This window comes from Phycodurus eques, chromosome 4, assembly GCF_024500275.1.
Source record: "Phycodurus eques isolate BA_2022a chromosome 4, UOR_Pequ_1.1, whole genome shotgun sequence".
NCBI lineage: Eukaryota > Metazoa > Chordata > Actinopteri > Syngnathiformes > Syngnathidae > Phycodurus > Phycodurus eques.
The window spans coordinates 3,412,874-3,470,221 of NC_084528.1; the positions used below are offsets into that span (position 1 = coordinate 3,412,874).

At 40.5% G+C, this 57,348-nt stretch overlaps 1 protein-coding gene across 1 annotated transcript; it reads left to right on the forward strand.

The window, feature by feature from the left end:
- The first annotated feature begins 1,614 nt into the window (after nucleotides 1–1,614).
- On the forward strand, nucleotides 1,615–53,336 carry adcy3a (adenylate cyclase 3a). Its single transcript, XM_061673633.1, is given in 22 exon segments — nucleotides 1,615–1,820; nucleotides 2,559–3,373; nucleotides 3,375–3,746; nucleotides 8,404–8,553; nucleotides 11,978–12,108; nucleotides 17,335–17,446; nucleotides 17,849–17,976; nucleotides 18,252–18,410; nucleotides 19,535–19,700; nucleotides 30,707–30,826; nucleotides 31,219–31,361; nucleotides 31,473–31,634; nucleotides 31,859–31,946; nucleotides 33,056–33,172; nucleotides 34,078–34,358; nucleotides 34,512–34,593; nucleotides 35,445–35,603; nucleotides 35,714–35,860; nucleotides 38,807–38,920; nucleotides 39,019–39,145; nucleotides 45,056–45,180; nucleotides 47,871–53,336. Coding segments are annotated over 21 exon segments (3,375 nt in total). The 5' UTR covers nucleotides 1,615–1,820; nucleotides 2,559–3,061; the 3' UTR covers nucleotides 48,051–53,336.
- The last annotated feature ends 4,012 nt before the right edge of the window (nucleotides 53,337–57,348 follow it).

Below are 57,348 nucleotides of genomic sequence, written 5' to 3' on the forward strand. Positions count from 1 at the left end.
TGTCATTCGTGTCAGATTCGTGACTTCTTGTCATCGCAATGGTTAAGTGTTCCATTTAGCCACAAACAACAGTAAGTTCCAGTGCAGCCCTCTGGATACACTTTCCCTGGCTTTGCATGAATGCCTGCCCGAGCACTCCAGTGTTGTGTCATGAATACGACATGACTGACATTACAACCAATGAACCTGTCATTGTAACGTTTTATCTGCAGAGTCAAACGAGGGAAACGAGATCTCGCGCAGAAATGACCTAACCAACGGCTTGCAGTGGACTGTGCTCTGATGTGATATAACAGTGTTCTAAATAATCAAATGCACATCCGTGTCGTTATTTTAACCTTTCTGGCAATGGCTCCACACTGCTAGTAGGCCTGTGCATGTACTGTATTGATTTTTCCACTGCGACCCTGTTCTTTCCATCATCAATGCACCAGTTGTTGACCATCGACTTTCTGATGAGTATAATCTGACAACAAAGGTTATTTTAGAATAGTTCATGCCAATAGTGATATTAAGGCTCAACTTTAGATTAGCTGGGGAATCCATCCATCCATTTTTCTGTACTGCTTCTCCTCACCCTGAACTGATCGCCAGCCGATCGCAGGGCAACATTTGATATAATGTATTTTAAAAGTCAGTTTACACGTACTGTAATTTGGTATAAAAAAATAAATAAATAACTAATTGTAGCAGCAACCAAAATTGAAGAGTCACTTGGGAGCTCTTTTTAGTGAGAAAGAGCTGAAATTCCCACTACTTCATATATAATTTACAGTACATGCTCATACAGCATGAACTTGCAATAAATTCAGCATATGATGATATAACGACTATTGCGTCCATATCACTAAATATATCGTCCCCTTGTCTTGCAGGATCCAAGGAAGAAAAAAGAAAAATAAGTACGAGTACAGTACAGTACTTGTACGGTATTTGATTTGAAGGGGGCGGGGTTACTGAAACAGAAAATTTGGAGCTGGGTGGGTGTGTAAAGTTGGATAGAAAATCCTAGAACTATTACGAAAGTGTGGGTGCTTTTCCTTCAAAATAAGAGTTTAACGGGATCCATTCTTATTTAAAAAAAATTAATAATAATAATTTTTGTAACCAGCTCATACTGACTGATATTACAATAAGATTACCTTAAGATATTCAAAATAATCAATCTCAGGATCGATTTCGAATATAGATAAATTTTGTTTCAAGAATGTTGCTATGAATATGGTTAAGATAATTGTTTGTATTTTTTTTTAGGTTTGTATTTTATGTTTGGCTCTGCATCCTAAACCCCATTAAAAACAACAAAAGTTCACCCAAAAAAAAAACCACACAGCCTCTCACCCTCTCAACACTCAAACGTTTCCTTTCTGCCGTTACTCTTTAAAACAGCTGACCAGCGTGTTCACTTTCACTGTTTGTATCACAATGACTGAATTCCGTTCTTTATAGTGTCGTGAATTGCCTCTTAAATTTCAGTTGGACCCCCCCCCCCCCCCCCCCAAATTTATTTCAATTTGAAGGACCGGAAATTCTGTTCGTGGTGTTTACAATTCGTGACCCAAGCTGTATCTTCTGCGGAAAACACCCAAGCGAAGGAGAAAAAAAGAAAAAAGAAGAACACACACAACAAATGAATTCATGCCGAGGCTACTTTCTCTGCTGTACTTCTTTATTCCCAGCAGACTGGGGCTAAAATGTGTTGGCTGCTGTGATTACCGCCGTTGACAGCCACGTATATATATATCATATACCTATACATATATGATATATATATATATATATGGAGAAAGGATAGCACCCGAAATCTGGCTTTACGTACGGTAGGTAAATGCATCACTGAAGAATTTCACGACACCTGGAAGAATGCTCACTAAATTATCAGCAAGCGAGGGAATTAAAATCAGCGTAATAAAATATTTACTCTGCACGGTAAAGCGCAACGTAAATATTGCCGTCGCATACAAATAGTTTCTGCGCTGTTAAACTCTGAAATGATAAAACATGAGCGGAAACAGGTTTTCTAGGCGACAAAAGATACAACAACCATTTATGAGGCTTGCGGAAGGTCAGTTGGACGCAGATATCTGTTGCAATAATGCTCAATGTTGGAACAATGGTAAGCAAATGCAAGTGTTTTTAAAAAAAAAAACATTTTTTTTTACGAGCTGTCCGTACTGCTCCGTGCAACATGTAGCCGGTCAGACAGACAGCCAGGCCCACAGCACAGGGCCTGGACCTTGCCTTGAATGACGACAAAAGCGACCAATGCTTTTACTATACTGTTCTGCCCTCACGACGAGAGTCCCGAATCCGCCACATTTTGACAAACTCAACATATTTCACAGTCAGTTGTGTTGATTCATGTATGTGAAAGCCCCTGCCTTCTCCCCCAGGCACATCACCTCTTGAACAATATTTATGTTAACAATATAGTTTGGATAAAGATGGGTTTTCATCACAGAGTAGCCATCGAGTTCATACAAAAACAATCCTTGTGACCTTGACGTGTTTGAATGTTTCATTGTGAAAATCCACTTCACGTCTTCCTATTTGTTCAGGACATGTGAGGTGTGACTATGGAAGGCCAACATGCAAAATACTGTCCATGCCAGTGGAATGATTGGCGACAGGAGCTCATGCAAACATCTGCCCAGGGGACGTCAACTTCGATTCAACCGCTCGGACTGGGTGCATTACTGTGGAGAGCCGCTATGGAAATGAGACCGTGAAGCAGTCACGTTGCAGATGCTGAATGAGGAAAAAGACAATCTCTGGATCATGTTGTGGAAGAGGCGTGCCCACTTTGTGGATATGACACAGGACTGAGCCAAACAACAGCATTCCGTGGAGTGAGCACAAATGCCGCAATGTAAGCAAATGTCTCTCTAGTGTCGGTCCTACAAGACAATCGACATCTGGAAAGGATTTCCGTACACATATGCGGATCCAAAGGGGATGTAGAGGCAAGCTGAGGAAGCATCCAATCGGAATTGGATCGGTGCCTGTGTGAAAACCATTGGGATCCAAGTTGCAGAGAACCGGCAGGGAGCTCCAACACTAAATGTCCATTATGCCTCGGAACAGAGCCTTCTCGGAGCCCGAGTACTCTGCTGAGTATTCCGCGGACTGTTCAGTGACTCTGCCCTCTGACCCCGGGCAGGCTGTCGGGCGAACACACGAGGTCACGGTGAGGAGCTCAGGATGCTGCCTTTGCCTGCCTCGTTTCATGCGCCTCACCTTTGCGCCAGAGTCCCTGGAGAACCTCTACCAGACCTACTTCAGGCGTCAAAGACACGAAACCTTACTGGTGCTGGTTGTGTTTGCGGCTCTCTTCGACAGCTACATCATTGTTATGTGTGCGGTGGTCTACACTAGCTGACAAGCTGGCATCTGTTCTTGTGGCGTCCGCCGGGCTGCTGGCAGACATCGTCCTCTACCTGCTGTGCCGCTTCGGGCTGCTGCCAGATCGCATCTCAAGGCGAGTGGTACCCTACGCCCTGTGGGTGCTCATCGCGGCCCAAATATTCTGCTACCTGGGTTTGAACTATGCCCGCTTTCACCAGGCCAGCGACACAGTGGGCTGGCAGGCTTTCTTCAGCTTCTCCTTTTTCCTGACTCTGCCTTTGAGGTTGACTCCCATCGTGCTTATCACGACCATCACCTGCGGGGTTCACACCCTGGTTCTGGGTGTCACCATCGCCCAGCAGCAGCAGGAGGACATCCAGGGGGCAGCACTTGGCAGACAGGTGAGACTTGGCAAGGAATGGAAATTGTTAATAGGCTTGACTTATTATATAGCGCTTCTCTTCAGATACTCAGGGTGCCAGTTTTTTAATTGTTCAAAAAAAAGACCTATAAGTTGTATGATTAGACTCAAAAAGGGTGAAAACAAACTTTTAAATGTACACTATATGTGGAGTCACAGTTTTTATGATTTTCCCATTATGCATCACCACAAGTTGGAGGTTGAAATAAAACAGTAAGGATGTTATTGAAGTGTAGACTTTTAACGTTTCAAAACAAAAACAAAAAATCTAGCCCAAATGGTGCAAGTACAAATACCTCTGCAACGATATGTACAGTAATCTGTATGTAGTGGTACGTGGCCCAAGCACGCCCGCGACCCTAGTGAGGAGAAGCGGCTCAGAAAATGGATGGATGGATGGATGGATGGACTTGTTGTCGTCATCGAACCAGCCAACAGAGAAAACAACCTTTCACACATTGAAGATACTAAAATACAGTATGTATGTTTCCAACTTTAATGTTAAGTTTTCAAAACAGCAGACAAAGTCTCCAAGCATCTGTGGCAAAATTACAATTTAAATCAAGAATAAAGTTTGAAGTCAATGTAGCTTGCAGCGACAGATATAACCCTGATCAAACCAACTGTACTTGATGAGGTAAATGTAATAATAAAACCATTTTTACAACATACATGAAAAGTAAAATCAGATACAAATACTATGCAGTGCCTTTTTCTCCCTGTACTTTAAAAGAATACACAGAAAAATTGCGGGCTTCCCATCACAGCACCTTGTTTGTTTTACGGCAAAAACTGTGGGCATAAGTAAATTAAAACCAGTCTGAGCTGATCATGCAAATGATGGACAAATGTTGCAGAGGTATTTTTAGTCCTCTTTTACTGCTGTTGTGGCTTGATGTACAGTGGCACTCTGCATAGTTGTGGATCGTCACCTGTGGATTCACCTGTCTACTGATTTTTTTTTTTTTTTTTTTTTTTTTTTTTTTTTTTAAATGTCTTCAAATGAAAACAAAATTATACATTTTCCAGGTTTTTTTTCAGTTTTTCTTTTCTTTTTTTTTTTTTTGGGGGTGGGGGACCAACCCCGAAAACCCTTATTGGTGGTTTATCCTTGCTTATTCAATAATATTGTTTTTTCCAATGCAGTTATAATGAGAGTTAATATTCATGGATTTTTGCTATTCACGGTCAGTATGGGTTCCATTTAAAGATTATATTATTGAACATGCCTGTGAATATTCTCATTCATCCAAGTCATTTAATTCTCAGGGCACTGAATCGATCGCAATTGGACTGTTCTGTTTGTCTTAGATGACGTTTTTCCTCTCATCCGAGCAGGCTTCATCAGTTCATGGAACAAGGCTTAGTTAGGATGCACTAGCCTCGCTAGTCTTCTAAGACAAACAGAACAGTCAATTTGCGATCAATTCAAGGCCCTCAGAATATTATTGAACACTTCTAAAGCTAGCTGCACAATGAGCAACACAACACACTTAACACTTCGTCGCTTCGCGCGTTATTCTGTAACAGTGAACAAAAACTTAAATGCAACACTTTTGTCTTTGCTCCTATTTTGCATTAGCCAAACTCAGATGTTAAAACTTTTTCCATATACACAAAAGGTATTTTTCTCTCAAATATTGTTGATAAATCTGTTCCTGAGCACTTCTCTTGCCATATTTCATCCACCTGACAGTGTGGCATATCGCGATGCTCATTAGACAGCATTATTGCACAGGCTTTGAGGTGATTTCATTTGCAGGTTACCACCAATCTTTGTCAAATTGATGAGAACTGTTGGGAACGCTTTTGTTACACGTGCCACATTTTGTACCCAGTTTGTGCAAGGTTTGCACAATTTAGTTTTAATCGTGTGCTTTATTTGCTTACTGTAATTTCTCGTGTATAATGCGCACCCATGTATAATACGCGCCCCCAAAGTTGACCTCAAAATTCTGGAAAAATTCTACCTATGTGGAATGCATTTTTACAATGCACAATTTTGCTTCTACCCATGTGATCAAAACATGAATGCACATCTGTATTTTGTTCATTTTTAAAAAAAAAAATCTTCTGAAGTTAAGCACTTTATTTGAGCACGTAATACTTTATTTTTAGTTACTTGCTCTAATTTTGAAATTCACAGCCCTACTTTTATTTAGTAAATGAGAAAACACACAGTTGTGCTTATGTGTTTGATTACCCAAGCAGAATTTGTAAGAAAACATGAAGGGCCAGGCGAAACACATTTAATTTTATTTTAATGGGATTCAAATTATACTGCCAAGCATTTCAGAAAATCATTCTCATTCAACAAAACATCCATCCATCCATCCATTTTCTGTGCCGCTTCTCCTCACTAGGGTCGCGGGCGTGCTGCAGCCTATCCCAGCTATCATCGGGCAGGAGGCGGGGTACACCCTGAACTGGTTGCCAGCCAATCGCAGGGCACATACAAACAAACAACCATTCGCACTCACATTCACACCTACGGGCAATTTTGAGTTGTCAATTAACCTAGGATAAGCGGTGAAGAAAATGTCAAATTTTTTAAATGAAGTACATCAGATTCAACAGAAATTTATTAATTTGTGCAGATTGCTGACATTTTGGCTTGTTGAACTGTTATTTTGGGTCAGCTTGCTGGCGCTTTGAGGTAAACTCTAAATCTGATTGGTTAAAGAAGTGTGCAAGTTTCAGTGAGTATAAAAAGTCTACATGCCACTGCTCAAATACTGGGATATTGTGATACAATGCGGTGAGGACAAGATAAATCTTTTAAAAACTTTTTCCACCTTTAATGTGAACTTGTGAATCTACAGTGCATGTTTCAAGTTGGACCTTGATATGGAACAGAAACCAGAGCAAATTTACATTATTATTGCTGTGATTAGAGCATTGTGAATGAATCAGAATCATCTTTATTTGCCAAGTATGTCCCAAAAACACACAAGGAATTTGTCTCCGGTAATTGGAGCCGCTCTAGTACGACAACTTACAGTCAATTGACAGAGAACACTTTTGAGACATAAAGACATTGAGAAAAACAGTCACTGAGCAATAAAGGGTTGCTATTTATCTGGTAATGCGTGTGGATGAGGTGGCCTCACCTGCTGTGTCCTGCCCGTCAGGAAGCTGTAAATCCACTGGCAGATGGCTGGTGAGACGCTGAGCTGGAGAAGCTTGGAGGAAAGGAGTTCAGGGATGATGGTGTTGAACGCTGAGCTGAAGTCCACGAACGGGATCCTCACGTAGGTCCCTGCACTGTCGTGGTGTTCTAGGATCAAGTGCAGTCCCATTTTGACTGCATCATCCGCAGACCTGTTTGCTCAGTAGGCAAACTGCAGGGGGTCCAGCAGGGGGCCTGTGACGCTCTTGAGGTGGTCCAGCATGAGACGTTCAAAGGACTTCATGACCACAGATGTCAAGGCGACAGGCCTGTAGTCATTCAGACCCGGGATTGCAGGTTTATTGGGGACTGGAATGATGGTGGAGCGTTTGAAACAGGATGGTACTTCGCACAGTTCCAGAGATCTATTGAACATCTGAGTGAAGACTAGAGTGAGCTGGTCCGCGCAGACTTTGAGGCAAGATGGGGACACATGGTCTGGGCCTTCCGCTTTGTTAATCTTTTGTTGTTTGAAGATGAGTCTCACATCCTGTTCGCGGATGGTTAACGCAGAAGTCGGTGGTGTGATAGTGGTTGGTGGTGCGGCTGGGTGCGTGTGGGGTGTGAAAGTGTCCTTTTCAAATCTGCAGTAGAAGGTATTCAAGTCGTTGGCTAGATGATGTTACTAGGCCTGTGAAATTTCTCATTCATGCAGGTCATTTCCTTCTCAGGGCATTGAATTGATCGCAACCGGACTGTTCTGGTTGTCTTAGAAGATGTTTCGCCTCTCATCCAAGCAGGCTTCATCAGGTTTTGCAACAGTCTAGTTAGGACAACACAAGCTAGTAGCCAGGGTGTTTCGTGGAAAACTCAACTATCGATATTAGTGCTCTCCTAACTAGCCTGTTGCATGAACTGATAAAGCCTGCTTGGATGAGAAGCAAAACGTCTTCTAAGAAAACCAGAACAGTCCAGTTGGGATCGAGTCGATGTCCTGATGATGTTACTATTTTTGTTGCGAATAGGTTTGCAAATTATTATTTATTAATTTATTTATTTTGTTTCATGAAATGTAGTCAAGAAATAAAATGTATCAAATGTGACTTTTTTTTAACCAATGTACTTGTGAGTCACATAACTCGCTTATTTGACTCGTCATCTCAAGTAATTCCACTGAATTACAAAAAATAACATCTCTCTGGTGTTTGTGTTATCTGTCATCTATTCTCCTATTATATCCGCTGGAGAGAAAAAATCAGCCAGGGGACTGTACATGTGAACAGGTTATAGATTTTTGCCTTTTCTGAGTTTTCTTAGGGTATAATTCTGTGTCTTCAGTAAGGCAGTGTCACAGCTACAAGTACAATGCAGGCAGCAAGTTGGATGTTCTGCTGAGGGCTGTTTAATTTTATTTTTAGAATATGCCACTGGCCAAGGCTGCGGGTTTGGTGGCCTGTCAATACACTTTTTTTCAGTTGCGGGTTTCACAACACCATTCACAAAACTGTGCCCCTGTTGTTATTTTCAGCTCCTGGCCAACATTGTGATCTATGTTTGTGCTATCACCGTGGGTGTCATGTCATATTACATGGCAGACCGGAAGCACAGAAAGGCTTTTCTTGAGGCAAGACAATCCCTCGAAGTCAAACTCAACCTGGAGGAGCAAAGCCAACAACAGGTCAGAGGTCAAATTATACAATATGTCTACGAAGAAACACAACCTTGGAATAGCTTCTGTTGTATTGTGAGAACCTGTTATTGAATTTTACTAATCAACATTCAAAACGCATTTCTAGCCTTTTTCATGATGCTGTCTCTGATAAATGAAGAAAAAAAAGACAAGGGGTTATGGGTTAATTGTTCTACCGTATTTCATAAAATAATTTGCAGCTAACCAAATTCCTCAATATCAGTTTGATGTTATATTTTTCTGTGTCTGTCAGATTAATTTGCCTGACTAGTTAAGCCTGAAAATTAGTCTGACAGAGACTAGAGAAATATAGAGGGATGTACTTCTGCCAACTTATGCCATACTTAATTACATTACATCATCTTCAGAAATGGTGTTGCCCTGTGACTGACTGGCGACCAGTTCAGGGTGTAGGCCGCCTTTCGCCGTAGTCACCTGGGATAGGCTCCAGCATGCCCGTGACCCTAATGAGGATAAGCGGTTCAGAAAATGGATGGATGGCTCTTCAGAAATGGGATGCTAAGGCTGCTGGCAGATGAGAGCCACCAACCAATCAAGGAGTGGAGTATGTTATATTGTCTGTTGCCATGACAAATATCCTCCAAGATGATATCAGTGGTAATCACAAAGTCAACCTGATCAGATAATTGTTTCTTATCTGCTACACTGAAATTTTTATTCATATTCAAAGCGCCCCCACATAAACTTAAATTTTCCACCCTCCCTCCCATGTACTTCAGTTGTGCGTATGCATGTTCAATTGCTCATTAATGCATGCAAGCCGAGGTGTCTCAGAAAGGATCCAGGACTGGTGTCACTACATCTATATTTCAAACCCACACTACAAAGTACAACTCCAATTCCAATGAAGTTGGGACATTGTGTTAAACATAAATAAAAAGAGAATACAATGATTTGCAAATCATGTTCGACATATATTTAATTGAATACTCTACAAAGACAAGATATTTAATGTTCAAACTGATAGACTTGATTGTTTTTAGCAAATAATCATTAACTTAGAATTTTATGGCTGCAACACGTTCCAAATAAGCTGGGACAGGTGGCAAAAAAGACTGAGAAGTTGAGGAATGCTCATCAAACACCTGTTTGGAACGTCCCACAGGTGAACAGGCTAATTGTGAAGAGGTGGGTGCCATGATCGGGTGTAAAAGGAGCTTCCCTGAATTGCTCAGTCATTCACAAGCAAAGATGAGGCTAGGTTCACCTCTTTGTCAACAAGTGCATGAGAAAATACTCAAACAGTTTAAGTACAATGTTCCTCAACGTACAATTGCAAGGAATTTAGGGATTTCATCATCTACGGTTCATAATATCACCAAAAGGTTCACAGAATGTGGAGAAATCACTGCATAGAAGCGGCAAGGCCGAAAACCAACATTGAATGCCTGTGACCTTCAATCCCTCAGGTGGGAGTGCATCAAAAACCGACATCAATGTTGTAACCACGTGGGCTCAAGAACACTTCAGAAAACCAATGTCAGTAAATACAGTTCGGTGCTACAAAAAAGTTCGGTGGACAAACATATGCTGCCATCCAAGCAACGTCTTTTTCATGGACGCCCCTGCTTATTTCAGCAAGAAAATGTCAAACCACATTCTGCACGTGTTACAACAGCGTGGCTTCGTAGTAAAAGAGTGCGGGTACTAGACTGCCCTGCCTGCAGTCCAGACCTGTCTCCCATTGAAAATGTGTGGCGCATTATGAAGCGTAAAATACGACAACGGAGAACCCGGACTGTTGAACGGCTGAAGCTGTACATCAAGCAAGAATGGGAAAGAATTCCACCTACAAAGCTACAACAATTAGTGTCCTCAGTTCCCAAACATTTATTGAATGTTGTTAAAAGAAAAGCTGATGTAACACAGTGGTAAACATGACCCTGTCCCAGCTTTTTTGGAACGTTTTGGAGCCAAAAAAGTTAATGATTATTTGCTAAAAACAAAGTTCATCAGTTTAAACATTAAATATCTTGTCTTTGTAGTGTATTCAATTAAATATAGGTCGAACATGATTTGCAAATCCTTGTGTTGTGTTCTGTTTTAACACAACGTCCCAACTTCATTGGAATTGGGGTTGTACACTTGTCACATAGGTCTGGTGGGAATGGCGTTTTTGCTGAAAGTAACCAACTTTGAGCATCAAAATAACAGGCCAATTAATGTGTTTATAGATAAATATATAAAATAATAAAGATACACACAGGACACCGCGTCTGAACCGGTATATAAGGTAAGATGAATTTCATTAGTCCCACAATGGGGAAATTTACATAATTTCAGGAGCAATTGTGGGTATAGGAAGAGAAGAGAAGACATCTAGAGAAGACATGTACAAGAAGTGCATTGCACACAATAGAAACCAAAACTATTGCCCATACATAAACTATCCAATTCAATCTATCAGCAATGATATGCTTGCAAAATAGAGTTTTAATTTTGGCTTTTTGTTTTTTTATTACCAGGGTTGAAAACAGAATTGGCAAAGGCGACTTAATCCATCCATCCATCCTTTTTCCGAGCCGATTATCCTCACAAGGGTCGCGGGAGTGCTGGAGCCTATCCTAGCTATCTTCGGGCAGGAGGCATGGTACACCCTGAACTGGTTGCCAGCCAATCGTAGAGCACATTTAAACGAAGAACCATTCGCACTCGAATTCACACCTACAGGCAATTTAGAGTCTTAAATTAACCTACCATGCATGTTTTTGGGATGTGGGAGGAAACCGGAGTACCCGGAGAAAAGCCACACAGGCACGAGGAGAACATGCAAACTCCACACAGTAGGGGCCGGGATTTGAACCCCGGTCCTCAGAACTGTGAGGCTCGCGGTCGTCCACCGTGCCACCTCAAATTAAGGATTCAGGCTGCAACTGCATCCTAATTACAAAGTTGATGGAATAAAAACATTAAAATGACAAATATTGAAGCCATCATTTATTAACAATTATGATTATGACTGTCTCATGGTAATCTTCTTGACAACATTTTGAAATTGGACAAATTATTCTGGAAGTTAATTTTTATAGGTTGGCTGCTCTGGAATGATCCGATTTAAAGGCTCTGTAGAAGAAAGTTGACTCCAGAATGCGTGGACTTAATTCATATTTCACATGTTTACTGAGGCACCATAGAGCCAATATACTGTAACATCCCTAATACTCGAAAAAGTTGGTTTGGTAAAGTATGGGACCTTTTAATTGTTTCTTCTTCTGAACTACCTACTGTAGTTGAACTTAGGACTCACACGGTCATTAGGTTTGCTTCTTGCTAAGTTCATTCATTCATTCCCAAATCATTAAGGAAATGCAGTTGTGGTTTATTTCAATCAATATTGATGGCGTTATGGTGCCACCGAAAGAGAATTAATGGCTTGTTCATTCTTCTGTAGGAACGCCTGCTGCTGTCCATCCTTCCCAAACACATAGCTGATGAGATGCTGCAGGACATGAAGAAGGAGCCCAGTCAGAAAGAGATGCAACAGTTTAACACCATGTACATGTACAGACATGAAAATGTCAGGTAACATAGCTACTTTTAAAGGTTTAAAATTCAAGACTGTACTTTTAACATGCCGGCTTCCTTGCTGTGTCATAATAAGGAACTTTGTTAGGTTTACCTGATACAGCTGCCATGCTCCAACTATACATTGTTTCTGTGGAAAGGAGTAGGCTCCAACACTCACTTAAGGCATACAATATAGTAAATGTAATGTAATGATGTTTCCAAATTCCAGGTTTGATCTGATACCCTTTAAAGTATCTACAGTGGTACCTTGACTTACGAGTGCTCCAACCTATGTTTTTTCAAGATACAAGGAGTTGCTCTGGCTTTTTTTTCTTTTTTTTTTTTTTTTTTTTTTTTTTTTGCCTTGACTTGACTTGCAAGCAATGACTTCAGTTACAAGTGCACTTCAGACCCTCCTCTACTTCGGTGAAGTAAGAAAAAAAAAAAAATTGGAGCAAATAAGGTGGAACCTCTTAGTGGAAACCCACAAATGGGTTAACGAACCAATTTTTTTGGTCTTGAGTTAAAAAATTATGCTTCCTGACATCCGTGCGCAATGTTGCTCACTTGTGCTGTCACAAACAGCATAAACGTCATTAACTCTCTGCATCATGTATTTCAGGTATATATATCTATGGCCATATATATATATATATATATATATATATATATATATAATTAATTGTGCTTAATTCACTTAATACCGACGTACAGGCAAGAACCTAAATGTGCGAAGCCTACAGTGAAAACAGTCAAAAAGTGGACCAATGAAGCCAAGATGGAACTTCAAAGCTGTTTAGACTACACAGACTGGAGTGTCTTTGAAAATTCAACTGGCAGCCTGGATGAATATACGGACACTGTCACATCCTATATCAGTTTCTGTGAAGAGGTTTGTGTACCAACAAAATAATTTCGCACATTCAACAACAACAAGCCGTGGTTCACTGCTAAACTTAAGCAGCTTCGCCAAGCTAAGGAAGATGCATATCAGAGCAGGGACAGGGCCCTGTATAATCGAGCTCGAAACCAGCTGACTAAATAAATTAACATTGCAAATAGGAACCATGCAGCAAAGTTGGAAAAACAGTTAAGCGTAAACTACTCTAAATCAGTCTGGCATGCATTCCAATCGCTGACTAATTACAAGCGACGATCCCCCCAAGCTGAGAACAATAGCACACTAGCCAACGACTTGAATACCTTCTACTGCAGATTTGAAAATGATAGTTTCACACCACACACCCACGCGGCCGCACCCGCGACCACAACCACACCTCTGACTTCTGCGTTAACCATCCATGAATAGGATGTGAGACGCATCTTCAAACAACAGAAGATTAACAAAGCGGCAGGCCCGGACCATGTGTCCCCATCCTGCCTCAAAGTCTGCGCGGACCAGCTCGCTCCAGTCTTCACTCAGATCTTCAATAGATCTTTGGAAATGTGCGAAGTTTCATCCTGTTTCAAACGCTCCACCATCATTCCAGTCTTCTCTCTCTACACGAACGACTGCACCTCAGCGAACCCGACTGTCAAACTCCTGAAGTTTGCAGATGACACCACTGGAGCTGAACACGCTCAAGACTGTAGAGATGATCATGGACTTCAGGAGGCATCCTTTGCCACAGCTGCCCCTCACGTTGTCCAGCTGCCTTGTGTCAACCGTCGAGACCTTCAAGTTCCTGGGAATTACAATCTCTCAGGACCTGAAGTGGGCGACCAACATCAACTTCGTCCTCAAAAAGGCCCAGCAGAGGATGTACTTCCTGCGGCTTCTGAGAAAGCACGGCCTGCCACCGGAGCTGCTGAGACAGTTCTACACAGCGGTCATCGAATCAGTCCTGTGTTCTTCCATCACAGTCTGGTTTGGTGCTGCTACAAAAAAGGACAAACTCCGACTGCAACGGACAATCAAAACTGCTGAAAGGATTGTCGGTACCCCCCTACCCACCATTGAGGACTTGCACGCTGCCAGAACTAAGACAAGGGCGTGCCAAATCCTCTCGGACCCTCCGCACCCCGGTCACCAGCTCTTCCAGCTCCTTCCCTCAGGTAGGCGCTACCGATCAACGCAAACTAGAACTAGTAGACATTCCAACAGCTTCTTCCCTCTTGCGATCAACTTCTTAAACACCTAACCTATAATTCCATTCCAACAAGTTGGACATTTTTTGACTTGAGTTCGTTGTCACATTTCTGTGGGGCCAATTATGTATTACTCGTGCACTCACTGTAGTTGTCTCGCCATGCTGCACTATTTGCATATACTGGCCACTCATGCCAGAGTAGCATCTGCTCCATTTGCACACTGATTGAGGAGTATCTGTAACATTTCCACAACCAACATCGTCCCAGATGATCGCACGACTCGTCACTTTAAACCGCATCCACTCCTTGAAGTCTCAGCGCCCTTTGCACAATGGTCATTGCACCGGACTATTGCAATATTAGTCGTTCGAACTGCTCTAAGTGCTAGAGGACTCTGCATCTTTTTGCACAATTGTTTTTTGTCAATGTCTATATGTCTCCAAAGTGTTCTGTAAATTGACTGTCTGTTGTACTAGAGCGGCTCCAACTACCGGAGACAAATTCCTTGTGTGTTTTGGACATACTTGGCAAATAAAGATGATTCTAATTCTGATATAATGTTGCTGTAAATTGATTCAGTTTGGTCCTCAAGAAAATGACAATTGATTGTGCTTTTAACCTTTAGAGGCACAAGTGGGTCAAAAAATATATTTTCTTGCAATATCTTTGAAGTAAAAATGATCATAATTTAACATTCCAGGTATTCCTCAAAAACATGTCATTGACATCCTTCCATTTGAACGTCGAACTTACCTTTTATACATTTTACAATATTATAGTTTTTTTTATTACGACGTGAACTTTTCGTAAGTGGGTCAAAAATGACGCAATTCCGATGGAATTTGATCGGAAACTTATCAACTGCGACTGACAGGAATATACAGTATATTTCGTCGACCTCTTACACCACCAATTTCACTTATTAAAAAACCCCCAAAAGATCTTCAATTGAGACGTAAAAATGTGTTTGGATATCATTGATGATTATTGTGTGGAAGAGTATGTTTTATTATCATGTAACAATGTTCACAGTTAGTTAAAACAACTAGCTAGCTAACATTACTGTATGTACTGTGTGCATAGGTGTGTGTCCATAGATACAGTGCCGTGAAAAAGTATTGGCTTCCTTCTCAAATTTTTATATATATTTGCATAGTATCCCCTCTTTAATGTTTAAGATCATCAATCAAATGTAAATATCAGACAAATGTAACGCAAGTGAACTTAAAATGCTGTTTTTAAATGATTTTATTTATTAAGGGGAAAAAAAAAACTATTCAAAGTTACCTGGGCCTGTGTGAAAAAGTAATGAGCCCCCTAAACCTAATAACTGGGCCATCCTCAGCAGCAACAACTGAAATCAACTGTTTTCTTTAACTGGCAATGTTTCTTTCATATTTCTGTGGAGATATTTTGGCGCACTTTTCTTTGCAGAATTGTTTGAATTCAGCAAAAATTGAGGGGTTTTGCGCATGAATGGCCTTTTTAAGGTCATGCCACTGCATTTGAATCGGATACAAGTCTAGACTTTGACTAGGCCGCTCCAAAACCTTAATTTTGTCTTCTTAAGCCATTCAGAAGTTGACTTGCTGGTGTGTTTTGGATCGTTATCCTGCTGCAGAACCCATATGCACTTCAGCTTGATGTCACAATCTGATGGCTGAACATTGTCATTCAGGATTTTTTGTTAAAAAGCAGAATTCATGGTTCAATCAATCACAGCAACTTGTCCAGGTCCTGAAGGAGCTAAGCAGCTATAAAAAGTCTTAGGTATCATTCAGATTTTTATTTTTTATTTTTGTTCAAAAGTAAGATGAGCCTTTATGTTGTTTTTGGTCAGCAGTGCCAACTCTGCCATGGATGCCATTTTTGCCCAGTCTCTTCCTTATTGTTGCGTCACCACTGACCTTAACTGAGGCAAGAAGTTAGAAGTTAGTTAGAAGTTGTCCTGAATTCCTTTGTGGCCTCCTGGACGATGGTGTTTCGCGAACCCTCCCATAAACACGCACTAATTTGCAGCTGGTAGCTGCTCGCATGGTAACGGAAAAGCCACACAATTCCCATAATTCATTGCGACATGCCAATTTGAATTATTAAGTTAAAAAAGAGGTTCATCTTTATTATTAATGTGTGTTTATATTGCATGTATGTATTATTTAACATTTCATGCTTATTTATGCCACTATGTCATTATCAAACTGTGAGTGTAGGGTGTGTGTAATAAAGTGACCTCCCAGGCAGTTCAACGGGATAGTCAACAAAACTCTATAGAGCATTGCTTGTTAATCGTAATTGATTCTTTGCTCTGGAGTGTACACACTTGCGCACGCCAGCCATCAGTGTTCAATATGTGACATGTTATATCAGTAGTTTTATTTAGGTGAAAAAAGTATTTAGGTCCAAAACCAGAAATGCACAAAAAGCTAATTCAATACGATTCTCTGGACCTTGTTACAAATGTTGAAAAAGTTGAAAATAAAAACATTTAAGACATACATACACACACTTGTGGAGACAATGGTCCAGTCAGTCATGCATCGAAGGGTGCAGAAGCCCTGGAATGTGAGCGCTGCATCCCCTGAGCTCTTGCTGTTCGAGTAAGCCTTCTTCAGTCCCCGCTGCCAGAGCGGAGAGAGGGAGCCACATGAGAGCTACACTGCACTCTCTTGACTACGCCATTTAGAGGCACAACACACCAATGCATGCCAATGTATGTATGTCAATTTCAGCTTAATTACACTTCATAAAACCAGTTTATTTCTTTACATTGTCTTGTATCGTTTTGACAGTATTGTTTTCCTTTAGTAAAAATATAAAATTGTGGTGTTTTATGGGTATTTGGAATGGGTTAATGGCCTTTTCATTCATTTCAATGTGGCGAGTTGATTTGAGATGTGAGTGGTTTGAGTTACAAGTGTGGTTACGGAGCGGTTTAAACTCGTAAGTCAAGGCAGTAGTGAGTTTGCGAATGGAATCCCCCAATATGAATGTTTACATTGAATTTCACCTAGCCTACTTCCAACCGTACGTTGATTCTTAGTTACAGAGTTTAACAACTACTGCATGGTACACTATGACATCTAGTTCAACACCCTACAAATGAATGTGTAACTATACTAATGCGATGCTTCGTATCGCTATCTTGTGCAGTATTTTGTTTGCAGATATCGTGGGCTTTACCCAGCTGTCATCATCCTGCAGCGCTCAGGAGCTGGTCAAACTGCTCAATGAACTTTTTGCTCGGTTTGACAAACTAGCTGCAGTGAGTCTAAGTATTAATAATTCTGGTTGAACATATTCGGTGTCCTGTATAGTCAGTTTGACTCTTTTCTGATATTTAATAAAGCTTTGCACATTCTGACCAATATGTATTTTCTTTATTGTAATGCCGAATCCGATATTTGGCAGAGTAAAAATCCTAGAACTGATTAATCGGCCGATTAATTAAACAAATATATATATAATGGAAAAAAATAAATATTTTTATGTCCCTTAAAAACAATAAAGAAAGGAATTGCAGGCAGAACACTTGACTGTTTTATAATACTTTGTACTTTAGTATTTATAACTTTACAATGATGAATGTTAAGAAAGTCATAGTTAAGCTAAGCTCATGCAACACAAAGTGTATCACTCTCTGACGAAACCCCACCCACCTTGTCAGAAATATCACCAGTTGAGGATCAAGATCCTGGGAGACTGTTACTACTGTATTTGTGGGCTGCCAGACTACAGGGAGGACCATGCTGCCTGTTCCATCATGATGGGCCTTGCCATGGTTGAGGCCATCTCGTGAGTATACAAGAGCTTAGATTCCATGTTCCCAAAAGTCACTTACTGGATTTGCATGTGATGCAGGGTGGTTTGTCATATGCTTAGAGGGAAATTGATTACTCTGATGGACTAATATAGATTTTTGTTTAGCTATGAAAGAAAGTCCATTAGTTTTAGGGATCATTCGTCATATGTTTGTGTGATGATTTGCTTTTTATTGTTTCCCCGTGATGCTGGTGTGGTGAAAGTATTTAACATTCATTCAATTTCATGTGCCTGTAAACAAACACTAGGTATGTGCGCGAGAAAACACAAACAGATGTTGACATGCGAGTTGGAGTGCACAGCGGCACAGTCTTGGGGGGAGTGCTTGGTCAGAAACGTTGGCAATATGACGTGTGGTCCACTGATGTCACTGTAGCCAACAAGATGGAGGCTGGAGGAATACCAGGGTAAGAACATGCATTACTTATGTGCTGTGTATGACTGTGATTTGGTTTTTAAAATCTAGACTGCCATTCAGGAGACCGCAGCCCTCTGCCTAGACCGAAACTCCTAATTTGCACCTTCCTATACACCTAGATTGATGACTTAAAAAAAATATATATATTGTTATTTCTCTTAAGATGTTATTTATTTAATATCGTAAATGAAGCTTATGAATGTACTCTACATTTATCTCTCCCGGAGTGGGAGGAAATTAAAGGTCCCATATTTACTTTTTCAAGTATATGGGATGTAATATTGTCTCTATGCTGCCTCAGTAAACATGGGAAGTATGAATATTGCCCACGCATTCCTGAGTTCCAGACGTTTCTCTGCCGAGGGGCCTGAAATCAGATCATTAGAATTTCTCGAGCTTAGCTACGTCACTAACGAAGATCTCCGCCTACCGCTCTGCTCCCAAGCCAGTTCTGTCAACATAACAAACACTTGCTCACACAAATGGGTCTTCTACACAGAGGCAGCCAATCAGAGGAAAGGGGATGGTCTCAGCCAAATATGGACAAAGCAGATACAAAAGTGGGTCAAACAGAAGTAGCTTGCAGAGGGGCTTTTTTTTTTGGACACATGACAAAACCAAGGTTTTTTTTTTTTTTTTTTTTTTTTTTTTTATAAATGAAACTGACACTTTTTGGCAAAGTCCATGTTAGAGAGTCCCTCTATGGAGGTCTAAAAAGCCAGAATATGGGACCTTCAGTGCTGGTAATTGGAATACAATTCTCTCGAATCTGTGTCTTCATGTTTGGCATCGTATTCTGGTACACATATTAGATGTGCCTTGTGATTTGATTCAAAAAGCTTGATGACTGGATTAATTTAAAATTCTCTACAAAGGTGTGCCACTAAACACCTGACCGGTGGTTTGTTATTATTCAGGCGCGTGATAGTAGTTTTAAACACAATTGTCTGCCCAGTTAGCAGTGCTCAACTTTTCACAGTTGTTCTTAAATACATCAGTCAACAGTAAAGGCAGGCTTAATAAATGTACCACATGTGTCTGACCTATGACCCTATTCTCTCCATATAACACCCCCCCCTCCCCACCCTCATTCATGCTTTTTGTGCGGAGTAGTCGTGTCCACATCTCGCAAACCACCATGGAATGTCTTCACGGAGAGTTTGAAGTTGAACCAGGGAATGGAGGTGAGCGCTGTGACTATCTGAGGGAGAGAGGACTGGAGACCTACCTAGTCGTTGTTTCCAAAGGACCTGTGGGAAAAAACGGCATCAACAGTGTAGTAAGTAGAACCTACACACATACACAATATTGGCTGCATACACACTCCTCTCCAAAAGAATTGGTGAGACCGATTCCTTTATTTTTCACTGTTGACTGAAGTCATTTGGGTTTGACATCAAACAATGAATATGAAAAAAGATGTGAACATTTGAGCTTTTGCCCCCACATATTTAGCAAACCCCTATTCCAATGAAGTTGGGAGGATGTTTAAAACGTAAATCAAAACAGAATACAATGATTTGCAAAATCATTTTCAACCTTGATTCATTTGAATACACTACAAAGACAAAGATATTTAATGTTCAACTTCAAACTGATACATTTTTTTTTTTTTTTTTTTTTGCCAATATTCTAAGGCTGGGCATTGTTAAGAACCTCAAGATTCAATCTGTTTTTGATTTTTTTTTCTTAGGTTGCAATACGTTTCTATATTGTTTTAAATGCACCGATATCGATTCAGTAAGAAGTACAAATACACAATTAAGAGTAAATTTTGACAATTTTGAAATATTTATTTTTGATACCATGTAAAATTATGTAATATGTCACATTTCTTAAGCAAAACATCTGAAAATGAACATTTGCATGTTACTTATTTGTAGGGATGTCCTGATCCATCCGATACCGATATTGCAGCCTTGAATTTTGGTCGATATCGGTCTGATCCGATATCAGCAATAATCATACATACTTTACTTATTGTGTAGAATGGAATGACAGAAAAGGCTTCTTGAAGTGATATTACTCAATTAAAGAACAATCATGAGCAACAGTAGTAGGTAAGAGGAAAAACTGACCCATTTCTTATTAACCAATGGGTTACATGGAATAACTTTAAAAATAAGAAGGTACTACAGTTGAATAATATAAATAAAAATTATATTAGGAAATTCTGAAAAATAACTTCAATAAAAGCAGTAACAAAAATATATATTTAAATTGCAACAGAACCACCGCTGAACTTCAACAAGCATATTCTCCATTTGAATAGATTAAATAGAAGACCATGGAAAATAATCTCACTAAATAATAAATACAATTTACACTTTTAAAGTGAAAAATAGGGGGCAAGGTGGCCGACTGGTTAGCACATCTGCCTCACAGTTCTGAGGTCCCGGTTTCAAATCCGGCCTCGCCTGTGTGGAATTTGCATGTTCTCCCTGTGCCTGCGTGGGTTTTCTCCGGGTCTAAATTGCCCGTAGGTGTGAATGTGAGTGCGAATGGTTGCTTGTTTGTATGTGCCCTGCGATTGGCTGGCAACCGGTTCACGGTGTACCCCGCCTCTCCCCCACAGTCTTTGTGGCTTCCGTGCAGGGCTATATACTGTAGTCTGCAGATCATTTGACGCTAATTCTCCCTCATTAGAAATTAAATGAAAAGTTATAGTTACATATGGGTTAGTCACTATGGAAGTCCAACCATCACATGTAAGTGCCTCTCTTTCTGCAGACCTTAAGGACTCCAAAACCGCAACATGTTGTCAGGTTCAAGACTCCTAAAACACTTGTAAAAAAACAAGACAGACACAGAGGTAGTTCAGTTTTCAGACTTTCAAGGAGAAACGGACAAGAGTTAGTTACAATCTCCAACCATTTCTGAGTTCACTCTGCCGGATCTTCTCTTTTTATTACTTGAGGGCAGTTCCCTTGTTACCATGTCAAAAAGGTGGGGGCATACATGCTTGTTGCAACTCATGTGAACAGCACATAACATTCTTTGTTGTGGTTGAGACAGTAGAAGAATTAATATACTTCTTATCAAGACACAGGAAACTCCTCGGCTCAAGTTTGTCCTTGCACCTGCAAGCACATGACTCATCCTGTGGGAGAAAGCTTTGCACGCAGCGATAAAACATTTCTCTAACTAGAAGCAAGCAGAAAAGCACAACACATGATAACTTATTTACATTTTTCCATAATTTCCCTCCTGTTTATCATGTTTTTTGCTCATGTTTCACATCACTTATTTAGCAGCCGCTTCTTCTGATTTTTGGCTGTAAGATCATTATCATGAACACAAGACATGAAATGCTTTATTTGATCTCCTCAGCTGAATCAAATAATGTCCCGATCTCCATTTCTTTATCATCATCGTCATCAGAACTATCCTGGTTCTGTTTTGTTGGAAGGGGGTACATTTGTTCTGCACGATTGCTCATAGGTTGGATTGCGGTGGTGATTAATCTATTGAGAAGTGCTCGTAAACATGGACTACAGCAACATTCACACAATGTCAGTATTGCAGCAAATACTCCTATTGATATTAAAATTGATGAGACCAACATCTTATACTTGCCAAACACTTTCATCCATTCGTCCCACATGGATGTGCACGCCAGAATGCTCTTTCATCTTGCGGTTGAGGGTGCGCAGGCCATCAATGGCCCTGGTCAGGCTGCCATCTGCTGCGGTGCGTACAGCACTGTTCTGCACACACTCCTCGTCTCTCCGCAAGCAGCATATCTAGTGCAATTCTGTTCTGAAATGACATTAAAGATGTGGCTGCCAGTTGTTCATGTACGGCCTCAAAACCGTCTTGTCCAATTTCCCAAACGCTGTACATTGTAGTGGATGTAGTTTATTCGGTCTACGTTTTTATTGGTTGTACACCACCAACAAATTGTAGATTCAAACCCTGATGCTACTTGATCTACTAATTTGTATTCATCAGGTACCCCTCTTGGAATTCCAATTGCATCAATGTAAGTTGGATCTGCCTGGGAGAAGGTTTTGATATATGTTTAGCAGAAGGTACCTCTGGCCTTGGGTGTTATCAGAAAAGGGAGTCATCCTAAGAACATCATTCTTCAGTAATCTACCTTGAATGCTATAAAGCATCAGAAAAGGGAGTCATCCTAAAATGTGGGCACCCCTCTGGCCTTGGTGTTTTGGAAATGAAACTTAATTGTTAAAGAAATGAACATAGCTTCATGAGTACAAATAGAACAATCCAACAATTCCCCTGTTTACATAGTGTAACCATGTAACATACCCTAAGCAGTACTACTCTATGTGGAATGCTATAAGAGGATATATAAACAATGTAGTCATGAGCTAAGCATTCTTCATAAGGCAGTACTACTCTTAAGACAGGCCAAAAACCTCCCCATATATTGATTTGAGGAGGGAAAAAGACAAGTCCCGTAACATGCTAAGAGAAAAGACACTGTATATTCTTCATCAATAATTCATCCATCTGGACACGTCGTCGTCTTGTGTGAGCAGAACTTCAGGAGTAGGAGCTCCTTCGGAGGTCATCAACATCTGTGATTCCGGCTGGATCTTATTCTTTCCCGTGACCATCTTGACACACAGTGTCCTTGTACATGGAATAATACAGCATCCGAAAAGCAATAACAAAGTAACGGCAGTAACAATCATGTCAAGGGCCATGCGGTATAATGTCTTTACACAACGCCTTCACAACTGTTAGTGCGTCGGGGGGATGTTTTGTGGGGAACAGCTCTATCCATTTAGAAAATGCATCAACGATGACCAAACAATACTTTTTCCCTTTGTTTTAATTCAATAAAGTCCATGTGAATTATTTGAAAAGGGTATTGAGGTGCAGGAAATTTTCCTCTCCTGGCCCTCAAATTGCCTTGTGGATTATGCCTAGCACAAATCATACATGCTCTACAAAAGTTTTTTATTTTTTTGAATAAGAATTAAATCCATAAGTTGTATAATATTGATTTATCTGTCTTACCATCCCTCCTGTTGAGACATGTGTTGAACCATGGCTCAATACTGCTGCCCAATTATATAAGTTTTTTGGTAAGACAGGTTTACCTTTAGGACAATTTTTACATTATTTTTTAACCATTGTTCTTTTTCTTTTAGTGGGCTTTGTTCTTGCATTTATTTCAGAACTTCATTGTCTAGTTCCTTATTATTTTCTAGATTTAGTATTTGCTCTTCCCCTTGTGCTGCAAAGAGATACTGTCTGTTCCGGCTGTATGTGCAGTGCATGTGCATATTGCTAGTTTTTGTTTTATTTTATAAACCTTTTTTCTGCTTCCTCATTCCACTGTAATGGTGATGTCATCTTTAGGTCTTCACTGTACATGAGTCTGTTTAAAGGTGCAGTTATTTCTGCATAATTGGGCACCCATGTCCTACAGTAATTTGTTAGTCCCAAAAATGACATCATCTGTTTTTTTTGTTAGTGGTTTGGGCTGTCTTTCTATCATCTATTATTGTTCTTCCTCCTTTACTCAAATTATGGCCTAAATATTTAATTTGTTCTTTGCAGAAATTGGAGCTTATTTTTGCTCACTTTATGTCCCTCGTCTGCCAAGTGTTTTAGGAGAGCCAAAGTATCACTTTCACAGGTACGTTTGTCTGGGGAGGCCAGTAATGTGTTATCTACGTAGAGTAGGATTTGACTTTCCCCAGGGGGTTTGGAATTTTGCCATACTGGCACTCATAACCTGTGAATAGATAGTTGGGCTTTCACAATATTATTTGGTCGTATTTGTACAGGTAATGTTCCTTTCACTCGCCCTACATCAGTGGCGCCTTTTGACCACAATGTTACAGGCAAATCTTTAAGTATCATCTCTTCCTCCTCGGTCAGGAGAATATGTCATTCTGGGCTTTTATGTAGGTGTACTCCAATTTTGATTCTTACGCACCAGAAGAGTGCTTTTCTGGTGAGACCTGTGTTTGCACTGGTCCACGTATTTACGGATGTAGCCAACCGATCTGTAGCTCTTTCGCCCTCTTCCACCATTTTTGAAAGATCTTTCCACTCACTGTGGTAGTCTTTGTAAAGTGATCCATGTGGTGGTGTCCATTCTTTATGTAATGCCTTTGCTTCCGGACTTAGCGTTACTCCGGCTACGGAGGTGCTTTCGGCGTCCGAATAGACATATGTAATTGTGATTTTCGGTGGTGTTTTCCTAAGTTTGTCTTCATACTTAGCGTCGGGTCCTGGTCTGGTCTTGTACCACATTGTCACATGTAAGTTGTCGGGTGTCATTCTATCTTGTGCGTCTGTGATGGCTTTTCGCCCCTCTGTTAGGAGGGCTGAGCCTGTCTCACACGGAAGTACATTCAACACATCCAGTGAGTAATAGTACAATGGCAAACCTATTCCTTGTATTACGTCACACAGAAAGGTTATAGGTATGCCATTGACTAATAACGTCACTTCTGGTCTGTCTGTTTGCATAGTCAGTATTTCCTGAAGATTTAGAATTTCTTCAGTACCGTCATGTTTTAAAGTCAATTCCATTTCCCCTTCGGCTCGGTCTAGTCATGCATTTGTAGTTTTTCTGTCTGGACAGTCTCTTGATATGTGTCCTTCCTTTCCACAACACCAACACTCCATTCTGTTCTGTCTGAATCCTCCTCTACCCTTTCCTCTAAAACCTCCTCTCTGCATTCCTCTACCTCTTTGTCTTCTCCCTCTGTCGTTTGAAAAAAGAGGCAGAAACACTTCCTCATTACTATGTGTAAAGTATCAATTCTTCCTCCTTTGAACTTTCTTTTTTCCTTTATAACTTTTTCAGCATGGAGAGCATGGTTTACGTACTCTTCCATGGTTCCTGTAGACAAACCAATGTAATGTCTGTCTACCCACATGCGAATTCCTTCTCTGCTCCCTGCTTGGAGTGCATTTTTTATTTGTTGTCTGAAAGGCCCTTGATCATCGATGTGCCGTCTTTAGTCATTCTTTTTTGGTTGTTTTTATTTTTTGTTTTTATTGAGTCTTTTAACGCTGTTAGGTTTTGAGTATTTAACCTTCCGCTGAAGTTATGTTTTTTTTACCCATTTATCAAGGTGTTTTATTTTTTCAGGATTCTTTGTTTCAATTATTTTCCAATCTTTACATTGTAAGTCTTCCCTACCTCCTTTTTTACTTGACCCGTTTCACATTTTGTAGAATTTTGGTCCAGTGTAATACTACCTAGGGTTGTCTAGAACACTGGTTCTTTTCAGTAAGACGGTGATTCAAATTTACTTCCTGTGGTAATTCTCACTTCAACTCTTTCGAGTGGAGAATTCTTGCCTTTGTATCCACAAAAAGTCCACCGTTTACTTTCCCACTGTTTTGGTATGGAATTTCAAAATTTCATGGAATGAAAAACCTAGTGGTTTCCCATTTCCCATTTACACTCTCATCAAACAGTTTTCATTCACACTGGCTCGTCAGAGGACTCCGCCGTCCTATACGGAATTGAACTACGTCGCCACGAAACTTTCCTAGTTTCTTTTCTTACCCGCCATTGACTAGTATTCACAGGGTTTGTACCTTTTTAAATACAAACTCAACTCACCCCGGTCTGTCTTCTCAGACTACCGTCAACCTTTGGATTCCAGCTGGCGGGCTGATTTCAGTCCCGGAAAGGGTCTTTTGGACTCACTTTAAATGGAGTCCGCCATGGCCATGGTCTTTATACTGCAATCCACCCGCCCGCTGGATTCGTCGGGTATGTTGGCATCCGGCTCGAAGGACCAAGTAAATGTCAGGTTCAAGACCCCTAAAACACTTGTAAAAAAAACAAGACAGACACAGAGGTAGTTCAGTTTTCAGACTTGCAAGGAGAAACGGACAAGAGTGTACTTAGTTACAATCTCCAACCATTTCTGAGTTCACTCTGCCGGATCCTCTCTTTTTATTACTTTAGGGCAGTTCCCTTGTTACATATGAGTTACAACGTCCAAAAGGTGGAGGCATACATGCTTGTTGCAACTCATGTGAACAGCACATAACACGCTTTGTTGTGGTTGAGACAGTAGAAGAATTAAATACTTCTTATCAAGACACAGGAAACTCCTTGGCTCAAGTTTGTCCTTGCACCTGCAAGCACATGACTCATCCTGTGGGAGAAAGCTTTGCACGCAGTGATGAAACATTTCTCTAACTAGAAGCAAGCAGAAAAGCACAACACATGATAACTTATTTACATTTTTCCATCACGTTTTCACATTTGTATTGTGGTTCGAATGTCTTTTGTCCATTTCCTGTGTTCCGGATTTACAGGGGAATCCGAATCGTTTGGGCTCACCCAAACGTCAGAGCCGCTGCTGCACTGTTTTCAGGATTCCACATAGTTTCCAGACAGGACATGCCCCATTGCAACATGATTGGCTCCTGCATCGCGGAAAGGGCATGCTACGCAGATGTAACGAGATGACCATCCCAAACATGTATCGCATTTGTACAAAATAAAAACACAGCAGTTTGTTGTGGTTAGGTTAAGGGCAAGGGTTGGGGCTAAAGGCGGTTTAGGATGGGTTAAGGTTAGGGCTAGGGTGGGTTAGGGTTACGTGGGAACAAGGTTATTATAGCAAATGAAAACGAGTGGAATAACTCAAACTAAAATTGAAAAAAAAAAAAAAAGTTAACTGACTGAAATGACATTTTACCTTTGCAAAACTTACTAAAACTAATAATTATAGTGAAAATGTCCTTAGTTTGAATCTTTGTCAGTTAATTTCATACATAAGCTTTCGCCGTTGATTTGAAATATTTATTTTGGGTAAATGCATGGATACAGAACGTATACGGAAGGAAGGTCGAAGAGTCCCGTGGGAACTGTAGTTCGCTTACTGTGTGCCACCCAGAAGTGATGTCATCGGGCAGCGCCATAGTATTGATGGCTCGCCATACCAAGCGCAAGTTTTGCCACGAACCTAGCTTTTACGTCCAAGCTGTTTTTGTTGCTACGTGTTGCCAATGGAAAAGGTTAAGACGGGTACCGACTAGCTAGTGCCTTCACGGAACCCGCACGTCGGTTCTTGGTCTTCTTGGTTTTCTTTGGGGAAAATTCAGAGAAACTGACAACTGCAGAGATTCTCAAAATGCCGCCGTTTGCCGCCACAAACGGCAGATGTGAAAGCAGACAAGGAGTTTGTGTCGCTGACACAGCAGATGATTGAACAACAGGACATTTTCACAGCGCGACTTGATCAGCAGCAGGTAAAATCGAAAAGCTCTCTGTCACAATAATCACGGAAACGACAACAAAACCGACTGGATGCACTTTTACTGGAGATATGGCAGGTTAAGTCAAGCTTGCTTTCTATCAATCTGTCTATCTGACAGTCACAAATATGGAAGTCCACTTGAGAAGTTTGCAATTTAGCAACAAGGGAAAGAAAACATGCAAATAAGAACTTTATTTCATTTTTTTCCGGCAAGTTAAACATATAAAGACATATTTTTAAAAAGGCCATACTCCAGCATGTGTCTCCTGAATGGTTTTACTGTACCTTGTGATGCATTTAATCTAACCTTAGAAGCAGTATTTATGCACGGCACTTTTTGCACTTCAAATTTTGTGGACTGTTATAGAGTATTTGTATTTGATTTGTGGATGGTTGGTCATCAGTTAGAAAGTTGCTGTTGTTTTATTAATGGTATTTTTTGTTGCGTTTTTTTTTTATTACGCAATACTTAGTGTGATCCTTTTTTTCATCTCAAACTTGAAAAATATTCTGAATAAAAAAAAACGGGAACGTGTTCAAAATGAGTGAATATTTGCAACAATAAAAACTGTAGGTTGGAAAGGATTTTGTCTTCTGTTTTTACACATCATCACAACTTCATTGAAATTGGGCTTTGTACTTCTTTATCTGATACACAACTTAGAACAGGATTGTCAAACCTATGGCCCGCGGGCCAGAAACGGCCCGTCAGGGTGTCCAATAAAAGTAAATTCTGTTGCAAATTTTGTCCACTGGAGGGTCCACTGACAACACTTAAATGACATCGATGCACTTGTGAAAGCTAAACGATGCCAAGTTTCAGGAGCACACTAATATAAAATGGTGTTGCCATGTTCACACTACAACCCTGTGAAAATAAATTCCTCCTGTAGAACTGTTTTAAGACATTGAATATTACAACGTTTCAGTCAAAAGCTTCACTTCAAAAGAGGTTGGTTTGTTGGAATCTTTTTTTTTTTTTTTTTTCCCCCCTCCATGCACTGCCACAACTTACATTTTTTTATATATACATTTACAAAGGATGCATAACTGAATGGTGCACGCTCACTGATTCATAAGACTGTTTAAATATTTGGTTAAACATTTCAGGCTCCTCATGATTTGCAACACAATTTGGAACAAGATAATAATGAATAAATGTGAATATTTTCCGAAAGTACTTTTAGTCATTTGCACAACAATAATGGGGAAAATTTTGAATAGTTGTTATTTGTGGATTTTTAAGCCTAAAACATTGTGGTCCGGCCCGGCTGAGATCTAATTGGGGTGAATGTGGTCCGCGAACTAAAATGAGTTTGACACCCCCTGACTTTGAAGATAGCACCTTTTTGTTTAAATCCACTTGTTTTTAATGTGAACAAACGTTTAGGAACGTGACTGACAGGTGTGTTTTGTTCTCCAGGTGTGTCGGTTTACATTGGCTAAAATAAATAAAAAAATAGCACAGTACCAGTACTTTTAGTACCGTTAGTTTTAAAAAAAGAATAATTATAAACTTACACAACAGCGCTCAATTCCTACGGTGTCTTCAAGGCCAGTACCCAAAAAGCCGGCAGTCAGCCAATGACCGCCTATTTTACGACGAAGTTGTGTGCGTGCGACTGCGTGGGAGCCGGGAGAATGAAATGGCTCCAAAGGGCCGACTAGCTCCTGCAGACACGTTACCATGCCGTAGCCTTAGCCACCAGCCATCAGGCTACCAACGTAGCACAGATGCGTGCTGCACGGAAGCCCCAGCTTGTATGAATACAGTCAAGTATGTATGAATAGAGAAATATTTAATATAGTCATGGAAAAAATATTGGACCCCTTGTTTCTTCATTTTCTTGTTCATTTTCAATGCCAGGTGCAACTAAAGGTAGCTTTGTTTGGACATGGTTTTCTTGGTAATAACCAAAATTTAATAATACAATGAACCTTTTGTATTCTTCAGGTAAAATGCCTTTAGTGGTACTAGGTATTGTAATGAACAAGGAATTGAAGAAACAACGTATTGTTCATATTGTTTTCATGGGTGCATATATCATATATACACTGTATATAGATGTACAATTTTATAGACGTACAAACACACACACATTCATCATATACTATACAGTATATGATAATGGAGGTATAATGTTAAGAATGAGCTCATTCCATTGTTATATCATTTTTCAAGTTTATCGTAATGGTTTGAATTAATTAAAAAAAAAAAAAGATAAAAGTATTTGAAGTTGTTTTGTCGGTTTTCATTCCACTGCTTTGTATCGAGGTACTTTACGCACGCATGTATCGAAGACCGAATTTTGGTATCGTGACACCACTAGGCCGTTGTCAATAGAACTATTTGGAACACTATTGGAGAAGAATGCAAACGTTCGGTGCTGTCAATGCGTCAAATGCTTAATGTAGTTTCAGTTTCAGTTTATTTTTGAAAGTGGACAATGCAATTTCATAAAACACATGAAGTACACATGGTTAAAAAAGCCAGAATTAGCCAGAAGGCTCGTGTTATTGCAATCGAATGATTTGTCAATGAATATATATTCATTTAATTTAACCCTTGTTTCTCCAGGTAAGGCAATTGAGAACAGATTCTCATGCAGACAACGGAGGGAAACAAAGCAAAATAAAAGCAAATACAAATACATATACAGCAAACTGTGCAATGTGATATATGATTGATATTACATTACATCATAGCATGGTGAATAAAAGGTTCATAACAGGCTAAAAACCGGTTCAGCGATCATATACAATTATTAATAATAATAATAATATTAAATTATGTAGCAGATGCGGATTTCAGTACGTGGAAATAAAGGCTGAAATGTCAGTGTTGCGTCTTACAGTATATTCCTCTTTGATGTCGAACCCAAATGTTTTCAGCAAAAATAAAGGAATTGGCATCACTGCTCCAGTACGTTTGCAGCTGAGAGTATCTGATACACTACAGTGTTTCCGAAATTACTTTTGGATTAGACCAGACTCTTACACAAATATAACCTGTCGCCGACGGTTTACAGTGTTAATTCTCCCCCCCCCCCCGTTTGTTTTCCATTAGAAACTATCTGTAACTTCGTCTGATGGAAACTCCCCCCTGCTGATTAACACCACAGAGTGTAATGGTAGCATGAGCACAGCCTGCACCACACCAGAGGAACCTGAAGAACTGGACACAAGGGTAAACAGTCCTAATCGCTCAGCTCAGAATACAGATGACAGACTTTTAAAAAGAAACACTCGTCTGCAGTTGGGAGTCCCATACTGTATTTTACAATAGATTGAAATCGTAGACGCAACTGTAGAACAACAGGCTTCAATGAGAAAATTCGACTTCAAATCTTTAAAAAAAAAAAAAAATCAAAATGTGAATTGATTTAAAATCATTGTATTCTCATCACATTCTGTGATGTTTGTAGTATGACCATATCATGAAGCCAGACGCAATTCCGCTGGTGACGTCTTTACAAATTGTTCAGACTTTTGTCTTCACCTTTATGTGTTCTTTCTACTGGAGCGAAGTGTTAGATAGAAGGAATGACACGATAATGATGACAATTTGTTGAACCGTAGGTGGTAAACCCTTCTTTCCCAAATCCTCGCCGAAGGCTGCGGCTGCGGGACCTGGCGGAAAGGGTGATTGATGCCCAAGAGAACGAACAGGAGCTCAACAAACTGCTAAATGAGGCTCTGTTGGAGCGAGAGACGGTCCAAGCGTAGGTCTAAATTTTCTCACGTCTTAAAGGTTATCAGTTATGTATTTGCAACACTGTGATCCACTATGTAGCGGTTGATGTGAGTACTGAGGTTTTTTTTGGTCGCCTCAGTTTGAAGGGGAAGCGCACAAACCGTCTCTCCCTGAGGTTTGTTGACGCAGACTTGGAGACTCGCTACTCGGTGGAGAAGGAGAAGCAGAGTGGAGCTGCCTTCTGTTGCTCCTGCGTGGTGCTGCTCTTCACCGCTGCCATGGAGGCCCTCATCGATCCCAGGTTAGTTCTTGAGGCCAGTGGCTTCACGTTTACATTATGCATACAAATAACACGCATCATGCTTTTAATGATTGCCGCAGTACTAATAGTACTGTCTGGGGGTTTAATTATTCAACTTTATGAATAAAACTGGCCTTTGGATAGAAAATTTCATTTGCTGAATTTTCCATGACATTCTCACTTGTTGACTGTTCACTCGCAAGATGTTTTCTTTTTGTTAACAGGTTGATTGCAAACTACATCACTTTTGCAGTGGGAGAAGTTCTCCTCCTTATCCTGACAATCTGTTCATTGGCCGCCATCTTCCCCAGGGTGAGTTTAAAGACTTATCAGAGCATAAGTTTTATGCTCTGATTTAAGTGAGATTTTCTCAAGTTTTCACTCCCTGTACAGTGGAAACCCGTCACTAGAACTACCTAGCACTTAGTGTACCTTCTCTGACATTCTTAAATAATGAACGTGTTCAATATTTACGACCAAAACTCTTTTATGTGTGGGGTGGGAAGCCGAAATGAATAAATAAAATAAATATGGCAAATGTATGCTGTGCAACATTAGAACATTTTGTCCTTTTGTCACTAGTATGTCAATATTTCGTAAAGCTACTACTTTCATTAAGTATTATTTGCTTAAATGACAGCTTCCATGGGGTAGTAAGCTCACTGAAAGTGTCGATGTGTTATTTGGCGCGGAGGACCACTTTCGATTCAGACCTCCTCACCATGGAAATTGTAACACGTTTGATATCCAGCAGAATTGATCGCCTGATCCTCAGGCAATTCACAGCACAGTCGATAAATGACTGTGCTGAGTTGAGTATAAAGTCGCTGTTAATAGTGTTCCGGGTTCTTCTGTCAGGATCAATATTGTACATCAAGTATTACAATGTCATTAGCCAGAAGTGTCTCCCAGAAGCTAAATACAACTCAGCATATGTGCTGGAATGTGTTCCTAATGGGACAGTTTATTGTATAAGAGTATCTTTTTATTTGTTTTTAATTGTTAGAAGGTGAACTTATCATGTTACTTCCATGTAATTACAGTGCATGATCCTTTTCACGTAATTACATGATACTAATCCTTATTGGGGTTTTTTGTTTTTAGCGTGGCAGCAATGTTCTTTCGTACACAACTGATTTTTGAGTAAAATATTTTCAATGGTAGCGTTTACGTGAGCCGGAAGTGTGGTAACAAGCATTAGTAAAGATACGTTGGCTTGTTAGCCACAACAGTCTTCCGTATCAGATGTAATGCACGTCAAACACGTTAGGTCTTGTCAATGGAAACGAAGGATACATGGATCGAACACCCCTGGTACAGATGGTTGCCAAAATATTCGAACACTTAAAAAGATTGTCACAATTGGTTTGTGTGTGTTTTCATCTGTTTCATTATTTATTTTATTTTATTTTTTTCCCCAGGTTTTTCCAAAGAAACTTGTTGATTTCTCAACTTGGATTGACCACACTCGTTGGGCTCGTAACACCTGGGCCATGGCAGCCATCTTCATACTTACCATGGCTGACATTGTTGATATGGTAAGATTTGTACTACATCTCTAAAAAGCTATATCTGAGTCGAGAGCTGCTTCATGAGGCGCACTTTAAACACAGGATACACTTACCTGAAATTAGGACTGCACGATATTGGAAAAAAAATGACATTGCGATTTTCTTTAACCTTGCAACATATATTGCGATGTTAGAAAAATACAGGATAACATACACATAACGTGAAAACCCAGCACACATTTCTCTTGTTCGCTCTCTAGAAAAACTATGTTCAGTAGAGCACAAAAAAAAAAAAAAATATATATATATATATATATATATATATATATGAAGTATATTTAAATGCACTGTAGTATTGAGCAAAGTGCAGCGATACAAGAAGTTAAAATAATTTCTCTTCATGCCCAGTTATACTGTAGAGTCGTTAGCACATTCCTAACACTATTCATTTGTTTAAAGTCAAGCTGTTATTTTACACCTATGTTTGACCTATGCATTAGTATTTCTATACGTCCTTCAATAATACCGTGTCTCTCCCTCCTGCCCCCAAGTGTAATCTGTTGTGACATACATTTCGTTAGCGACATTCTAAAGAGAGATACAGTAAATGCAGGCGTGTCATTGTTTCCTTAATAGCTATCATACAAAAAAATATATACATAACACTCTGGGCTGCTCTGTGTTTGTTGCTTGATGGGTTATAATTTACTGTAACATTGGTGCTAATCTTCTGAGCTTGTCCAACCAGGTCCCTCTGCTGGTGACGTATTAATATTACAGTTGATTGACTGCATATCAATACACCGACATTGCAAGATCCTGCGATGTGGATATTGCGCACACGTACATTAAGATGACGATGCTCAAACGATGTATTGTGCAGCCCTACCTGAAATGAATAGTTACTGAGCTCATTCCTGTCCATCTTCTAGCTGAGCTGCCTGGCTCAAGGTCCTAAATCAGTCAGCACCTCTGTGGCATCCCCTTCCTCCTCCTCCACCTGGTCTAGCCCTGAAGGTTGTCTGAACAACCCCAAATATTATAGCTACATTGCTGTACTAGCGCTTATGGCCACCACCATGCTGGTTCAAGTTAGTCACATGGTCAAGCTCACACTGATGCTGCTTATCACAGTAGCTACCGGTGTGGTTAATATGTACAGCTGGATGGACATCTTTGACCGCTATGACATGGCCCGCTTTCAGGATTACAGGTGAGAAAAAAAAGGTCATACTTTAGTAAATGTTGATTTCTTTGTCCATCAAAGTCGTAAACATGCCCACACATTTTGTTATGTAACATAGATGTAATAACTTCATGAAATATGACGAACTGAATATTTGACGAAAGTTGCTCTTCTTTACAGGTCATATCTCGTGCCCTCCAAGTTGACCGTGACAATTATGATCTTCATTATGATGGTCAGCTTTTATTATTTCTCTCGACATGTAAGTTGACATTACTTACTTTAACTGCACAGGGGCGCATGGCATACTGCATTCACGCAAACAGTCGATGGATGGATCTATCTATCTATCTATCTATCTATCTTCCTTCCTTCCTTCCTTCCTTCCTTCCTTCCTTCCTTCCTTCCTTCCTTCCTTCCTTCCTTCCTTCCTTCCTTCCTTCCTTCCTTCCTTCCCTCCCTCCCTCCCTCCCTCCCTCCCTCCTTCCCTCCCTCCCAGTCTGTTTCTATGGGCAATTAAAAATAAAAACGATACTCCATACAGAGAGATTTACACCCAGAATTGCTTTATGGCAGACATGCTAACTAGTAAACGTTATCGTCATTAAATTATCTTCCTCTCTATTAAAAACTCTTAGCATTTGAATCATTTGAGGAAATAGAAATAATAATAAAAAGCGTCACGGATGTTGCAGTGGTACACTCACCTGACTTTGGTGCGGGCAGCGTGGGTTCAGTTCTCACTCAGTGGCGGTGTGAATCTGAGTGCAAATGGTTGTGTCTGTCTATTTGCGCCCTGCTACTGACTGGCGACCAGTTCAGGGTGTAGTCTGCCTTTTGCCCAGTCAGCTGGGATAGGCTCCGGCGCCCTGCGACCCTGAACAGGATAAGCGGGATTGAAAATGGATGGCTAATAAAAAGGTTTAAAAGGTCATTACACATTCATTCACTAAGGAATGACAATATGTTTTAAAGAAATGTATCCCGATATATTTAACAATGTTTTTACGAATACCATTAGACCTCTGGACTCTGTGTTGATATTTAAGACATTAGAAAGGGCTATTTTGAATCTAGTCAAAGCTTGTGATGAGTTACTGTTATTATCTGAAGGTGGAGAAGCTTGCTCGGACCCTCTTCCTGTGGAAGCTTGAGGTTCATGAGCAGAAGGAGAAGGTATATGAGATGAGGCGATGGAATGAAGCGCTGGTGACCAACATGCTTCCTGAACATGTTGCTCGACACTTCCTGGGCTCCAAAAAAAGAGATGAGGTGAGGGCTTGACATCAACATAATACTGCTGGGTGGGGGGAATCCATTAGTCCTTCAGGTAGGGATCATTACAAATATGTTCGATCTCGTTTTAACTTTCTGTGTGCTAGGAGTTGTACAGCCAGTCATACGATGAGATCGGAGTCATGTTTGCCTCCATCCCAAATTTCTCCGACTTCTATACGGAGGAGAGCATCAATAATGGAGGCATTGAATGCTTACGCTTCCTCAACGAGATCATCTCAGACTTTGACAGTGTAAGTTGGTGCACCAAATGTTCTTCTCTTCTCTAACAGCTGTTTGACACTATTAGGAACGACAATCTACAGGCTAGAGTATGGCAGTAGGTGTCATGGGCTCACAGTTAAAGTGGAACTATACACAAGATGTCAACAGTTTTTTGGTATGTTCTAAGTGTGCATATCTCCTTTATCAATCCCATTGACTTAAATATACAATGTACAGCCCCAATTAACAATGAAGTTGGGACGTTGTGTTAAACATAAATAAAAACAGAATACAATGATTTGCAAATCATGTTCAACCTATATTTAATTGGAGACACGACAAAGACAGGATATTTAATGTTCAAACTGATAAACTTGATTGTTTTTAGCAAATAATCATTAACTTAGAATTTTATGGCTGCAACACGTTCCAAAAAAAGCTAATGGCAAATGGCTTTTGCTTTGCATAGCCGAGTTTCAAGGTGCACTTACGGATGTTGCGCCGAACTGTATTTACTGGCATTGGTTTTCTGAAGTGTTCCTGAGCCCATGTGGTGATTTCCTTTACACATTGATGTCGATTTATGATGCAGTGCCGCCTGAGGGATCGAAGGTCACGGGCATTCAATGTTGCTTTTCGGCCTTGCCGCTTACATGCAGTGATTTCTCCAGATTCTCTGAACCTTTTGATGATGATGTGGACCGTGGATGATGAAATCCCTAAATTCCTTGCAATTGTACATTGAGGAACATTGTCCTTAAACTGTTGGACTATTTTCTCCCGCACTTGTTCACAAAGAGGTGAAGCTCGCCCCATCTTTGCTTGTGAATGACTGAGCGATTCAAGGAAGCTCCTTTGATACCCAATCATGGCACCCACCTGTTCCCAATTAGCCCGTTCACCTGTGGGATGTTCCAAACAGGTGTTTGAGGAGCATTCCTCAACTTTCTCAGTCTTTTTTGCCACCTGTCCCAGCTTTTTTGGAACATGTTCCAGCCATAAAATTCCTTAGCTAATGATTATTTTCTAAAAACAATACATTTAATCAATTTGAAAATTATATATCTTGTCTTCGTAGAGTATTCAATTAAATATAGGTTGAACATGATTTGCAAATCATTGTATGCTGTTTTTAGTTATGTTTAACACAACGTCCCAACTTCATTGGAATTGGGGTTGCATTTATTCTAGAAAATATGTTCAAAACATCGCATAAACTCGCTTACGTGGTCGGCCATTTGGAGGTCTTTTCACTCTTGCGAGAGTGTGAATTTGCTAGAAAAAAAAAACTAACCTGAAAAAAACATTCAGTTCGTAAATATTCAGCAAGGACAAGGTACATACTGTATTCGTTTTCATTACAAGTACAAAAGCTACATAATAAATCTTGATAATAACGTCATCATCTGCATCTACTTACCGAGTCGTGAGCAGAACTGGATTTCTTTTAGCGGGTGTCTTCTTATCAAGAATGTTAAGTACAACGCTTTTACTCTTCGTTACATTGATGTAACCTCTGATGGCCGCTGCATGATTTCCAGCTCAGGCATGTTGTGCGCAGGAGCGAATGGTAAAATCCATTGCACTCTTAAGTCAGTGAGCCGACACAGTTCAATAGCACACTGTATTCGCAGGTAACGAACTACTTGCACTACTTCTGGTCTGTAGCTGAACATAATTTTCTCCAACATGGCACTGCCCTTACGTTGAATTATTTCATGACATATTGATTCTACAAACACAGTATTAATCAGTATTTTGACTAGTGCTGGCACATACTATGTATTCTTGCAAAAAGAAAAAAGGGGGTTTAGTTCTCCTTTAGTAAGCTTTAGCGATTGGAAACAGTGAAGCCCAAAACTATTCATACGCTAGCCAAGTTGGGAGCTAATGTTTATTTATGCATTAATGTTAATTTGTCGAACAACATTTTTCAGCTGGAAAGAAAGTGCCAAGACACTGTAAGACGTTGTGGTAAAAGGTATTAATATAAATCAATTATTTGCTATTTTTATTGTGTTTTGTACATTTTAACAAAAAGTCCCACATCCAAAATTACTATATTCATGGCATTTCTCAGGACAGACATATTGAATGTTCAAAATGTATAGTTGATTAGGTTTGAAGATTGAAGTGGAAAATAATGTAATTATTGTAATTTAAATATAAAAATGAAAAACGCAAAAGAATCACATTGTCTACTATGCCTATACAATATAATTTTTTTTCTGACATTCCTATTGGAGTAGACTACTCTTTTTTCATTACAGTGAAATGTGTATTGCAAAGAAGCAAGCAACAATAATAATAATAATAACGTGTACTTCAACACCGATGTAAAGTTTAAAACAATTAACGTAATGAAGACACTGAAACTGTAACACAATGAATAAGTAGGGTTAAAATGGTTTATTGTGGTGTGCAACAACACAGACAAATTAGAATTAGCAAGGCATCAACTTCATGCATCTATCATGTACACAATAGTAACCCCAAGTTACATACAGTAAATCACGTGTATTCAATAATTAAATAACTGAACACAATCTATAATTCCTAACCAGGGTCCTGTGGCACACTACTGTACCTTGAGAGAACGTAAGGGGTGCCATCGGAAACTATCCAATTTCACTTAATTTGTCAGAATATTATTATTTATCACTTTCAAATATGTCTGTTTATTGATCAATGCTAGCTATCCTTCTTGTTAGAGGGTTTGGGTCTATCGACTGGAAATGAATCCTTCATATATTTACAATCTCTTTATTTTCCATATAAGTGTCTCTACTTTAGTCAGAACCCACTTTGTTCACAAATTGCGGATGAGACTATCATTACTGGTCATGGGGCTTTCAAAAAAGGAAAATAAATGGCACCTACTTCGGGTCATTCAGTTCAATTATGGTTATTACCGGGTTAGTGTTTCGTGTTGCTGTGTTTGATATGCCTAATCTTTTGACTTTTATCCATTACAGCTGCTGGACGAGCCTCAGTTTCGCTGCATCACAAAAATCAAAACCATCGGAAGCACCTACATGGCAGCATCAGGTGTTACTCCAGATGTTAACAATGGGTACACCTGTATGAAGGTCAGTGTAGTCACTTAACATTGGCGTGTTTCGATCTGTGTAACTGATTTAAGCTACCACAAAAAAACATTTTTACCTATTTGGATGTTGTTCGGCAGAAGGAGGAGCAGTCGGACAAAGAGCGCTGGCAGCACCTGGCAGACCTGGCGGACTTTGCGCTAGCCATGAAGGTTACGCTCATGAACATAAACTACCAGTCATTTAACAACTTCATGCTACGAATCGGTATGTCTTTACTGTTCAACGGCCCGAATATGTAGTTTGTAGTGTTAATGTAATATTATTTATTGGAGAAACATTGCCATGGCGTGAAAGTACTAGTTTGGCAAAGGAACTTGCAGATCTATGTAATCACAAGTCCAGCTAGCTAGCCAAGCTTCCGGCAGATGATCTCATAGTCAGATATTTAAAAAAAAAAAAAAAAAAAATGCTAGTATTTTGTCTCTAATGAACCTGACTGACCAAATGAATGCATTTAACCTATAATTTCTTCATGGAGATTGCTATTTCCCAAATAGATTTGTAAAATTCACTTTTTGGGTGAAATAAACCATCTGGCATTGTGTGACTTGAATAGTGTCATTCAAATTACCATTTGTTGATTCTACATATTCTACATGGATAGTTTATATAGGGTTGATTTGTCTTACTCTCACGCCCAAATATATGCTTAAAAAGCATTACCATATCTCTGGCGTCTGCTAAGTAAACAGTGCCATGTACAACCCCAATTCCAATGACGTTGGGACGTTGTGTTAAACAAATAAAAACAGAATACAACTGATTTGTTCAATCTATATTTAATTGAAGACACTACAAAGACAAGCTATTTAATGTTCAAACTGATCAACTTTATTAATAGTTTTTTGCACATAATCATTAACTAAGAATGTTATGGCAGCAACACGTTCCAAAAGAAGCTGGGACAGGTGCCAAAACAAAAAAAAAAACTGAGAAAGTTGAGGAATGCTCCTCAAACACCTGCTTGGAACATCCCACAGGTGAACAGGCTAATTGGGAACAGGTGGTTGCCATGATTGGGTCTAAAAGGAGCTTCCCTGAATTGCTCAGTCATTCACAAGCAAAGATGGGGCGAGTTTCACCTCTTCGTGAACAAGTGCGAGAGAAAATAGTCCAACAGTTTAAGGACAATGTTCCTCAATGTACAATTGCAAGGAATTTAGGGATTTCATCATCTACGGTCCATAATGCAACCCTATGGGGGGCACAAGTCAGTGCAAACTGTAGGCCGGTCCCAAGCCCGGATAAATGCAGAGGGTTACGTCAGGAAGGGCATCCGGCTTAAAACCTTGCCAAACAAATATGAGCGTTCATCCAAAGAATTCCATACCGGATCGGTCGTGGCCCGGGTTAACAACGTCCTCCACCGACGCCGTCAACCTGCGGGGGCGCCGTTGGAAATTCAGCTACTGTGGGTCGAAGTCAAAGAAGAACAAGAGGTGGAAAGCGGGTTCTTCGGCAGAAAGAGAAGAGGAAAGCACAGAGCCTAGAACTGAATGTGGGGACTTTGAATGTTGGGACTATGACAGGAAAATCTCAGGAGTTGGTTGACATGATGATTAGGAGAAAAGTTGATATATTGTGTGTCCAGGAGACTAGGAGACCAGTTTGGACACATCCAGAGGAGAAATAGTGAGTATATTGGTAGAAGGATGATGAGGATGGAGCTGCTAGGCAAGAGAGCTAGAGGAAGACCAAAGAGAAGGTTGATGGATGTCGTGAGGGAAGACATGATGGCAGTTGGTGTTCGAGAGGAGGATGCAGGAGATAGGCTTACATGGAAAAGGATGACGCGCTGTGGCGACCCCTAACGGGACAAGCCGAAAGGAGAAGAAGAAGAGTCCATACAGTCCATAATATCGTCAAAAGGTTCAGAGAATCTGAAGAAATCATTGCAAGTAAGGGGCAAGGCCGAAAACCAACATTTAATGCACGTGACCTTCGATCCCTCAGGCGGCACTGCATCAAAAACCGACATCAATTTGTAAAGGATATCCCCACATGGGCTCAGGAACACTTCAGAAAACCAATGTCAGTAAATACAGTTCGGCGCTACATCCGTAAGTGCAACTTGAAACTCTACTATGCAAAGCAAAAGCGATTTATCAACAACAGCCAGAAACGCCGCCGGCTTCTCTGGGCCCGAGCTCATCTAAGATGGGCTGATGCAGAGTGGAAAAGTGTTCTGTGGTCCGATGAGTCCACATTTCAAATTGTTTTTGGAAATTGTGGACGTCGTGTCCTCTGGGCCAAAGAGGAAAAGAACCATCTGGACAGTTAGTGACACAAAGTTCTAAAGCCAGCATCTGCGATGGTATGGGGCTGTGCTAGTGCCAATGGCATGGGTAACTTTCACATCTGTGAAGGCACCATTAATGCTGAGAGGTACATACAGGTTATGGAGAAACATATGCTTCCATCCAAGCAACATCTTTTTCATGGACCCCCCTGCTTATTTCAGCAAGACAATGCCAAACCACATTCTGCATGTGTTACAACAGCGTGGCTTCGTGGCATTATCAGAATCATCTTTATTTGCCAAGTATGTCCAAAACACACAAGGAATTTGTCTCCGGTAGTTGGAGCCGCTCGAGTACGACAACAGGCAGTCAATGGACAGAACACTTTTGAGACATAAAGACATTGACAAAAAAAAAAAAAACAGTCACTGAGCAGTAAAGTGTTGCTAGTTATCTGGTAATGCCGGTACTTTTTTTTTTTTTTTCAAGGAGTGTATGCAGTTTAAAGTGACGAGTAGTGTGATAATCTGGGACAATGTTGATTGTGCAAATGTTGCAGATACTCCTCAGTCAGTGTGCAAATGGAGCAGATGCTACTCTGGTATGAGTGCCCAGTATTGGTCAACAACAGATATGCAAATAGTGCAGCGTGGCGAGACAACTACAGTGAGTGCACGAGTAATACATAATTGGCCCCACAGAAATGTGACAACAAACTCAAGACAAAAAATTGCCAGCATGTTGCAATGGAATTGTAGGTTAGGTGTTTAAGAAGTTGATTGCAAGAGGGAAGAAGATGTTGGAATGTCTACTAGTTCTAGTTTGCATTGATCGGTAGCGCCTACCTGAGGGAAGGAGCTGGAAGAGCTGGTGACCCGGATGTGGATGGTCAGAGAGGATTTTGCACGCTCTTGTCTTAGTTCTGGCAGCGTGCAAGTCCTCAAGGGTGGGTAGGGGGGTACCGACAATCCTTTCAGCAGTTTTGATTGTCCGTTGCAGTCGGAGTTTGTCCTTTTTTGTAGCAGCACCAAACCAGACTGTGATGGAAGAACACAGGACTGAGTTGATGACCGCTGTGTAGAACTGCCTCAGCAGCTCCTGTGGCAGGCTGTGCTTTCGCAGAAGCCGCAGAAAGTACATCCTCTGCTGGGCCTTTTTGAGGACGGAGTTGATGTTGGTCGCCTACTTCAGGCCCTGAGAGACTGTAATTCCCAGGAACTTGAAGGTGTCAACGGTTGACACAAGGCAGCTGGACAACGTGAGGGGCAGCTGTGGCAAAGGATGCCTCCTGAAGTCCACGATTATCTCTACAGTCTTGAGTGTGTTCAGCTCCAGGTTGTGTCGGCCGCCCCACAGCTCCAGCCGCTCCGCTTCCTGTCGATATGCAGACTCGTCACCGTCCTTGATGAGGCCGATGACAGTGGTGTCATCTGCAAACTTCAGGAGTTTGACAGTCGGGTTCGCTGAGGTGCAGTCGTTCGTGTAGAGAGAGAAGAGCAGCGGAGAGAGGACACAACCTTGGGGCGCCCCAGTGCTGATGCTGCGTGTGGATGAGGTGGCCTCCCCCAGCCTCACCTGCTGTGTCCCGCCCGTCAGGAAGCTGTAAATCCACTGGGAGATGGCAGGTGAGACGCTGAGCTGGAGAAGCTTGGAGGAAAGGAGTTCAGGGATGATGGTGTTGAACGCTGAGCTGAAGTCCATGAACAGGATCCTCGCGTAGGTCCCTGCACTGTCGAGGTGTTCTAGGATGAGGTGCAGTCCTATGTTGACTGCATCATCCGCAGACTTGTTCGCTCGGTTGGCAAACTGCAGGGGGTCCAGCAGGCGACCTGTGACGCTCTTGAGGTGGTCCAGCACGAGACGTTCAAAGGACTTCATGACCACAGATGTCAAGGCGACAGGCCTGTAGTCATTTAGACCCGAGATTGCAGGTTTCTTGGGGACTGGAATGATGATGGAGCGTTTGAAACAGGATGGTACTTCGCACAGTTCCAGAGATCTGTTGAAGATCTGAATGAAGACTGGTGCGAGCTGGTCCTCGCAGACTTTGAGGCAGGATGGGGACACATGCTCTGGGCCTGCCGCTTTGTTCATCTTTTGTTGTTTGAAGATGCGTCTCACAACTTGTTCATGGATGGTTAACGCAGAAGTCAGAGGTGTGATTCTGTTCGGTGATGTGGATGTGGGGTGTGAAAGTGTCCTTTTCAAATCTGCAGTCGAAGGTATTCAAGTCGTTGGCTAGTGTGCTATTGTTCTCAGCTTGGGGGGGATCGTCGCTTGTAATTAATTAGTCAGCGATTGGAATGCATGCCAGACTGATTTAGAGTTGTTAGTCGTTTTATGAAGCATAAAATACGACAACGGAGCATAAAATATGGCAACGGAGACCCCGGACTGTTGAACAGCTGAAGCTGTACATCAAGCAAGAATAGGAAAGAATTCCACCTACAAAGCTTCAACAATTAGTGTCCTCAGTTCCCAAACGTTTATTGAATGTTGTTCAAAGAAAAGGTGATGTAACACAGTGGTAAACATGACCCTGTCCCAGCTTTTTTGGAACGAGTTGCAGCCTTAAAATTCTAAGTTAATGATTATTTGCTAAAAACAATCAAGTTTATCAGTTTGAACATTAAATATCCTGTCTTTGTCGTGTATCCAATTAAATATAGGTTGAACATGATTTGCAAATCATTGTATTCTGTTTTTATTTGTTTAACACAACGTCCCAACTTCATTGTTAATTGGGGCTGTACGTTGTATATTTAAGTCAATGTCTTTGGAGTGTATTCAATTAAATATAGGTCGAACATGATTTGCAAATCGTTGTACAGTGTTCCCTCGTTTTTTTTTTTTAATGGGGACCAGAACCCCCCGCGAAAGGTGAAAAACCGCAAAGTTGGATTTGCCCCCCCCCCAGGAATTTTTGTGGATGTGTATGTGGGTACCAGAATGTATAAAATATGTAAACAGTATTTATACTTTACATATTTGAAACAAAGATTACAACAGTACATGTATTTACTTAAATCTTTAATTCTAAAACCTTAGACAATAATTAACATTTATTATACAGTAATTAACATTCATCAACATTGCCTTCTGAGAGAGGCGAAGAGGCTTGTGTTGGTGGCGGAGGAGAGGCTCTCACTTGACTCGGAGACTCTTCTGCTGGAGGCGCTGACGGTGTACCTTGGAGACATGGTGATGGGCACTTTTTCGCTGATGGTCATCATCTTCTTCCTCTTGGGCGCCCCGGAGGAAGCTTTCGCAGGGGCACAGCGCTTCGGCGGCATTGTAAGGACATGCTTAACGAATCTAAAAAATGATCGCTTCAACAAAAAAAAGTTATTGCGAACACAACAGTGTGGACGAGACTGGCGAGACACAACAAGGGAAGATGCTGGGTGAGGCTGCGATGATGCGCAGCCAATCAGCTTACAGGGTAAATCCACTCGTGCTCTGATTGATCGATGTCACGCCGGGAACCAATCACGCGCCTTGTATGAGTGCCCGTACAGTACAGGCATGTACAAAGCCTCTGGGTCAACTCATCTCTTTGTTTGGCATGCAGGGAAAACCTTCTCTCGCGCGCATCAACATGAAACAACTGCGTCTTTCCGCAATATGGCTGCCGATATGGCTATATTTTTTTATGAATATTTGGGAAAACCCCGCGACGCACTGAAGTTGCAAAACGTGAAGCGCGAAGTGGTGAGGGAACACTGTATTCTGTTTTTATTTATGTTTAACACAACGTCCCAACTTCATTGGAATTGGGATTGTAGAATGAACACGAATGGCTGTCAGATGACACATTACCTTGCATTACCTTACTTCTATTTCTTATTTTTTTTCTTTGACTCACTCCATCAAGGTCTGAATAAGGGAGGAGTTTTAGCAGGAGTGATTGGTGCACGCAAACCTCACTATGACATCTGGGGAAACACAGTGAATGTTGCCAGTCGTATGGAGTCTACAGGGGTGATGGGAAACATTCAGGTATGGCAACAGTCTTTAATACAGTCCACTAATTGTCAATATCACCTATTCTTTCACATTTTACTGAATTTAGCTCGACAGAGCAGATTCATAACTATACAATAGCTCACGTTTTAAGAAGACCTCATCTTTTCCTGACCAACTCTTGAAGGATTATTTAAACCAAAAAGTTTATTCCATTGTTTTGTACTCTCACGTTCCCCTTCTATTTAAGTGGGTAATTATTTGGTATTTCATATTGCATTTTAAATCAGATTGATACAAATACATAGTCTTAGAGTCTATCCCAGCTATGTTCGGGCGGGAGGCGGGGTAAACCCTGAACTGGTCGGCAGCCAATCACAGGGCACATATAAACAACCATTCACACTCACATTCACACCTACGGGCAATTTAGAGTCGTCAATTAACCTACCATGCATGTTTTTGGGATGTGGGAGGAAACCGTAGTGTCTGGAGAAAACCCACGCAGGCACAGGGAGAACATGACTGGGATTTGTACCCCGGTCCTCAGAACTGTGAGGCTGACGTGCTAACCAGTCGGCCACCGTGCCGCCTTTGGAAGTAGATTTAGTGAGAAAAATGGTGACGTGTTAAGTACTTATTTCAGCCGCTGTATGTGTCACAAAATTTATGAATTCCAACTCTCAGCGGAAATTGTACACACCGTCACTGCGTCAGGGTCCCGGCATAAGTCTAACATCCCACGCTGTGAAAACATGAGGTGCTTACTCAACTTAAAACAAAGTACCGGTAAAATTTGTAACTTTATCTCGACTTAGCTAGATGTAGTCAACACTCGCTGAATTGAAAGAGCTTCAAAATATCCCTGGAAAGTCTTTTTTTCTTTCTTTTTTAAACACCTATTTGTTACAGTGTGCAGCCAGTGTCCTTAAAAAACAGGTACCAGCCGTGCGGTGCGTTTTGTATTGTCCAGAAAACAAAGAAACAAAAAAACAATCACACCATTTTTCAAAAAACAAATAATGTAAGTAGGCCATCATATCCTATGCTTGTTGGTTGTTGTTGAGAATAGTGAGTGCAGTTAATTGTTTTGTAATGTTGAGTAGGTAGTCTCACAATTATAAGAAAACATAAATAATAAATGGCATTTTCTCCTCCCCGACGTAGGCTAAATGTAAAATAAAAATGCTTTTATCCCGTATGCGCTATAGGGAAATCCTAATAATACTATCCATCCATTTTCTTTACCGCTTATCCTCACCAGAGTTGCGGGCTGCTGGAGACGTCTGTTATTTAAAATGTGAATTCCACGTACAGTTCACATAATTATTTGTGTTATTGTTATTGTTTAAACTAAAATTAATACACTAATGTTGAAATAAAAGGTAAAACTCGCCCATCATAGCTCCTGGCAGGCGCTTGACATGGGCTCACTTTTGGTGGCCGGTGATCTTTCGGGGTGGCAGCTGGCTCCTGTGTCGGGCCCTATTGGGGCCATGCTTTCCGGGGGTAGCGGGGGTGGTTGCAGCGGTGGGGCGCACTGGGTGGGGGGGATTGGACGTGGGGTTTGGAGTTACCCTTGCCGACTGGTCGGGGGGCAGGCCCACCCTTCCTTGATGTCCCGGCGCAGCAAGTCTGTACACGTGTTGACTTAACATGCATGTGATATGGTGTTTATTCACTAATATGTTTCATAGACACGCTATAGACTTGAATTGCTTTTCCTGGTAAAACTAACAATAACACAGGTTGTATTCAGATAACAACTCACAGGTTCTTACAGGTGTATGGACACTATAAAAGCATCCCACCGCACCACTCATCAGTAGCACTGCCTTGCTCATTTCCCACATCCTGTCCTGCACTGCCCTTTTCTGTCCTCTCTCATCTTGTTCTATTGGTTAGTTGTTGCATGTCCTCACCAGGTGTGTGTGCCCCCCCCATCCATGAATAAAAACACAATTTGACTTTTGTAACATTACTTGTGGTCAAATATCTAGACTGTCTAACTATTGTGCTGCTGTGGTTCGCACCCCTATTCCCCTTGTCCGTGCTGTCCCTCGATCTATCACCTAAAACCCTTTTCTGTCCAGCTGCATTTTCAATAAACATCACAATGATTCAAATAGAGGACGTATTTCGAACTCCCCTGTTGCACAGCAAAACTGTTCCAGCACAAAAGGCATACAGATCCACCGTTCTGCATAGCCATGCAGCTGAACAGGACAGGTTTAAAAAAGAGAAATAAAAAATAAACTATTTTGCAATTAGCATGACGTTTTGGCAAGTGATTGGAATTACAGAACAATAACAGTTTCAGTATTTATGACTTGTCTTGATCAGGGAGGTATTTCGTTAACAATTCATTATTATTTAACCATGACTTCGAATTCTCGAATGTGTGTGTGTGTGTGTATGTGTGTGTGTGTGTCTATTTATCTAGATAGAGAGAGAGAGAGAGAGAGGGAGCGGGAGCGCGATAGAGAGATACACACGCATTCATACATTGGAGAATTCGAAGTCATGGCGAAACAATAATGAATTGTTCACGAAATGTCATAAAGTCATAAATACTGAAATTGTTATTTTTCTGTAATTCCAATCACCTGCCAGCAGTTCATACTAACTGTTGACGAAATGCCTCCCTGATCAAGACGAGTTCCAAAATCCCATCCGTGCCCCTGGTGAATACGATTAGATAACTGTGTTGTGTGTGTTTCCCCCAGGTGGTGGAGGATTGCTACAACATTCTCAAAGAGTATGGCTTCCGCTTTGTGAGGAGGGGACCTATCTTTGTGAAGGGAAAAGGGGAGCTCCTCACTTACTTTCTGAAGGGAAGGGACAAACAAGGTTCCTTTCTAAATGGCTCTTCAGTCACACTTCCACATCAGGTCGTGGACAGTTAAACCCAAAAATGAACGTAATAACAGCAAACGAATGCTAAATTCAGAGAGGTTGTGGAAAGAACATTTGAATGAGAAGTCATTTGCCTTGAAACCATGAAATGCCCTCATACCCTTGACACTGCCTACACGTCTCTGTGGATTCACATCTTTCTGCAGGCTCTGCTGTAGAAAATGTTGATAACTTCAATTAAATTCTGCGGGCATGCTTAAACAGAGATCTTTGTCAACAGGGCGCTCATTACTGGAGATGTTTTCACCTCGATGGGAACCAATTCCTTCTTTTGATGCCAGTAGAGGGGATGTATTTGTAATTCAGTGTCATGGTCAACTAGATTTGTTTGTTATGGGATGGGATACTGCTGGATTGGAATTCTGGATTTACTTCTGTGTGAAAATGTACATAAAATATAATTATGTACCAGTACTATCAACATTTGGCTCTTCATTCAAGTGATAACCGTAATTTCTCGTGTATAATGCGCATTTCCCCCCCAAAAAAATTGTCAAAAGTCAATAGTGTGCATTATACATGGGTATAGGGGAAAATGGGGGAAAAAAATTCACATTTTATAAATGTATGCCGCCATCTAGAGGTTATGAAAAAGGTCTGGCCTACACTTTCACTCCAATATGACCGGGGTACGTATGTATGACTGCATATATATACAGTTGTGCTCATATGTTTACATACCCTGGCAGAATATGTGAAATGTTTTTTTTAGATACGACTGATGACCGAACAACAACCATCATTAATTTCTTTATGGTTATGTTTTGTTTAATGATAATGCTTGACCGTTTAATTTCATCCATCCATCCATTTTCTGAGCCGCTTCTCCTCGCTAGAGTCGCGGGCGTGCCGGAGCCTATCCCAGCTATAATCGGGCAAGAGCAGAACAGCCTGAACTGATGGCCAGCCAATCGTAGGGCACATATAAACAAACAACCATTCGCACTCACATTCACATCTACGGGCAATTTAGAGTTGTCAAGTAACCTACCATGCATGTTTTTTGGAATGTGGGAGGAAACCGGATTGCCCGGAGAAAACCAACGCAGGCACGGGGAGAAGATGCAAACTCCACACAGGCGGGGCCGAGGATTGAACCCCGGTCCTCAGAACTGTGAGGCAGACGGCCGCCGTTTAATTTCAATCCCATTAAAATAAAATTAAGTGTGTTTCGCCTGGCCTTTCATGTATTCTTTAAAGAATTGTACCCATCTTACAAATTCTGCCTGGGTGATCAAACATATGAGCACAACTGTGTGTTTTCTAATTTACTAAATAAAAGTAGGGCTGTGAATTTCAAAATAAGAATAAGTAAATAAAAAAAGAAAGTATTACGTGTTCAATTAAAGTGCTTAACGTCAGAAATTCTTTTTGGAAAAAAACCAACAAAATACAGCTAATACTTCGTTTTAATCTCGTGGGTAGAAGCAAAATCATGCACTGTAAAAATGCATTATACGTGGGTAGAAGGGTTTTCCAGAATTTTGAGGTCAACTTTGGGGGTGCGTATTATACATGGGTGCGCATTATACATTGATACAATTATGGTGAATAATTGAGGTAATGGTGATGAAATATGCAGACAGAAATACTAAATGCGAGAAAGGTGTGATTTCTAAAAACAAACAAACATAGACTGGAATCACACTGTGACTTTTATGTGCTACACTTATCTACACTTACTATACAGAAATATTTGACCTGAAGCGAGCTGTCCTGGGGAGCGGGGGCATTCATGGGTGTGTATGATAGTGTGTGTCTGTATTGCTCAATTTCCTCAGTCAATGGATTGTTTCCCCATGCTCTTGGCTGGAGAATAGGTTAGCTCAGTCAGTACTCTCCTGTCCTCTCTGCTCATGGATCTCTAAAGCACACTTACACTGCTGGCCCGGGCCATGAATATGAATAATAGGTAAAACTGGTTGTTTTTCTGGACCGAGTGAAGCCACACAGCAGAGATATGTTTTACGCATTGTGGGTAGATAGAAGTGCCTATCACAGATGTGATCACAAAATTTTAGATGAAGGATTCCGCTATTCCAAGTCCGCTAGTCCTGTCCATTGACTGTGCTTTTAAAGGATAAATGCAGTTTATTATGGCAGCGTTGGTTTTTGTTCTACCAATTTGATAATAAACATATACAGTGAGCTTTGTAAAGAAACAGATGAGGGCTGTTATGACTGTGACAACTAAAAAATTGTTTAATCGCCCCATCGTATTTTTATACACACTAAATTGATGGATAACTAGTTTTGTAAACATAAGGATAATAAGTTTGTACAGCTATTGTTCAAGTTACTGTAAAAAGGGTTTTGGTAACAAAAATTGACTGCAATATCTCAATGTTATTATTAATTACATATGACAATTTGAAATTTTGGTACAGATTTCAGCAAGAATCATGGAGGCTGGCACACATAATTTGCTTTTGCAGGTCACATACAATGATGTGGCGGGCTGGAACTGGCCCCCAGGCCTTGAGTTTGACACCTATAAAATAAGGCATCCAAATGGGAATTTCCTTAAAATGGGAAGAATAAACCAAATACAGTAAATGTAAAAGAAATGCAAACAAAAAGGTTTGAGTGAGAAGATTGTGAGTTGGTGCATCAATCTTGTTAAATCTCTTTTTCAAAAATAATGTATAAACAATCTGAACCAATATTATTCACACTTGTTCTTGTTTGGAAACACAATATCTGTTTGCCTGGTTATCGTCACCACTTTCTTACTTCACTGAAAAACCACTTGCAGCACTCACAAAGCTGCACTGACTAAGCGAATTGGCTGAGTTGTCACACGGAAGAAGGTATAGAGCACGCGATATGTTCATTTTTGGTGTGCATACTAGGGCTCGACCGTTTAATCAGCTGGCCAATTTAATCGGCTGATATCCCTTTTCAGATTGGGAAAGAAATCTGATGATTTTATTTTTACACATTTCAACATAAAACAAAAATCATGAAAATCAAATGAAGATAAAAATCTGTAAAAAATGGAAAATAGATCAGCCTTTTTTCCCCAATTTTTTCTCTCTGTTGTAAAATGAAACAAATGCTAAAGAACAAAGTATTGTAAAACTGTCAAATATTTTGCCGTTAATTCCTATCTTTATTGTTGTAAGTGTTAAGGGACCAAAAAAAAAAAAAGAAGTTATTTGATTCCTTATATATTTTTCAATTAATTGGTTATCGGAATTTTATTCTGACAAATATCAGAATCGCCTTTAAAAATCCATATCGCTCAGGCCCTAGTGCTTACATGTACTATCATGAAAAGCTCAGAAAAAGCTGTGCAGGTTAACATTAAACAAAAACAAAAAAATTCCCCTCAAAGTTGGGTTTGGTTAAATTGATCAAAGCACTTGTCAAAATCTGAAATAGGTCCGGCTCCATACAGAAAGACGCCTGGTTCCGTATCGGGATTGCAGTCTGCCTATTGATCAACTCTGGTTTAGATCATCAATGTTAGTTTTTTTTCTGTGTGTGAATAATATCCCTGTCATTTGGGGAATCTGAAAAAAAAAACAAGAGCCACGCAGTAATAAGCTATATTTCCTTTAACATCATGGCAAAGGATATGGGCAAGAATCTCATTCAGCGGGACAAAATAAGTCAACTGAATGTGTTTCCAATAATTCCACCTGTTATTATTTCGAGCTCTATATCTGGATGTGGATTCCAGATTTCTGGTGTTGTGCTTTACACCCGAATACTTAACAGGTGGAAATGGGATCTCATCTAATTGAAATAATTGGCTACCCTCTGTGTTTCCTTTTCGTTTTGACCAGTGATGTAAATAACTCCAGTACTTTAAATATTAGACCGCTGGCAAACAAACATTTGAACCACTGGTGGAAAATAATGTAATAATACTAACAAGGGTACAATTCGGAGGTACCTGCACTTTACTTGAGTATTGAAATTGATTTGTGCCATTTATCTACTTTAGATTCTCTCCATAAATTTGACAGCTTTAGTTACTTCTCAGGTCAAAATTGTACACAAAAGCATTCATTGTACACACAATGACATGTTTTTGTCTAAGTAGTCTTCTTTGTGACCTCTTTAACAGAATGTGTATCGTTCCTGTCATGTTTAATTTATTAAGATGTCCTGTAATAATGATATTTCCACTTATTATGTTTTATAATATTGACTTAATAAAATAGGACCACCCAAGGTTTGACACACACTAAAACAAACAAGTTGGTTTAATGCAAAGTAAAGTACTTCAAATGATATTTGCCTGAAGCAGTCTTTTTGGGAAGATTTCCGGCAAAACCAGTACATACAGTATGACATGAACCACCAGTCCAGTTTTACTGAAGAAAATATTCGAAGTACTGTACTTTTACCACAAATAACTTCATGTATTTCACAGAGAACCTTTTGCTGTAAGTTTGTCAATATTTAAAATTTGCAAGAAAATGAAAACATTTCTGCGACCTTCAATAGGACAGATGAGTCAGCAAGCACGTGCAGTGTTTAAAATGTGTTTGCAAAGATGAGAACGTCCTTCTCCATGAAGTTGCCATTTTAGATGTACAAGGTATATCATGGCAGCAAGGAAACCGGCGAGTTAGTCAACGTACATTTTGAGTCAATGTGTTTAGGAAACCTCTGCTGTAGAATGGGATCAAAGTGCAATAGTGTCTTCTCCAAACCTTGACATGCTCTTTTAAGAAAAGGTTAAGTCATTCCTTGCCCTTTAATTCATATTTTTATAATGTCATGTGAAATTGTGCTCAATTTAAAAGAAGAGATTGTGTGTTGTACATAAGAGTCAAAACAGTATTTATGGTTCCGATGAATTTATTACCAACAACTGGGACAGTTTTTATGTGAGAAAGTGCCAATGATCATGAAATAACTGGATATTAAAGCCAAAACATGGATTTGAGATTGTTTCCTTATTTGTATTTTTAAAAGGATATGTGAAACAAAATAGCACTTTAAATACTGTGTTGATTCCAAATTTTACATTGCAACTTCTACAACTCCAGCAAATAGCACCAAAAGACGACAGTACATAGATTTCCCCAAGTGGTGCTAGTCACCCTTCATGTCCTAATTTTCTCTGACTTGACCCTTGACTTGATAGCAATGAGCCAATTGCTGTTTCCCGATTGATTTATATTGTAGACATCTATCACTTGTTTTGATCCCGAGATTGCTTTTTCATTTGAAGTACTTCTACTGTTACTGTAAGTCGATGTTTCCTTGTTCATTTCAGTTGTCATAATAAAGTGAGTTGATTTTTTTTCTAAATGCAAGACTCTGTCATAATTATTATTCATTTTGTTGTTATTATTATCATCAATATGACCTTTTATCAAACTAAAAGGTACTTTATATTAAAACTTAGTGCCAACTAATATAACTATCGGTATTTGTTTCATAGCCACAAATTAAAATAAAACTCAGTTGCTGGGAAAAATATGTTTGTCATTATCTATTTCCAGATGTATTTGACCCAATAGTCCTCATTCTTTCTGTTCAATGTTTCGTCCTAAAAGACAAACTCCAAAAACAATGACATTTATTTTCCAGGTGGCTCGACATAGTCACAGTGACATCACTAAACTGTGGTGCTGCTACAATGATGGCCCGTCTGTGGATGCATCAACAGTAGGGATTCATTGAGTCGGATTTAACTTCCCGTTCTACAACTCTAAAAAGTTTTTCCGTGTTGTTCTAATCCCTCCTCCATGTTTTCTCCATCTTTGACTTGACAATGAATCTATTTACAGTAGCGTTTCTCAATTGATGTATTCTGGTATATTGTTATCTATTTCTTTAAGTATACATTAAAAGTAAAATGGTGTGGCAAGTCGTTTTAACATTGAATTTCCTTGATATCCATCTTAAGGTCCATGTACTCGTCTAGTACGCTCTTTGTCCTCACTAGTAAGTAATTTTACCATGGTGTAGATGGGAAGAGAAATATTTGAGTAGGGGTTATTTTAAAGGAAGCGTTAGCTAAGAATGTCTTGGAGGTCTGCGATGGGCTGGTGTCCAGTTGAGGGTGTACCCTGCCTCTCCCCCGAAGATACCTGGGATAGGCTCCAGCACGTCCGCGACTCTAGTGAGGATAAGTGGTACAGAAAATGAATGAATGAATCTCTTCGAGGTGAAAAGAGTATCAGGTTGAGTGATGAGGCTGAAACTTGAAATTGAGTGTTCTGTATAATGTGATTAGGGGCTATGCCCCACAGTAAGGATGTGACCTAGAGGGGAAAGACATTCTGGAAGGAGCTAGACGAAGTAGTTCTGTGCATCCCACACAGAGAGAGAGTCGTGATTGGTGCAGATTGTAATGGACATGTTGGTGATGAAACCACGGGTGATGAACAAGTGATGGCTAAGTTGGGGGTCCAGGAAAAGAACTTGGAGGGATACATGGTGGGAGACTGCAAGAAGAATGGAAATGGCTGTAGTGAACACTTTCTTCCAGAAGAGGCAGAAACATAGGGTTACCTAGAAGAGCGGAGGTAGAAGCACGCAGGTGGATTACATCTTGTGCAGACGATGTAATCTGAAGGAGGTTACCGACTGTAAGGTAGTGGTAGGGGAGAGTGTGGCTAGACAGCATAGCACGGTGGTGTGAAAGATGGCTCTGGTGGTGGGGAGGAAGATTAAGAAGACAAAGACAGAGCAGAGAAACATGTAGGGGAAGCTGAGAAAGGAAGAGTGCCGTGCGGCTTTACGGCGAGAGGTGAGACAGGCTCTTGGTGGACAGGAGGAGCTTCCAGAAGACTAGATCACTACAGGTCTAGGTGATCAGAAAGACCGGCAGGAGGGTACTCAGTATGTCTTCTAGTAGGGAAGGAGAGAAGGAGACTTGATGGTGGAACCTCAAATTAGAGGAAATCATCCAAGGAAAGAGGTTAGCTAAGAAGAAGTGGGACACTGAGAGGACTGAGGAGTGGAGAAAGGAATACATGGAGATGTGACGTTTGGAAAGGGCAGAGGTGGCAAAGGCCAAACGAGGCAAATCATGACATGTATGCCAGGTTGAACACTAAAGAAGGGGAAAAAGATCTATCCAGGTTGGCCAGAGAGAGGGATAGAGATGGGAAGGATGTGAGGCAGGTTGGGCTGATTAAGGATAGAGATGGAAATGTGTTGATTGGTGCCAGTTGTGTGCTGCATAGATGGAAAGGATAGTTTGAGGAGTTGAGGAATATGAGAGAGAAGGAAGAGTAAAAGACGCAAGTGGGGTCGGCCCGGAAGTAGCAATGATTAGTAAGGGGGGAGTTAGAAAGGTACTAAAAGAGGATGAAAAAATGGACAGGCAGTTGGTCCTGATGACATACAGTCGCAACCTCTGGAGGTATGGAAGCATCTAGGAGAGGTGGCTGTGGAGTTTTGGACCAGTTTATTCAACAGAACACTCGCGGGTGAAAAGATGCCTGAGGAATGGAGGAAAAGTGTGCTGGTGCCTATTTTTAAGAACAAGGGCGATGTGCAGAGCTGTAGGAACTACAGACCCTTTCCAAAATAAACATTTATATCATGGAGAAGTTTATTTATTTCCATAACTCCACTGAAAAAGTTTAACTTTCATAGATTGTAGATTCAAGTCCCACAATTTAAACAATGTCGAGTATTCATGAGTTTATTTTTTGCATAATTTGGGCTTCCAGCTCACAAAACCCACAAAATCAGGAATTCAAAAAATTTGAATACTGTGAAGAAATCAACAGTTTAAAAAAAAAAAAAAGCAAGAAATTAGGGTCACATTAAATCAAACAAAACATGGTACTTTCAAAATATGTTAATCCTCAATACTTGGTTGGGAATCCCTTTGCTTTAATCACTGCCTCGATACGCCGTGGCATTGAGGCAATCAACCTGTGGCATTGCCTGGGAGTTATGGACACCCAGATTTCCTTGATACCGTCAGTTCTTCTTTGTTTGTGGGTCTGGTGCCCCTTCATTTTCCTCTTGATAATACCCCATAGATTCTCAATCGGATTTAGATCCTGCAAGTTGGCTGGCCAGTCAAGCACTGTTGATGCCATGGGCATCAAACTAGGTTTTGGTGCATGTGGCTGCGTGGCCACGGGCCAGGTCCTGCTGGAAGATGAAATCTGTATCTCCATCCAGATCCTCAGCAGAAGGAATCATGGAGTCCTCTAAAACATCAACCTTGGATTTAAGAAAGCAGAGTTTACCAATACCTGGTAGATTGCACCCCAAATCATGACTGACTGTGGATATTTCACAGTGGACCTCAAGCAGCTTGGATTCTGTTCTTCATCAGTCTTCCTCCAAACCCTTGGACCTTGATTCCCGAAGGAAAGGCACACTTTACTTTCATCGGAAAAGAGGACCTCGGACCAGTCGCCAACAGTCCAGTCGTTCTTCTCTTTGGCCCAGTTGAGGCGCTTCCTATGTTGACTCAGGCTCAGAAGTGGCTTGACCCGAGGAACCCGACAGTTGTTGGATGCGTCTGAATGTGGTGGTTTTTGAAGCTGTGACTTCTGTTTCATTCCACTGATACGCTGCTGAAGCCCACGGTCATCTTTTTTTTTGCTGGTGCATATTCTCCTGCCACATTGTGTCCTTCCATTGATATGCTTGGACACAGCATTCCTTAGCTATGAACATTTGTGACTTACCCATCCTATGGAGGGTATCAATGATGGTCTTCTGGCCAGTTGTTGTCGAGTCTGCAGTCTTCCCCATATTGACCCCAACTGGGACAATTGAATCAAACTGAAGCAATTTATTGACACCTGGGAAAACCTGTGCGGGTGCTTTGAGTTTAGTAGATGATTAGTGCGTGACACTCAGTTTATAACATTTTTGGCCTGCAAAATTTTGTCTGGTTTCTTCACAGTATTCTATATATATATATTTTTTTAATTCCTGATTTGGTGGGTTTTAGGAGCCGGAAACCCAAATTATGTAAAAATAAAAACAAATAAATACTTGATTTTTTTTTTCAATTGTGGGCCCTGACTCTATGAAAGTTTAAGTTTGTGAATGGAATTATGGAAATAAATAAACGTTTCCATGATAATTCTTATTTTTTTGGAAAGGGTCCGTATAGAGGAATAAGGTTGATGAGTCTTTCAATGAAGTTATGGGAAAGAGTAGACAGACACAGGACACATATAGACACAGACAACCACTCGCACTCACACCGTCACCGAGTGGGAACTGAACCCACATTGCCTGCACCCAAGTCAGGCGAATGTACCACTACATCATCAGTGACTCGAAGGAGGGAGTAATCAGAAAAACAATTTGAGCCTTTTGCCACTATTTTTCAAATGT